Source organism: Amblyomma americanum, chromosome 1, assembly GCF_052857255.1.
Source record: "Amblyomma americanum isolate KBUSLIRL-KWMA chromosome 1, ASM5285725v1, whole genome shotgun sequence".
Classification (NCBI taxonomy): Eukaryota; Metazoa; Arthropoda; class Arachnida; order Ixodida; family Ixodidae; genus Amblyomma; species Amblyomma americanum.
Window position 1 is genome coordinate 364,508,486 of NC_135497.1, and position 72,089 is coordinate 364,580,574.

Below are 72,089 nucleotides of genomic sequence, written 5' to 3' on the forward strand. Positions count from 1 at the left end.
AGGTCTCTTTCACTCGCTTGCGTTGCCGGGTTCCCCTTCTAAATTTCTACCTTCACAGATCTGGCAGCTTCCCCACTGTGCCCTTTTTGTGCCGAACCTGCGACAATAGATCACTTCCTGCTGTTCTGCCGCCGCTTTTCTCATTTGAGGCAGCGTCTTTTGCAAATTCCATTTCATCAACTGTGCTTGCCTGTGTCTTCCGCGGTTGTTCTTTCCATTGGCGCTTCTTTGCTTGGGCGAAGCGACAGGAGTGTGCGCTCTGCTGTGCAAAATTTTCTTCAAGAAACGCAGCGCCTCCCATTCTAATTTTTTTCCCGCTCTCAATCAGTACGAAATTGCAACATTACAGGCATTGTGTACTATTATGCACATTAAGCAATTGTCCCGTCTTCGATCTCCAAGTTAACTGGACCCCTTTCCTTCCCTCTTCGAATCTATCAGACTACATACTATTGCCACTACTTTTCCCGTCAAAACTTTCCTGTATCCAGTAATTAACCGCCTGCGTCTTGGCCACTCCCCCGTAGTGGGTATGTGCCAGCAACGTCTGAGGCCTTCCTTCCTTCCTTCCTTCCTTCCTTCCTTCCTTCCTTCCTTCCTTCCTTCCTTCCTTCCTTCCTTCCTTCCTTCCTTCCTTCCTTCCTTCGTTCCTTCGTTCCTTCCTTCCTTCCTTCCTTCCTTCCTTCCTTCCTTCCAGACGTTCGTCGGATCCTGCGTTCCTGTGTTCAGTGATCACCGCATTCACGGGTGACAATATCATGTTCATTCTACTTGATCGCCATTCATTGGGGGCTTTGCCATCCACTACCATTTTGTTCACTACCTCTATTAATGTTTGCTTGGATTTTGGTCCAAGCTTTTTTATTAATATAATCGGAATACGATCTGGTCCTGTCGACGCGCCACTAGCAACTTTCTTCTCTTGTAAAGCGAGCGCATGGTTGCGCGCTCTGGAGGGCCACTGCGTCCGACACGGCCGCGCATCGAAGCGAAGTGGCAGATGACGCGAAGCGTTCGTCGCGTTTTTAGCGCTCGTTTGAGAGCTGCCAACCAACAAAGGTGTTCCAACTTCAAGATGCATTTTGACAAGCTCGTTATTGGCAACAAGGTGTACAATTATGACGGTGTTTCCGAGTCCGTGCAAGAATTAAAAGCATAGCAGTCGCCGCGAACAAACCGGCGCCCGTTCCTGGCGTTGTATACACAAGTCCAAGCTCCCATCAGTGCATCCGCGTATCTACTGAACAATGCCCGTAGTGCTCGCTGACGTTCGCAGTTTCATGCCAAAGAAGGAAACTTTGGAAGCTCTTTTAAGAAACAGAGTGATATTGCGGTATTCACCGAAGCATGGATGACTCCGGACAGCAGTAATGACGAACTGCTTGAAGGCATGTCATCTTTCACCATTCATAGGCTCGATAGGGCTGGTCGTATGGGCGGTGGGTTTCTCGTGCTGATAAAATCGGGTTCACCCTCCTTCACTTGTTGATATTAGCTACCACAGTGAAATCCTATGTGTAAATATTTCGCCTCCTGGAAGCACAAATATACTGATTGCCTCTTACCGCCCACCGAATTTTGATGCCTCTTTTACCAACGATCTGCACTAGGTCTCTCTTGAATTTAATTTTCGCTTTCCTCACGCCAATTATATACTTTGTGGCGATTTTAGCTTTCCTGATTTTGAATGGATCAGCTTATCTGCATCCTCCTGCCTGTCCAAATAGTTTTTTACCCCGCTTTTACTTTTACCTATTCCTAAAAAGTCAGCACGCTAACTCGCAATAATAACACATTGGATCTAGTCTTGTTCACCACTCCAGATTTGGTACAGTCAGTGCAATGTGTCAGTGGTGTGAGCGATCACAAAATGCTGTTATTCGACTTATCCTTCCCCACCCCTGTCCGACAATCATCGTTCCGACAATACATGCGCGACTACAAATGGGCAGACATTTTTGGTATCAACAAACAGTTAGAAATATTTTCTCATTCTTTTCGCGAATCTGCCACTAAAATCTGTGAACAAAAACTGCTTGTTATACAAGCACAAACATTTATCTGATTCACAAGTACGTCCCTCTCGCTTCTATTGATAGCAATACAGGAAAAACCTGGTGTTCGAACGCTTTGAGGAAGCTATCCCGAAAGAAAAGAACGCTTTTTCCTTGCAGCCAGGACATCACATTCTAAGCCCAAATGGGAAAAACACTTGCCTGAGGCAGTACACAAAGCTTTTGAGACGCTCAAATGAAAAGTTTCATCAGCAGGGCCTACTCTGCGTCCTCCGTACCAACCCCCTAAAGTTTTGGAATATACTTACTCCTCACAAAGTAAAAGCCACAACATTTCCTTATTTAATCATGACAGCTTCCCTGTACCAACTGATCAGCGTTGTGATGCTATGAATTCATAGTTATCTTCTATTTTCGCATGTGCACCTGCACTCAGCAGAACTACCCTACGTCCTTTAAACTTCGTCCAGATGCCCTCCATTCATATCAGTTCCGAAGGAGTCGTGAAACGTATTGACAGCCTTAACTCTCAAGTAGCCCCGGCCCCGACAATATCCCTGCAAAGGTACTTCAGTCTACTAAAATTATTTCCAGCAATATCTTAAAGATCATATTCATCCAGTCCTTAGGTAGCAATTCGATTCCGGACTACTGGAAACTAGGCAGTGTAGCTTCTGTGTTCAAATCCGGAATACATCCAATCATCGCCCTATTTCATTTACTGCCTGTAACATCATGGAACACGTCGTTTACTCCAATGATGCAAACCACCTTGAAAATAACTTTTCTTTTTTTGCAAGTCAGCATTGTTTCCGCACTGGCCTTTCATGCGAGTCCCAACTTTGTTAATTCACTTCTGACCTTAACTTTAAGCTTGACTCGTCTTTCCAAACCGAAGTAATTTTTCTGTAGTTTTCGAAAGCATTGGATGATGTCCCCCACCAAAAGACTAATGTTTAAATTGCCTGCATATTTTTTAAATGCCTGTGTATTGGTCCACTAATCTTATCCTGGATTAACTGTTTCCCCACAAACCGCTTCCAGTGCACAGTCTTTGGAGAGTATCATTAAGCCACTGAAGAAGTACCTTCGGGCCATTGCTTTTTCTAATCTTCGTAAATGACCTCTCCTCGGGCATAGCATCATCCATTGGTCTGTTCGCCATTAACTGCATGTTGTACCGTCACATTTCTTTTCACGATGACCAGCTAACCCTTCATAACAACTTACGTAAAATTGAAAATTGGTGCTCAGATTGGATGATGGAACTGAACGTAACTATAAATTAAAATTTATGCACGTCTCAGGTAAAGGTTCCAACGTTTCCTATGCATATTCACTAAACTCAGCTATCATATCACAAATTGGGTCTAGGCGTCCTGATCGTCAATAAACTAACATGGAATGAGCATGTCGCAAAACTAGCTGCTTACACTTCAACGCCGGGCTTCATTAGAACGTCACTTTCACTATCACCGCCATCCATTGGTAAACTTGCGTACGAAACATTCATTCGCCTGAAGCTCGAATACGCATTGGTAATTTGGTATCCTAATCAGGCGCACCTCATTAACGAAATTGAATTCATCCAGAATCGCGCTGTCTGTTTTATATCTTCAAACTGTGACATTCGCTACAGCATCAACAGTATTAATTTAAGTCATCTCTCGGTATCAACCCACTAGCCCTTCGATGCAAATTTCCTGCCTCTGTCTGTTTCATAAACTTTACCACAACTTCCCCAATCTCCCTGATTCTTTACTAGTGTCACCAGTGCACACGTACATCATCTCGTCTGTTCAACTTTATCAGCATCCGGCGCTTACATGGATCTACTAACGGATTTAACAAATATTTTTTACCAGGAGAAATTCGGACATGGAAAGAGTTTCATGAACATGTTGTAATCGAACGTGTTCCTGTTAGATTTAAACAATGCCTGACGTGTCATCTGAAGTCATAAATTGTTGCTTCCTCTTCGTTTTCATTGCTGCGCCTGTATCATTCGAAGTGTGATTTTGTACTTGAGCCTTTTTAGTTTTGTGCTTCTATTTTGGTCATCAATTTTTGTGTTCTTTTGATTCGTAACTTCCCCCCTCTTTAACTAATACCACACCCGAGTGAAGGGTATAATAAATAATGATGATGATGATCTGTTTACATTTGTGTTACCGGCACAGTAGGCGCTTTAAGGGAACTAGTGCAAGCCTTTCATATTTATGAAGCTTACACCGCCTGTATTAGTGAGCTATTTATCGGGCTGCAGGAGCATGAGATTGTGCCCTAGGTGAGCATTTTATGAGCATGGCCACATGTGACATCATCATTGTAGCCTGTATATACTGTTAAATATCGACATAACGAATTATTCTTGTTTTCTTAACTTCGCATTCATAGAACGCCATGTATATTCAGCTTCAGTATAACGAAGTAGATTGTACTACACTTTCAATGTGACGAAATTTCATCGCTGGCTGAAAACGAACCTGCCGAAAAATTATCGCAGGCGCTCGTGGTTGAGCGGAGCCTGTGCTGAAGCGCGCATCATGAGAGAGAGTACGCAATATGAGACCTGCCCAGATTTCCCATACAGAGTGCATAGGCAGACGCACTGCTGGCCACGGCATCTGTTGTAGCAGGAGCAAGGCTGGCCGAGCATCTCCGCAACCTCGGCAGTCTGACAGGTCAGCCTGTGGCCGTCACTGTCTCACCCAAAATTGAATAAAGAATAAAGACTGGCTAATTGGCGCTTTTGATTCTCTGGCTGAAACATGGTAACTAGCGCTAGAAAATGCAAGGGACAAGAAAAAAATAAAATTGAGACACGCTGGACATCAACTCTATCATCACGTTGATTTCTATCATGTGCCCCATCAGTATCTTTTTGTTGCCTTTGTCATTTTTAACGTTAGCTACGATGTTTCAGCGCAAAACTGGCACCGAATGCAACAACACGCTGCCGGTGCTCAATGGTAACGCACTGCGTTTGTCGCGTTTACAGATGCCCAAAGCTTGGGAAAAAGGACTGGAACGTTTAGTGCTTGGCACACCCTTCAGCTGTAATGCCAGCTGTGTGCTTCACACCTGCCAACCTCGCTGCTGACTCAGACGATGCGCGTATGTGCAAGAAGACACACACTCGTGCTTACGGAGGAAAACACAAGCAGCAGGATGAGCCTGATTTTATTTCCACGGCACCGCAGTTACGATGTCACGCTCACCGCTGATGTTCTTCCAGGTGCTGCTGCTATCATTCTTGGGCCAGCTGTCTCCTGTAACGCCGGCACCGCTATGGCTGGATATACCACAATTCCCTTGGTGTCCTGATGCCGCAAAGAATTGTGCGACCGGATCCTCAGCCGAGTACACCGCATCACCGTATCCACCACTGCCAGTTCTGGACGTTGCGGTGTAGGCAGTCCGGCAACACGGAACAGCGTCAGCTGACCCAGCCGCACAAAAGCGCCCACCTTTCACCGACGCACCGGGCCACGGCACCGCAGTTACGATGTCACGCTCACCGCTGATGTTCTTCCAGGTGCTGCTGCTATCATTCTTGGGCCAGCTGTCTCCTGTAACGCCGGCACCGCTATGGCTGGATATACCACAATTCCCTTGGTGTCCTGATGCCGCAAAGAATTGTGCGACCGGATCCTCAGCCGAGTACACCGCATCACCGTATCCACCACTGCCAGTTCTGGACGCTGCGGTGTACGCAGTCCGGCAACACGGAACAGCGTCAGCTGACCCAGCCGCACAAAAGCGCCCACCTTTCACCGACGCACCGGGCCACGGCACCGCAGTTACGATGTCACGCTCACCGCTGATGTTCTTCCAGGTTTGTCCGTACGAAACTTCCTGTTACCGAAATGATGATGTTTGCCTTTTCGCGGTGTCGTGGCCACCCAATTCTTTCAAAAGTGTTTGTGCTGCTTTGATGTACCTTTGGCGCGTCCTACTGCTCGGTGGCGATGTTGAGTCCAACCCAGGGCCCATGACTAAGGCACAAGAGGAAAAGCTAGACAATGTTGCTCTTGCGGTCCAGCGGCTGGAAACTAGCCATACAACAGTTCTGAAATCATTGAATATGATCCTTAACATTCATATCAGCCTAAAGAATGACTTGGATGCACTAACAAAGCGTGTCGTTGAACTGGAATCTAAAATAGAATTGGCGCCAGCTGCTCAGTCCCAGTTCAGCCCGAATTTAGAATTCTCTAAAATGCAAGACAAAATTGACGATTTAGAAAACCGGTCTAGACGGTCGAATGTTCTTTTTTATGGCATCCAATATACAGACGATGAAACCTGGGATACTTCGGAGCAGCTCGTGAATGAATTTTGCTCCACCAAACTTGATGTCTTATCAACCTCGATTGTGAGAGCGCATCGTCTGGGCCGTTTTTCGCCAAGTAAGAAGAGACCAATCATTGCAAAATTCTACAATGATAAAGATGTTGAATCTTTACTAAGCAACGGTTCAAAGCTCAAGGGTACAGATTTCAGCATCTCTCGCGATTATTCTGAGGCCGTCCGACAAAAGCGCCGTCATCTCTGGCAGTACGCCAAATCCGTGAAAAAGGAAGGCGACCGCATTCGTCTCGCATTTAATAAGCTTCACATTAATAACGATGCCTATGTATGGGACACTAAGGCTGATCGCGTGGTATGTGTTTCTCAGCACCCCTCGCAAGAAGACTGACGTTCTTCTGTCACTTACTCAAATCAGATCCCAGCTTTCCTTTTTTCTCAAAGTTCGTCATGTAATACTCCCAAAACCATTTCTTTCCTTTACACTAACATCAGAAGTGTTTTATCGAAAGATGTCGCAATATCTTCGCTAATCGACTCGTGCTCCGCATCATTAGTTGCGCTAACCGAAACATGGCTCAGTGATGTTATTCCTGATGACTCAATTTTTGTAAGCCAGACACATTTTAACATCTTTCGCTGCGACAGACCGTACCGGAGAGGAGGTGGTGTACTCTTGGTGATAAGGGATGATTTGGCAACTGTGCCTCTCATGATTAGTTCTTTTCTTGAGTGTACATGGGTTTCTTTTAAGTGTTGTTCTAAAGTTATAATTATTGGTGTTTTTTACCGTCCTCCTAACATGAATAATGGCTTTTCTTTTGAATTTAATCGAATTCTGTGTGAAATATGTACGCGTTTTCCTAACTGTACTTTACTCTTATTTGGAGACTTTAACTTTCCTAGTATCAACTGGTTCACACAATCCGTCACAGCGAGTGAAACTGAAGCTAACATGTTTCTTCAATCATGTCTTGACTTTTCACTATCGCAACTCATTACCAATCCCACGCGTCGCACATCGAGTACTGCCAACATTATAGACTTAATATTAACAAATAATCCCGATATTTGTTCAGACATTATTCATTTAGATGGCATTTCGGATCATGACGTAATAACAGGACGCATAACTGGTTCTTTTAACGAAAAGAAAACGACTGTTAAACAAATCAGATGTTACAACAGAGCTAACTATGAAAAAATAAATTCCGAATTCGAAATTTTTTCCACCCAGTTCATTAATCAATATTTATTGCGCACTGTTCAGCAAAACTGGGATTTATTCAAGAGTACTTTTAATAAACTTATCGATGATTTCGTTCCTCTAATGACCATTAGATGTAGCAGCAGTGCACCATGGTTTACCCAGAAGTTGCGACGTGCCAATAACAAGAAAAAGCGATTTTACCGACAGGCAGTGAAAAATGGTGTTCTAAGCGCGTGGGAAAAGTACAAGAAATGCGACAAGGACTACCAGTCACTACTGAAATCCACTCGACGTCACTTTTTCAATCACGGCCTGTCATCTCTGCTAACCAACAACCCTCGTAAATTCTGGCGCATCATAAATCCTGGCTTTCAACCCGACATTTTGCTTTCCGACAGCGACGGCGTCATAATTAAAGAGTATGAATGTGCTCAGGTTTTCAACGACGCCTTCTCATCAGTATTCACCAAAGAAGACATTAGCGCATTCCCTGACTTAGATATAATCCAAGATATTTGCATGCCTGAAATAGTTAATAATGAAACTGGTATTTTAGCTTTATTAAACAATCTTAAAATAACTAATAGTTCGGATCACCTCGGTTTCAACAATAAGTTGCTGAAGAACACATCCCAAAGCATTAGCGCTGTGTTGTCCTGTTTGTTTTCGCAATCATTATCGCACGGATTAATTCCTAATGACTGGCGGATAGCCAAAGTAATACCTATATTTAAATCAGGTGAGCGTTCTTCTCCATTAAACTATCGACCCATCTCGTTAACCAGCACTGTTTGCAAACTACTCGAACATATCATTCACAGCCAAGTCATCAGCTATCTCGAAGATCATAACATTATTTTCGATTATCAGCACGGTTTTCGCAAGGGATTTTCTTGTGATACTCAGTTAGCTGGCTTTATTAATGACTTACAATTATCACTTGACGCGGGCTTTCAGGTCGACGCAGTGTTCCTGGATTACTCAAAAGCTTTCGATCGGGTTCCTCATCAAAGACTTCTACTGAAACTAGCATAGCTTAATATACACCCTAACGTGCTCGCTTGGATTAAGGACTTTCTGTCATCTAGAACTCAGTTTACCTCCGTTAATAATTCTAACTCTTCCTCTGCTAATGTGACATCTGGGGTACCACAAGGAAGCGTGCTAGGGCCTTTGCTTTTTCTAATCTATATTAATGATTTACCTGCCTGTGTAACATCTAGACTTCGCCTTTTCGCTGATGACTGCGTAATTTACCGTAACATTACTACAGACAGTGACCGCCAATCTCTACAATCTGACCTGAACGCAGTAAGCTCTTGGTGCTCATCATGGTTAATGGCAATAAACGTTTCTAAAACTAAACTAATATCTTTCACTCGCCGTACAGCTCGCATTCCAACCACTTATATTCTAAATGACAATACTGTGGAACTAACATCAACATACAAGTACCTTGGGGTGCACCTTCAGTTTGACCTAACATGGCATCACCATATCGACCTCACCCTAGCATCTGCTAACCGCTCACTTGGTTTTCTTAAACGTAACCTCAGATACGCCCCTATACACGTTAAAAAGCTTGCTTATATAACTCTAATACGCCCTAAAATCGAATATGCTGCGGCCATTTGGGACCCTATTCAAGCCTACGTTATCACTAACATTGAATCCTTGCAAAACCGTGCTGTTCGTTTCATATTTTCAGACTACTCACCCTTCACAAGCCTTTCAGCATTAAAAAAACGTGCCGAACTGGAAGATTTGTCATATCGCCGTAAACTTGCTCGCTTAACCCTTTTCCATAAGCTTTATCACCACCCATCCCTTCGCCGTGATTTGTTTCTGTCACCTGATGCTCTCTTTCCACGCCGTGATCATTCTTTCAAAGTTAAACGCGTAAACTTTCATTCATCGTCTTATGCCAATTCATTTATTCCCTGTACTATCACTGAATGGAATAGTTTGCCATCAGTCATCGCCACAGAAACTGACAATAAAAAATTCCAAGAGCTTCTTCGCTGTGACGGAAATGTGTAAATGTTTGCTGTTTTTGTTAGTGTTCAATTTTTCTTTGTGTGATGCCTTATGTTTTAATTAGCGTTTTTTTTTGTTACACTTACTTGTTGAAATGTATCGCGATTACTTATGATTGTACCCCCCCCCCCCCCTATGTAATACCCTCTTCTGGAGGGCCTTTAGGGGTAACTTGAATAAATAAATAAATAAATAAATAAATAAATAAATAAATAAATAAATAAATAAAAATAAATTGTTGGTGATTCAAGTACACTCTGCTCGCTCTTATCGACATGGAGAAAAAAAGGAGAGTACGGAGCGGTGGGTGTAGACGACTTGGCCTGCCGCAACGCTCCCGTCACCGGCAGCGACTGAAGACGTCACTGTGTCGGTGGTGTGGCCGGAGCACTTACAAGATGGTGATAAGAGTAAAATTCGTTGGAGGCACTTAGATATCGCTTAACTGCGAAAAGGCGAAAGCTGTTTGCGACTCAATGCACTGATTTGAATTTGCCGCGCTTGCATTCATTTCACGACAGAGGAGATGAGCAGCTGACGCTCTCTCACGTGACCTAGGTGGCGGTGTAATGGGCGGACGGTCACCGATGTATGCGCCACTAAAGGCGCATAACCAAAACTCTTGGAACCAAAAGCTTAGAACCAAACTCAAGACGGGTGCGTCGCCCCATTTGGCATGCTACGATGGTTGGCGAGATAGACGTGCTGAGACGGCTTGGGAACTCGCAACATAAGCAAGACACGCATAACGCTGTTGTTCCTGGTGAAGAAAGGGCAGAAATAAAGGACCATTTTAATCGCAAATAGTTGTTTTCCCGTGAGCTATCCTCGGCGCGTTTTTGGCAGATTCTTAGCATGCTAAGAGACTAATTTCGATCTATCGAAATTTTAGTACTACGATGTAAACTGCCAGTTTTACCCACTTTGTTAAATCGAGGTTTAAATATATTTCTTTCTCTTCTGGGTTAACGTTCTGCTAAAAGTTAGGGCAAATTCTACCTTAATTTGTGTTACCCTCTTTCTTCTGTGCTATGTTCTCTAAGCAGAAGGAACTTGCTTAGATTTGCATTATTCTTCAATGCACAACCACTCTTCTCAGAGGCAAAGCGAAGTGTTCGGATGGACCTTCTTTGTCCAAAGTAAGCAAGCTGTCTTTACCACCTCTCATTTTATCAGGAGGCTAATTTTATTGAGAGGAGAATAGTGGCAGCACAAGTTCACGTCACGCAGGTTATCCTCACAGATGCCGAGGGCTGACGACCGCAGCAGGGAGTATCCGCTGCTAGCCAGCTGCTTCCATGGTCCCAGCTTCCTGGTTAATTTTAGGAGAGAGGGCACAGTTTGTTAATACTGGAAAAATTTAGGTAGATTTCATGAGAAGTTCTAACCTTGTGCGCATTCTTCGCTTTAAATGTTTGCCAACCTAAGGAATGCTTAGAGTTGGATGGTACTTTGTAAATAGCAGTAAATAAAGACAAATTGTGCGGCAGTATTAAACTTGGAAGTTTTGAATTAACTCTTTTGCAAATGGTGAGGTGTTTTACAAAAAAGCCGGTCAGGCGCTTTGCAATCATTATTGAAATGATTATGTGCTGGCTTCGCATTTCTTCAGCAATGAGCTCACTAAATTGAGAAGTGTCGGCTGCTGCAGTGTGCCTTCTTCTGGTGAAGAAAAGAGTGGAGGTGAGAATCGCTGCCACTAGAATATTTTAACCTTTCCGCAATAAGCCCCAGCATGAAGCACTATGCATGGTGTCTGTGCAACAGTAGTTTCATTTCAGCGGCGCCTCGGCGGTGGTTTGTACTGAATCTGGCTCCTGAAGCCTTGAGCAATCGCCGTTAGGGACTTCCTCTCATGTGCTTCTTTGGAACTTTAAGAAGCCACTATAGTATTGGCAGTGGGCTCTGTAGTCATTGTCAAGAGTAAAATTCCAGTAAAAGCCCGAAAATAATGGTTGTTGTAAAGGGGCTCATCATCTAATGCCACTAGCTCCTACATGTGGTCGTCCTTGTGATGCAGTACGCCACACCCGCAAGGGCTGATCGATGGTTATTTACCGGAGCCGCAAGCACCACCACTACCAGTTCTCGGTGGCCACTGTCTGGCGGTGCGGTGTCTATGCCACACCAGCCATGTCTGGTAAGTGCTGGTTTTTTTGTTTTCAAAGGATGAGAAAGAGACGCAACCATGAGGCAAGTTTGCTCTGTCTGAATGGGTTTCTTTCTAGTTGTTTCTTGGACCAGTCTAGAAGAGTCAGGTCTAGTCTAGGACCTGACTTTCTTGTCTGTCAGAAGGAAGTCTGACACAGGATCAAGCCCGCTTTTGTGGAACATCTCTGGGTGGCTGGCACAATCTGAGGAAACAGCACAATATTGGCGATCACTTACATGTGGTTGCTACTCGATAGCAGGCTAGGAAAGCATGAAAACTTAATGCACCGTCTCCATTTAGACATCACGCAGTTCAGAGACAAGGCAAAGGTGACCATGTCAAGTTTAATTTTCGTACAGCATAGATGACATTAAGGCAAGGGGCATGCAGATGCATTAAACAACAACCTGTTTACTTTGGCAAACGTGTGCCCTTAGAATAAACTAGACATGGCTGCAGCAGTAGCAAGATACATGCTTAGTGGTCTTTGGCCAAAGAATGGCCAAGCTTGTTGGCCCTGCCATGTTTAAAATGACACTCATGGGAACATCTTGTGCTTGCTTTGAGTTCGGACACTGAATCATCAAATGACCAAACCTCATGCAGTCAGAACATTGAACGGCCGCAAACAGGATCTTGCCATCAGCTTTTTTTCCCTGCTTTAATTTCAGTTGCATCTGTGTAAGCTTTATCTTTTCCAGCTGAATTAGAAATTTCAAATAATTCGATTTAAAGCAGCTTTTCTGCCTCCTTCTGCTGTATCCTTACTCGTCGCATCTTCCCTCCTGATCATCGTACGGCAGTCACCTCTGTTTTTCATGCTATTGTTTCTAGCATGTAACTGTTACCCTGACATGATGAATTTAAGAAAGCAGACAAGTCTCGTACCTCACTGGTTGCTCTCCTCCGCCATGGCGATCTCGCCGTCCTGTGTGTCAAGGACAGGCTCTTCGATGTGGGTGAATTAAGCCCTGGCTCCCAGCAGCTCTCTCATTTGAACCTCCCCGATGATGCCGCCATGTTCTTCCAGCAGTTCTTGAACATTCTCGATGCAACAGGCTGGTTCCTTCAGCAGCTTGCTAACTTCTGCCTCTTTTGACTTGCTGGTTGCCATGGTTCTCGCCTTTAACCTCCTCAACTTGGGCACCTAGTTCCTTCCGTAGCTCACTGACTTAGCACCTCCACGACTCACAGGTCACCTGCCTTCTTCAGCTGCTCGCTTACTTGAGCCTCCTGCGTCCGGTTGATCTCGGCCAGCATTCTCCGAAGCTTTCCTCCGTCAGTGTGTGACGCTGACTCACATTTTCCCTTTCAAGATGCCCCGCTGTGCAGCTTGTCTACCGACTTGATCTTTCCGCTCTCCGTCGGATATCTCGAGCAGAAAGACGTAGAAAATCCTGTCTTGACCGTGCCAGTTGGTTTTTCCTCTCGATCGTGTAGAGGGAAAGAGAGTTTATGATTATAGTTAAAGGAGGCTTGTCATCTTGCAGATTCGATATTGCTCAATCACGTTGCTCAAAGACACTTCTGGAAAGGTTAACTTTTTATTAATAAACAAAGAAAGAAACAAGCAAGGAGGAAAGTTGTTTCATTTGACTGATTTGTTGTGTTACCTGAAGAAACCAGCCCTTTATTCCCGCCGAGACACCTGGTTTTGAACCCTATGTCTCCACCCTCCGTGGGGACAATAACCAGTTAGGTAAATTCACAAACGTCCACCCAATAAATTATTGGCGAACGGAAAACACAACCAGTGAACGATTGGGGAAAGGAAAACACAGCCAATCAATGATTGAGAGAAGAAGATAAGTCATCTCGACAAGCACTGTACAAGTATGTACACTCTACACCATGAAGATTTCAGAGGACTCATTTTCCTCCCTCAAGCTTTGCGAACGCTCTAGCTTTCCCATAGGTGCACGTTGCTTCAACCTCTAGTAAACTCCGTTTCGAAGAAACGCAATCTTCAAGGCCCATCTGTTAGGCACTTTCCCTCACATATTCTGTCATCATTTACAGTGGACGCATTGAGAGCATCTCATGTACAAAGTACTGCTCGCATGTTCCTTCCCTGTGCCCGAGAGCTGAGGTTGACTCCTGCTAACGAGCAGTCATTCTTCATGTCTGCAGCTAGCGGAGCAATGTCTTGTTGAGCGCTTTGTAGGCTATCAACGAGCTCCGTCATAGACACCCTATGTTTTGAGCAAAGCCGTCACAGACATGGGACAAAAGCCACGACAAACGACACGAATTAAGGTGGCTCGTCGCCGCCCGTGTGTACCCGCCTCGCCGCAAGAACGTGCGCAATGAAATGCAACCTGACGTACACACCATTCTGCGAAGAGCACGCAGGAGAGGGTGAAATACTCTCACACACGTGCACTGCACGACACTCCACTGTTGGCACCCTCCCTGGACTGTTAACCCGGCGCGTGGAACAATGTCCGGCTGCTTAGCCACCGGTGAAGTCCGTGTTTGTGTTTGCATAACACAAGCTCCAATATTGTACGCAATGCCAGCGTCCTCTAGACATCAATGTTGTATTGACGGTTGCGGCAGTAGTCGACGAAAGTAGAAAAAAAAAACGGCACAGGTATGTACGCACACCATGTTCTGCGAAGGTCTCAGTGCGTCTGCGATGTCTATTTCTCCACCTCATTGCCGGCTCCGAGATGCATTAGCAGTTTACTTAGTTGGTGAACAGAAAATACTTGCACCAACAACAATCTTATGCGTCAACGCACTTTGTAAATGAACTGCAGACAGAAAGAAGCCTACTACCTATGCTTAGTCAAAATGTGGAGAGAAGCACGGCACCTGGTTTGCAAACTATACTCTCCAAATGATTTTAAGAGATTAAGCTTTTGAATGGTTTTGGCAAATGTGTTTTAATTCGGGAACACAAGGTGTAGGACTTCACAAATTTGGCCACAACTTTGTTTCGCCACCCCACAGGTTCAGCAATACTGGGAGCGTGTAGGCATCACAACCTGAAAAAAAAAACATGCCGTTAGTACAAAAATACGAATCTTATTTGCACGGCACGAATTAAAGCGGCGAGACAGACTTTTACCCAACTGCGAAGTGACCAAAGATGCAGCCAGAGCACTGTAAGAAGAAAGAACACACCTCATGCACGGGACTGTAAACTTTGGCATGCATTGTAGAGAATCACACTACTGAAATCACTTCCAATGCACTGTAAAAAAAGCCAACTTATTTAGTGATGCATAACTGCCAGAGATAGTACAAACGCTAGGACTTAAGGAGTGCCCCTCTCCGACTGAGGTTGGAATTCTCAATGCAGATGCAGCGATTCGGCCTTCCTGCCAGTAAGTGGTAATAGCATTTCATTAGCATACCAACCTATCAGGTCGTGTAATTACACGTTTTCTGGCATTAATAAACCAGTGAGTACTGGCGGGGGTGGAGTAGGTAGGAATGCGTGGTGCTTTGAGTGAACTGGCTTGCGCCACTCGTAGTGTGAACAGACCTACACGAGCAGCAGAGAACCGAATTTCCATGTCATCGTTCGTACTGTAGCAAACAAGCGTTGCAATGATCACATGTTGATTCGTTTCGGTCACGTAGCTCGCTATTGTCTCCCTAACGTTCAGTTTGTGAACGGAGTGTTCTGTCAATCTCTGCATCTAAGCTGTCAAACTCGCAATGTCCAAGCAGACAGCAAAGCGTTCATGAGAAACTATGCTCCAAGAAAAACTAGATATTCGATTGCTCTCTCCGATCTTCAGTGCCGGCATATTTTGCTTTCATTTTTTCATCATGCATAACAAATTCAAATCTTTGTTTACATCATTCAGATGTTAGGGGCGCAGACATAAAGCTCACATTGTAGCTTGATAGTGCACCTGCCCCCCAGTACAAGGTTTCAAGTATTGGTACTTAGCCTTAGCATATACATTGGCAACAACATAAAAAAATGAATTTCGCTTGAGGAGATAATCAGCTAGACACTGTTTACAGAAGAAGAAAAGGAAAAATGCACAGCAATATTCAGACATAAAAATTGATGAGATTAAGGGAATGAGTTTAGTAGTGATGGAAAAACATAGCAGAGCATATGAGCCATTATTCGGGAATTCGTATGGCATGAGTGTGTTCTCAAAGTTCTAGCTGAACCATATTCTTAAGGAAATGTTGGTAGATAATGCTTTTTTTACCGCTTTACTAGACTGGTACTGTATTGTTGAGCTATTGGAGTTATTCTAAAGGAATAAAATAAGGTCTAGTTGTGACTTCTCGAGTCATGTTAGTAATACTTCTTGCTCTTTTTTGTATTATATGCAGCCTGCTTAGTTTAGGGTGTAGATTATTTCCCCAGATAGTAGAACAATGTTTTAGGACAGAAGCAAGCATTGAATTATAAAAAAAAATATTTTTACATTTTGCAGACGAAGAGGGTGTACTTTGCTTAAGATACCAGATATTTTTGATAACTTTTCAGCAGTCATATCAACATGTGATAACCATGATAAATGCTTTTCAAAAAAGACTCCAAATCTTTTCACAACAGGGACAACTTATAAGTTTTATGTAAAAGCTCAGTATCGCACACTAATTTATTTCTTTTGTTTTGTTTATGTCGGCAGTTAATTAGTTTAGCATGGGCCAGGTATTTAAAAGGTTGACGCCCGTTTGCTTCTTCGGTCAAGCGTTTGTACTGGTAGAGGAGAATATAGGCTGGAGTCATCAGCATGTATTAAAGTTGGTAGCAGGCCAATGAGAACGATGCCATTCATGTAGATGATAAAACGTAATGGTCCCAGTACACTTCCCTGAGGAACTCCAGCTGGAGCGGATTTTATGTCGGAGAGTTTATTGCTCATTATGATTTGATGTTTACGACATGATAGGAACGACTTCAATATGTCCAGAAAAACGCCACGGAAGCCATAGAAATTAAGTTTAGCAAGCATTGTTTGATGAATAATGGAATCAAAAGCCTTTGGGTAATCTATAAATGTACTACCTCAAAGTGCGATTGAGGCGTCCACTGCCCGCCGACAGTAGCAGCCGCTTTCTATGGAGGCGAAACACAAAAGGCACCCGTGTGTTCTGCGATGTCAGTGCACGTTAAAGATCCCCAGATGGTCGAAATTATTCCGGAGCCCTCCACTACGGCATTTCTTTATTCTCTCAGCCCCTCCTTTAACCTTTCCCTTGAGGTGCGGTTCAGGTGTCCGCCGAGATGTGACAGATACTGCGCCATTTCCTTTCCCCAAAAACCATTTTCATTTTTTTCCTTTGCGTTTCGCCTCCATCCAAACGCGGCCGGGTGCTGTGCGTTGCCAGTGCACGTTAAAGATCCCTGGGTGGTGGAAATTATTCCGGAGCCCTCCACTACGGCACCTTTTGCTTCCTTTCTACTCTCAGTCCCTCCATTATCCCGTTCCTTACGTAGCGGTTAAGGTGTCCGCGGAGTTGTGACAGTTACTGCGCCATTTTCTTTCCTAAAAACAATTTTCAATATTGTTTTCATTGCGTTTCGACTCCATCGAAACGCGGCCGCCGCGGCCGGGGGCTATGCGTTTTCAGTGCACGTTAATGATCTCCAGGTGGTCGAAGTTTTTCCGGAGCCCATCGAAAGACATCAAAACTGCCCTGGGCCTCCCCCCGTACACACCACCCAGAAAATTCTTAACATGGGGATTTCAAACACACTAGACGAGCTCATTGAGACTACCACAGTAGCACAAAAACAAGGACTCCTACGTAGCCATTCGGGGCTAAAAATACTAGAAAAGTTAGGCTTCGAACCTCGAGCGCAGCTCGGACACAGGCATGAGGAACAAACAGACGTTTCCCAAGAGACATAAGGAACAAAAATTTGGCTGTGCTTTAGCTCTGGTTAACCCTAGCTGAATTGCGAAAGTTTCGTTTCATCTGCACGTCGTCTACGCAGCGTCTCATTCCGATGCTAGAACTCAAACCGGTCTCCCGCAATTGAAGAGTCACTCCGGGACGTGGCACGACTTCTTCTAGCCGCATCTTCGTTACGACGCTTCTCGAGTCGCGCGGCGCGTTCTTCTGGCATCTCTTGAGCGCGTTCTCTCTTCCTCGCTTCATTCTGTCGTTGGTGGGTCTCTTTCGCGCTCTCCATAACGGCTACAATACACTGAAAGCGCATATATATATATATATACACACACACACACACACACATATATATATATATATATATATATATATTTATATTGATACGGGAATAAAAGAAGAGGCGGAGAGCGAGCGCGAGCGGCGAGCGCGCGGCTCTAGCACGAGGGAGATAAAACGAGAAAGCTTGGCCGCCGCCGGTCGTGCTTCGCCGGCTCTCCTCCGTACTGCTGCTATATTTCTCTGGGCGGGCCCGTGGCCACCCCGTGGCATCCCACACCGTAACATTTTGGTGGCAGCGGTGGGATCATGCCGCTCACCCGCTCCCAGAATCAAGCACCCGACGTGCCAGACGACAGGAGTCCACCACCAGCCGATAGCGCCGACGACGCGGCGGCCGGCGCCGCTAGACCTAGGCGCTCGGAGAGGCTCGGCTCTTCGCAGCAGCCGGACCCCGGTGTTGAGCGCCTCCTGGATACAGTCACCCAACGGATGGACGCATGGGAGGCCCGTCTGACTGCCCAGGCTGGGGAGATGGAAGCTCTCCGGCGCGAACTCCGTCGCCTGGTGCCAGCCGAGCCGAGCACAGGTCAGGTGCCTTTGGGCGTCCCCGCCGCCGCTGTTTACGGCTCTGCCGTCGCTGGGCCTGCGGTCGTGGCCGCCAATGGCGTGCTCGGCGCGGGTGCGTCCTCGCCGCAGTGTTCGTTGGACGTTGTGGAACTGCCCACATTTGACGGCACCATCTCGTGGGATGCTTACCGCATCCAGCTGGACGGTATTGCGGCGGCGAGAGGCTGGGACGAGCAAATGAAGGCATGGATGCTCGTTGCAAAACTGAGGGGCCGCGCCACCGAGCTGCTGCAGAACGTGCCGCCCGACCAGCTGGGCTCTTACACTGTTCTGGCGGGCCTCCTCGCCGACCACTATGGTGCCTCAGGTCAACCCCGTGTGCAGTACCACCGCCTGCGAGCCCGCCGTCAAGAGCCCGGGGAGACGTACCAGGACCTCGCCGCCGCCATTGAGCGCCTGGCTCTGCAGTCGCTGCCGGGAGCGCCTCAGAACGCCGTGGCCCTGGTCGGCACCGAGGCGTTTGTCGACGCCATCCGACTCCCCGAGGTGCAGCGCTTGGTCCGCTCTGGCCGTCCTGATTCCGTCCGCGCCGCCATGGCGCTCGCCATCGAGGCGGAATTGACTTTGCTGGCCACGCGGGGGTCGCCACCGTCTGCCGAGCGCAGCGTCCGGGTGCAGGCTCCTCGGTCCGCAGCCCCAACTGCGGCCTCTATCCGACGCCTGCGTAACGATGTCCGCATGACCTGCTTCCGCTGCGGCCTGCGGGGACACTACGCGAGGGACTGTGCCGGCCCTCCAACGTCGGGAAACGATTTGGCGGAACTCCGGGGGCACCGTTCCGCCGAATAAAGTCCGTCCCCACACTCCTTCGTTCTCCGCGTCCCCTCCTTTCGTCGGCTCCGATTACCACTGATGCTCCTTACGTGCTCGTCGACGTCGCCCTGCTTGACCGGCACGTAAAGGGCTTGGTTGACACTGGAGCGGCTGTCAATGTACTGCACAAATCGTTTGTTGCTAACGCGCCCCACCTGCTTCTGCCAGCCGCCAAAACCCGGCTCTTAGCTTTTAACGGCACCCCTGTGGAGCAAGTCGGACGTGTCGTCGTCAACCTGACAGCACTCGGAAATACCATCTCCACCGAGTTTGTTGTCGCAGACAGCCCTATTTGGCCAGTGGTCCTCGGGTGCGGGTGGTGCCAGCAAGCCGGAGTCGTCCTTAATTTTACTAGAACAAAACCACGGGCGAGCCGAACTCTCTGTGGGCCGGGCTGGCTTAGCCGGGTTTCCAGCCTCGGTGTCGCCCTGTGGCAGTCCCTGGTGTCGGCGACCAAGCGTGCCTCAGCATCTCTGCGTGACCTCGCGACGAAGTGGCCGTGTCGAGTCAAGCCGTTCGACGTCACTACCGTGACTGTGGCGTCCGCCGTGACCCTGCCACCGGGTGCGGCAACGTGGGTGTATGCCAAGCTTGACAGTCCAGTCACAGCAGACGTGCTGTTCGAACCCATCCGGTGTTCAGCTCTAGCCCGTCAGATGACCTCCCCTCGAAGCCTTCTGCCTGTGCTCAAAGGAGAGGCCCACGTATTTATACTCAACATCAGCAGCGTACCTCTCGCGCTGACTCCCGGCACGCAATTGGGTACAGCCTCAGTTTTGGACCCCGGGTCGCCAGTGGCGTCTCTGCAACCTGAAGCCCCGCCTCGCCACCCTCCAGCGCCGGCGATCCTATCATGGGAAGAATTTAACTTTGGACCCAGCCTGACCTGCGCGGAGCTCGCCTCTCTGAAGACCTTGCTGCTCGAGCATCGCAGTTGCCTTGCTCTCAGCGCCGGTGAACTCGGGTGCACTTCCTGGGCTCAACACCGGATCAACACCGAAGACCGCGGGCCCGTTCATCACCAACCTCGCCGTGTAGCGCCAGCCGAACGGAGAGTCATCCAGCAGCACGTGTGCGACATGCTTGACCAGGGAATCATTGCCCCTTCTTGTAGCCCTTGGTCCTCCCCTGTCGTCCTTGTGCGCAAGAAGGATGGAACACTCCGCTTCTGCGTTGACTATCGGAAGCTAAATGCTATTACTAATTGCGACGTGTACCCGCTGCCTCGCCTCGACGATGCGCTTGACCGCCTGAAGGGGGCCCGTTATTTTTCCACGCTAGATCTGCTCTCGGGCTACTGGCAGGTGCCTGTTCACCCCGATGATGCGGAAAAGACGGCTTTCGTGACTCCCGACGGCCTTTACCAGTTCAACCGTATGCTCTTCGGTCTCTCGAACGCTCCAGCCACCTTCCAGCGTCTCATGGACCGAGTCTTAGGCCATTTGAAGTGGACTATGGCGTTGGTCTACCTGGATGACGTAATTGTCTACGCGGCTACATTTGAAGAACACCAGAGACGCCTCAAACTCGTCCTCGAAGCCCTTACCTCTGCTGGGCTTCGCTTAAAACCAAAAAAATGTTTCTTCGGTTTCGCGGAGGTGACGTATTTGGGTCACGTTGTGAGCCGGCATGGCATCCGTCCCGACCCTGAAAAGCTAAAAGCGCTTACAGCTTACGAAGCTCCCACCACCGCCAAGGAGCTCAAAAGTTTCCTTGGATTTGCTTCGTATTTCCGTCGTTTCATTCCGGACTTTGCTAAGCGCAGCGCTCCATTGACCGCCCTGCTGAAGAAGAATGCACCGTGGAGTTGGACGCAGGCCCAACAGCTCGCGTTTCTTGACGTCAAGCACGCCCCCTCGAGCCTCCTACATTGGCCCATTACGACGAATCGGCCCCATCGTCCTCCACACGGATGCCAGCCAAGATGGGCTCGGCGCTGTCCTCCTGCAAGAAGACGAGTCTGGTGACCACAAAGTCCTAGCTTATGCCAGCCGCCAGCTTTCCGACGTTGAGCGCCGCCGCCACTCTTCAGAACTCGAGTGCCTCGCCGTTGTCTGGGCCGTCGAGAAGTTCCGTCCCTACCTGTACGGCCGTCACTTCACCATAGTCACGGACAATAGCGCTCTCACTTGGCTGCAGTCCGCCAAACATTTGAATGCCAAGATTGCACGCTGGTCCCTGCAACTTCAAGAGTACAATTTCACAATAGTGCATCGGCGCGGCTCTGCCCATCAAGATGCCGATTTCCTTTCTCGCCACCCTTGTTCCGTGACGGCTTTGACGGACCTGAGGACTGCACAAACGCAAGATCCCGCCATTGCTGCCATAATCCACTCCCTTGGCACTGCCGCCGGCGCAGGCCTCCGCCAACTACGCCGGGTCTATCGAATGAAGGACGACCTCTTGCGTCATGTGAAGCGGCTCCGTGGTCGACCACCCGTCTGGTTGCCAGTTGTGCCGGCAACACTGCGGTCGCAAATCTTGCGCGGCTTACACGACGCTCCCACGGCTGGTCACCTTGGTCGCGGCAAGATCTACGCACGAGTTTCGGAACGGTTTTGGTGGCCTAATATGTCCAGAGATGTCAAGGAACACGTGGCGTCCTGCCAGACATGCCAGTACAGAAAACCGTCCACAGGTGTAACCAAGCCACCCCCGCAGGCTTTTTCGCCACCAAGTTCACCTTTCGAGCTGGTTGGACTGGATCATTTGGGCCCGTTTCCGAAGACGCGTGCCGGCAACCGGTATGTTCTGGTTGCGATCGACTACTTCTCCAAGTGGGTCGAAGCACTGCCCGTTGCAGACACGTCGTCCGCTCATGCCGTCGCGTTTGTGGAACAGCATCTCGTTCTTCGGCACGGTGTTCCCCGGCGCCTCATCACGGACCGTGGGAGCTGCTTTATGTCCCATGAATTCGAGCGAGCCCTCCGCTCCTTCGGCATTGCGCATTCCACTACATCCGTCAATCATCCGCAGTGCAATGGCCTCGTGGAGCGTGTTAACCGTACCCTCACGGATATACTCGCATCCTACGTCGCTCCGTCCCACACAAACTGGGATCGTTTTGTTTCTGCTGCAGCTTTTGCAGTCAACACTGCAGCGCAAGAAACAACGCATGTGACGCCGTTCTCAGTCGTCTATGGCAGAACGCCCTCCATCCCTCTCGACGCGCAGTTGGGCCTTCCCCATCCTACTGCGTCACCAACTGAATCTGCTCAACGACTTCATTCCGCCCGCCTCGACGCCCAGCGCAACCTCCTCACGGCTCACGCGCGTGTGCAAGCGGCCAACGCGGCAGCACCACCACATCCCCCCTTCCGGCCCGGTGACTTGGTCCTCGTTCGCCGCACCATCCGTGCGACTGGCCGTGCCGCAAAGCTCTTGCCCCGATACCGCGGCCCTTACCGTGTCGTTGCCCGACTCGGCCCCGTGACATACCGCCTCGAAGACCTGCCAGAGCATCGACCATGCGGTGTGCACCACATTTTCCCAGAGCATGTTTCAAACATGTAGCGATATGTCTACGGCGCCTGCGGTGACTCCGACTTAGCTACCGGGTCCTCATCAGTGCCGTCGTCGCCTGCTGGCTCCATGACTTCCCCACGCAATGCAGTCCCATAAACGGATCGCCGCTCAATATGCATAAAACTCCCTGAAGTTAGCCTAACCGGTGTGGGACCTTCTTCGGCGACTGCAGACACCTTCGCCCAGCTCACACACTTCGAATTCAACGAAGAGTGTGACCGTTTGCTATCTGCGAGCCCACATTGCATCGCCCCAGGAAACCCTGCATCAAAGCACGGCCTGACTTCTCCGCCCCCCCCCCCCCGCCCCCCCCCCCCCCGGTGGAAAGGTGATACGAGAATAAAAGAGGCGGAGAGCGAGCGCGAGCGGCGAGCGCGCGGCTCAAGCACGAGGGAGATAGAACGAGAAAGCTTGGCCGCCGCCGGTCGTGCTTCGCCGGCTCTCCTCCGTACTGCTGCTATATTTCTCTGGGCGGGCCCGTGGCCACCCCGTGGCATCCCACACCGTAACAATATATATATATAAAATATAAAATAACCAAAAATTGAAGAAACATAACAGGATTTAATTCATGACGTTTCGGCTGGCGGACCAGCCTTTTTCGAGTGTAGTACAGCGTTTGAAACACGCAGTTTTTATAGAGAATGCGCGAGGTACAAAGTTTACAAGTTTACAGCAAAGCACGAGTTCAGAACACTTGGGGGGAGGGAAGAGACATTTTTTAACATAGGAAGAGAGAGAATTGGTGCAGGTGTTCCGGAGAGGCCGATTTTTTTTAATAACAAAAGAACAATAAGATTAAGATAATAAAAATATAAAAAAGGGAGATTCTTTCCCACCACCTCAGGGCTGTTTTGAAAAGGCCCTCGAGGTGTCGCTCCTCTCAGGATTTTGGTGACGAGCGTGAAGGGCTCCACCCCTGTACAAGGAGGAAGCGACCTTCCAGAGAAACAGGTAGGGGGGGGGGGGAAGGAGGGGGAGTAAAGAGGAATGCAAACAAGGCCTCTATTAAAGAAAAAAAGACGAAAAAAAGAGAAAAAAGGAAAGTAGTGAAAAAAAGAAAAGAAGAGCCATTGTACAAGGCTTGGTAATATGCATTCAGAGAAGGGTGGTGGCAACACGAGAGAATAGAGAATAGGACATTAAAGAAATGAAAAAAGGAAAAAAAAAGAAAAAAGAGAAAAAAGGGGGATTCTTTTCCACCACCTCAAGGCTTGGTGACAAGCGTGAAGGGCTTGACCCCTGTACATGCAGAAGGCAACATACCAGAGGAACGGGTAGGGGGGAAGGGAGGGGGTAAAGAGGACTGCCAACGAGGCCTCTAAAAAAAGAAGAGAAAAAAAAACAAAAACACAACGACAAAAAGAATAAGACAAAGAAAGAAAGTTAGGGGAAAAAAGGAAAGAAGAGCCATTGTACAAGACTTGGAAATATCCATTCAGACAAGGGTTGTGGCAACACGAGGGAAATCAAATAATACAAGTTCCTAATCAATCCTTAGAAGGGCACTCCGTACACACGCATACAGATACAGACAAAAGACAAGGCTAACAATAAATCCAACACCAGAAACGAACTGCAATGAGTCGGAAGTACAATCTACCGCAAGACAAATGACCATTCAGAGTAAACAATTCATCAATGTATGAAGCGAAGACCGACATGACAGCAAAAAAATGAGGGGGGATAACAGCAAATGGGTGACAATATAATACAATGCGCGACAATACAAGATTAGAATAATAATAAAAAGGGAAAAGAAAATAGCAGTAAATGTGGGACAATGGAAGTGAATAAAGTGGAACGTCAATGGGAACCAAAATTGGACCAAATTACGCTAATATATTCACGGCTGTGCTTGAGACGAAATTCCTCAACAACTTTCTTTTTAAACCAATATTTTACAGAAGATTCATCGATGACATATTTATGGTCTGGACACATGGTGAAGAAAAACTCACTAAGTTTATTTCGGACTTCAACAGCACTCATCCTAACATCTCGTTTTCCTTGTCGCATTCAGTCTCGACAATGAATTTTCTTGACGTCCAGGTGACCATCACGAATAACAAACTTGAGACAACAGTCTACAGAAAACCCACCGACCGTCACCAGTACCTACACTACTAGAGCAGTCACACTCGCCACTGTAAAACATCCATCGCTTACAGTCCGTCCCTACGTTTTCGTAGGATTTGCTCTAAAGAAGGCGACTTTGAATCAAACTGCGAGCAACTCCGTGTGGACCTAGCACGACAGAGGCACCCATTGTCAGTCATCGACGATTCAGTCAAGAAAGCTTGAAAGCATGACCGGCGCGAACTCATAAATGGCAAAAAGCAGCCACGCCCGGACTATCAAGTCAATCTGGTCCTTACCCATTCGGCTTCAATGCCCAATGTTAGCACAATTCTTAAAAAAACACAACATTCTTCAACAGAGTGAAAAGATGAAAAAAGTTATCCCTGATCCGCCACGTGTTGTGTATAGGCGCGCAAGGAACATCCGGGATATGATAACATCGTCTACAATCGGCAACCGTAGCTTCAGAGGATCCGCGCCATGCAATAAACCTAGGTGCAAACTCTGTCCGATGATGACAACAACAACCAATGCTAAAAGCACAGCGTCATCCTTCTCATTTAAGATAAAAGGTAACTTTACATGCGACAGCGCTAATGTTGTCTGCCTCCTGGAATGTGGCACCTGTAAAGCTCAGTACGTAGGGCAGACAGTTACACCATTCAGAATTCGCATCAACAACCACAGATCACATGTGCGGACACAGCCAAATCTCCCACTTTCAAAACATATCAACAACTTTGGGCACCCATTCGATAACTTTACAGCTATTGTACTCCAATCGGGGTTCAAAACAAATTATGGCCGCGAGAGCTGTGAATCGTACCTGATTCACAAATTAACGCAGTATCGAGCGGCATTAACGAAACAGTAGGCCGGCTATCATGCTTACACACTCAATAGATGTAACAAATAGTTATCCCAGACTCCTAGAATAAATAATTCTCTCAGGCTATCAAAAACAATTATCCCAGACACATAGAACGGGCGGCAGCATGCATAACAAGCATAGCTTCCGATGTGTTTTCCTTTTTTCACTTTCATTGTAACCAGTTTTTTCACTTGCATTGTCCCACATTTACTGCTATTTTCTTTCCCCTTCTTATTATTATTCTAATCTTGTATTGTCGCGAATTGTATTATATTGTCACCCATTTGCTGTTATCCCCCCTCATTTTTTTGCTGTCATGTCGTTCTTCGCTTCATACATTGATGAATTGTTTACTCTGAATGGTCATTTGTCTTGCGGTAGATTGTACTTCCGACGCATTGCAGTTCGTTTCTGGTGTTGGATTTATTGTTAGCCTTGTCTTTTGCCTGTATCTGTATGCGTGTGTACGGAGTGCCCTTCTAAGGATTGATTAGGAACTTGTATTATTTGATTTCTCTCGTGTTGCCACAACCCTTGTCTGAATGGATATTTCCAAGTCTTGTACAATGGCTCTTCTTTCTTTTTTCCCCTAATTTTCTTTCTTTTTCTTATTCTTTTTGTCTTTCTGCATTTGTTTGTTTTTTTCTCTTCTTTTTTTAGAGGCCTCGTTGGCATTCCTCTTTACCCCCCTCCCTTCCCCCCTACCGGTTCCTCTGGAATGTTGCCTTATGCATGTACAGGGGTCAAGCCCTTCACGCTTGTCACCAAGCCCTGAGGTGGAGGAAAAGAATCCCCCCTTTTTTTCTCTTTTTTTTCTTTTTTTCTTTTTTTTCTTTTTTTAATGTTCTATTTTCTATTCTCTCGTGTTGCCGCCACCCTTCTCTGAATGCATATTACCAAGCCTTGTACAATGGCTCTTCTTTTCTTTTTTTCACTACTTTCATTTTTTCTCTTTTTTCGTCTTTTTTCTTTATTAGAGGCCTTGTTTGCATTCCTCTTTACTCCCTCTCCTTCCCCCCCCCCCCCCTACCAGTGTCTCTGGAAGGTAGCTTCTACCTTGAACAGGGGTGGAGCCCTTCACGCTTGTCACCAAAATTCTAAGAGGAGCGACACCTCCAGGGCCTTTTCAAGGCAGCCCTGAGGTGGTGGGAAAGAATCTCTCTTTTTTATATTTTTATTATCATAATCTTATTGTTCTTTTGTTATTAAAAAAATCGGCCTCTCCGGAACACCTGCACCGATTCACTCTCTTCCTATGTTAAAAAAATGTCTCTTCCCTCCCCCCAAGTGTTCTGAACTCGTGCTTTGCTGAAAGCTTGTCAACTTTGTACCTCGCGCAAACTCTATAAAAACTGCGTGTTTCAAACGCTGTACTACACTCGAAAAAGGCTAGTCCTCCAGCCGAAACGTCGTGAATGAAATCCTGTTATGTTTCTTCAATTTTTGGTGATTATATATATATATATATATATATATATATAGCTGTGAAAACATGAGGTACTTGACTGCTTAAAATAATATACATCGAGGTATACGCTTCATTTAAGGAAGCATTTTTATTTGACTCGACGTTTCGACCGGAGGACCGATCTTTTTCAAGAGTGACCATACAGTGCATGGGCGCGTGTTCTTATAGCATGGGACTTGACACACAGAAGGCTTAAAAAGAAAATAAATAAAGAAAAGTAAAGGAAAAGGGGGAGGGGGCGGCCGGGAGAACAGAACACAACTGACACCTATGGCATATTAGGGAAGCAAAGGTGGCGCGTCGCGTACCCGTGAACTCACTGCACACACACACACACGCACACACGAAGCGAAAGAGGGAGGCCGGGCTGGGTGCGCACGCGGCTACTGCGACAAGAAAAAAGAAAAAAAGAAAGAGAGAGAGAAGCAAAAGCAGAGAAAAAGGGGAAAGCAAAGAAGCAATGTGGTGAGGCTTAACAAAAGAAGGGATGCGTCCGCCAATTGTGGGTTTCGGTATGCCTCTGTCCGCGTATGTACGGCCCTGAGCGGATCCGAAAGATGGCCCGGACGAGGCGGAACAGGTTGAGACCGCCCAAAGTGGCTCCACATGTTGACACGCGAGCCGCTAAAACCAGATGAGCTTCCCATAGGAGGACCAGATGGAAAGGCTTGTTGACAGGAATGCAAAAAAACAAGAGATATAGCACAGAGAAAATTTTAAAAATAAAAAAAAATATAAAAATATATAATGACCAGAAAAGAAGAAAGAGATGTGGACATATGGCCCTCGCGGGACCAAAGAATGAGTTGAACGGCAGATGGAAACAAGCCGAAACTGACATGCAACAGGGGTATGACCTCAGACGAATCAGTCAGTGGTGGTACTTTGTCTATTAGGGTTGAAATTTTGTTTGGTTTCTGCCATCGAAAGAGACGATAGGGTGCCATGGTTTTCGTTGATGCCCTTTTGCACTCTGTTAATTTTGAAAATAAAGTATGATTCGCGTTGTTCGCGCTCCCGGGTGTTTTTAAAGCTACTCTGCAATATCGTTACTTTAAGTTTGTCAAACTCGTGGCCTTTTTCGCGGAGGTGTCTCGATAGTGGGAGGCCAGAGAGAGATTGAGTATGTGAGCGGTGGTTATTAAATCTTAATCGGAAGGAATTGTCTGTTTGGCCAATGTACTGCATCTGACATTCGCCACACTCGAGCATGTAAACAACATTACTGGAATCGCAGTTTAAGTCCTCTCGGATAACATGTTTGAAATCTGAATGGGTACTTTTAGTCAGTACTGTGGTTTGCATGTGTTTGCAAACTTGGCATCTGCTCTTTCCGCAAGGTGTGCAACCCACCGGCCTCGGTTTATTAACCGTTGAGTGCACAAGATGATTTTGTAAATTTTTTGGCCTTCTGTATGTTACCCGGGGGAACAATGCAAAATGTTTTCAGAGCCGCTCACTTTGTTCTATGATATTGAAGTGTTTTTGAAGGATTTTGTTAATATTTGGTAGGTTGTCTGTGAGTGTCAGTACTAGATTAGAGCGATGCGGTGTTGGCGGGGATTCCGCAGGGATGTGATTACGGTTAGTAACTTCCGCCCTTTTAATGGCATCGTCGATGATTGAAGGCGGGTAGGGCTGTTTCTTTAGAATTTCGCCCATGTGTTTAGCATTTTTTTGAATATCTGCTCGAGAGCAAATGCGTTTGAATCGGATGGCCTGTGAGTACGGAATTGAAGTTTTGCAATGGCGTGGTTGGCAACAGTTGAAATGAAGATACTGTTGTCTGTCTGTGGGTTTTTTATAAACGCTAGTGATTAATGCACCCCTGTCAACACGAACAAGCACATCAAGGAAGTTAATGCTATTAGTTGAGTACGTGTGTGTGAAAGAGATATTTGGATGTATGTTGCTGAATGAGGTGATAAACTGAATTAGTTTTTCCTCTGTCTCTGCCCAAATTATGAATATGTCACCAAGAAAACGTTTGTAAAAAGCCGGTTTGGTTAGATATGAGAAAAGGAAGTCTGATTCAATTTTGTTCATAAATATGTTGACGTAATTTGGTGCCATTTTTGTGCCAATAGCCGTACCACTCGTTTGAAGATAATATGAGTTATTGAATTCGAAAGTGTTAAGTTTAAGGACCAAATTTGCAAGCGCTTCGATGGCACTTGGACTGGGAGAGTCTAGGATTCTGTGTTCTTCATAGGCTCCGACCATGGCCTGTATTCCGTCGTCATGGGGGATATTAGTGTAAAGTGACACCACGTCCTTGGTAACTAGGAAAGCGCCATGAGGGAAGGTGACATCGGATAATTCTCTCAGGAAGTGGCTGGTATCTCGTATGTAAGATGGATGTTTCGGAGGTATATGTTTGATGAGGGAATCGATGTAATCAGAGATCGGTTCTGTCAGTGTGCCGACACCAGAAACAATATGTCGCCCCGGATGGTTCTCTTCGTGTATTTTCGGAAGGATATGAAAGCGCCCCGTGGAGGCATTTTTTGGCGTCAGCGCCTCACTTATTCGCCATGGTAATTCACCTTCATCGGTTAGTTTCGAGTTTTTGCTATGATTCTCGGCCATGACCGAACACCTGGAGAGCCACACCTTCCGGAAAATATAATCAACCTATCAAGCTCACAACGCACTCCCGATGAAAAGTCCCTTTTATCACGCGGCCTAAAATTCGGCCCGAATAATGGGCAGTATAATGAATGACAATTACTCAAGGATCTGGACGACTTTTCCCGAACACTTAGACTACGGGAATACTTTTTCGACAAACCAAGCCAAAATAATGCCTTTTGCCCGAAATCTCATTAACAGTGGACGCCCAAAAATGGCGGAGATAAATATCTAGACCTATATATTAAAGCGGTACAGAAGGACATATTGCAGGCCATCGGGACACGAAAATCTGGCCCACCCAACCTCACAAAAACAACGTAACGCTTTAGACTCACTTGGGAAACGAACCGACATCGTCATTAAGCCCGCCGACAAGGGTGGAGGCATAATTATTTTGGACAAAGATGATTATATTCACGAGGCCAACCGCCAACTCAACGGCTCAAAATTCTATAAGAAACTATCATCAGACCCCACCTCTGAACACAATAGGATCATAGCAAAAACTCTGTATAAACTAACCGATGAAGGTGAATTACCATGGCGATTAAGGCGCTGACGCGAAAAAATGCCTCCACTGGGCGCTTTTATATGCTCCGAAAATACACAAAGAGAACCATCCGGGGCGACCTATTGTTTATGGTGTCGGCACACTGACAGAACCGATCTCCGATTACATCGATTCCCTCATCAAACATATACCTCCGAAACATCCATCTTACATACGAGATACTAGCCACTTCCTGAGAGATATATCCGATGTCACCTTCCGTCATGGCGCTTTCCTAGTTACCATGGACGTGGTGTCACTTTACACTAATATCCCCCATGACGACGGAATACAGGCCATGGTCGGAGCCTATAAAGAACACAGAATCCTAAACTCTCCCAGTCCAAGTGCCATCGAAGCGCTTGCAAATTTGGTCCTTAAACTTAACACTTTCGAATTCAATAACTCATATTATCTTCAAACGGGTGGTACGGCTATGGGCACAAAAATGGCACCAAATTACGCCAACATATTTATGAACAAAATTGAATCAGACTTCCTGTCCTCATATCCTACCAAACCGGCTTTTTACAAACGTTTTCTTGATGAAATATTCATAATTTGGGCAGAGACAGAGGAAAAACTAATTCAGTTTATCACCTCATTCAGCAACATGCATCCAAATATCTCTTTCACACATACGTACACAACTAATAGCATTAACTTTCTTGATGTGCTTGTTCGTGCTGACAGTGGTGCATTAATCACTAGGGTTTATAAAAAACCCACAGACAGACAAAAGTATCTTCATTTCAACTGTTGCCACCCACGACATTGCAAAACTTCAATTCCGTACTCACAGGCTATCCGATTCAAACGCATTTGCTCTCGAGCAGAAGATTTTCAAAAAAATGCTAGACACATGGGCGAAATTCTAAAGAAACAGCGCTACCCGCCTTCAATCATCGACGATGCCATTAAAAGGGCGGAAGTTACTAACCGTAATCACATCCCTGCGGAATCCCCGCCAACACCGCATCGCTCTAATCTAGTACTGACATTCACAGACTACCTATCGAATATTACAAAAATCCTTCAAAAACACTTCAATATCATAGAACAAAGTGAGCGGCTCTCAAAAATTTTTCCATTGGTCCGCCGGGTAACATACAGAAGGCCAAAAATTTACAAAATCACCTTGTACACTCAACGGTTAATAAACCGAGGCCGGTGGGTTGCACAACTTGCGGAAAGAGCAGATGCCAAGTTTGCAAACACATGCAAACAACAGCACTAACTAAAAGTACCCATTCAGATTTCAAACATGTGTGATGACCCCCATAATGCGCAGGTCCACACGGGACGGAGAGGCAAAGAGACACCGTATGGCTCAGTTTAAACAAACAGGTATATTCAATAATTACACATGATTAAGATTATACATCAGAGGCTGGGGCGTCCGAGCTTACGTGCCGACGACTTCATGGGGGCGATGGAGTGGCTCCAGAGTTGGGCTCGAGCGGTTGCTGGCAGAAGCTGCACGCCGACGGGCTTCGGCGCTGAAGGCCCTCTTGGCGAACGATGTCGTCCTGAGCGTTCCTTCTTCCGTACTGCTTCTCGATTTTTATATCCTCTTCTCCACACCCCCTAGGGTGAGGACGCCCACGCCGGAGGGGAAGGAGGGGGGGCTAGGGCTTTCACTTGGGCGCACAAACATACCACCGCACTTATTGTCTCGCCCCCCTCACGTGTTGAGTCCGAGGGAAAGAATGTTGTCTTCGCGGTAGCGCATAGCGTCGGCTGTGGTACGGCGCGCTCTGGATCGCTGACAGTTCCCTTGTCCTGGAATGTGCCCGGGAGGGCCGCACCTGGAACGGCCACGCAAATTGGGGAGGATAAAGCCTGTTTCCCCGCGGCGGCGGCGGCGGGTCCGGCTGGGTCCGGTTGGGCCCAAACCCCTTCGTTCCGGTCGTCACTCAAAGTGCATGGCTGGGCAATTGATGACGCCGCTGTCATCTGGGTCCCCGTCCACGCCGCGCCGTGGAACGCGGAACCTCGCAGCACACACAAGGAATGTACCTCGTAGCACACACAAGAAATGCACCTCGTAGCACACACAAGGAATGCACCTCGTAGCACACAAGGAATGTCACACTCGCTCACCCTCCAGAAGAATGTTCTCCGAACATTTGAGTCCCTGCAGCTCCCCTTGTCTTTCTGAATCGCCTCGCACAGTGCGTCCGACAAAACACTTTTCGCTGCACTCAACACCACTGCACAACACCATATGCCTCCGCTGTCATAACTGGCGTCTCCAGGGGCAGCACTGATCTTTTACAGATAAACATGAAACTCAGCACCCAAGCCTCTCCTTTCTAGTCCAAACTGGACGAAATAAATTTACCACAGTTACAAAGGAGCTCCCACTTCTAGCACGATCACGGCACACACAAAAATATAGATAACGAAAGGAAGTAGGGCAGGTTCTGCATGCGCTCCGCATGCTCTCCTGTGAAGGTGTTACTTAATGACAGAAAGGTTTAACTACCAACTCCGATAACTTAACACATAAGCACATAGCAATGTTATGAGCTGTGGCATTACACAATTCTAACCAGTTCAAAACTCCGCTCTGTTTACGCCATTAGTCCGACTTAGCTTTCCGATTTCGCAGCGGATATCGGCCTTCATGAGTCATACTAAGTAAGTCTGTGACCCTTTGTCTGCTTTGGGACTCGCGAGGGCTCGTGGCAGGAGCCTCTCCTGGCGTTATCTGCGCGCCAACCTCGCGCGCTTCTTCTTCTAGCAATGCATGAAGTAAATCCGGTGACATTCCGGCCGTCACCTCTGGCGCCTGCCGAACAAATGCAGGAGAGGGCGTTTCTTGCGAACTATCTGCGCGCTCCGCTTCACTTCTGTCCCCATCAAAATCCGCGCTTTCCCTTTCCTCATTTCGTGAATACTGAACCGGTGCCGACTTGAGGCGATTTGCGTGTATCCTTATCAAGCGCCGGTTCACGTCTCGGACTCTGAAGTTTACCGGAGAAAGCTTCTCGACAACCTCGCACGATCCTCTCCACTTCGTCTGGAACTTACGAGCTAGCCCAATCTGCCTTTGGCAGTTTTCAATGTACACGCTGTCCCCCACATTAAACTGCGCGTCTCTAGCACTGCGATCGTGCACCTCCTTTTTGCGCTTCGCCGCTTTCTTTAAGGCCTCCTTTGCGATGTCCCTCGCCACTTGCAAGCGCGATTCTAGCTCCACCTTATAGTCGTCCAGTGAAGCGTATGGGACACGACGGGGGCCCTCTGGCACTTCACTAGGCTGGTCCGGGTCTCGGCCGTAGAGAAGAAAGAATGGCGATTCGCCCGTGCTCTCGTGTGCTGCGGAATTGTAGGCAAACATTGCATACGGGAGCCACAAGTCCCAGTCCCGCTGGTCGCGCGAAACAAAATGCGACAGGAACCCGGCCACGCTTTGGTTCAGTCGCTCCACCGCGCCGTTGCAAGCCGGATGGTACGGTGTTGTCTGCTTCTTAGCGATCTTAAGCAGCTCGCAAACTCTCCTCATTAGCTGCGACACGAAGTTCGTTCCCCGATCTGTCAAGAGTTGCCTCGGGGGTCCATGTCGGAGCACGATCTGTTCGACAAATGCTCTTGCAACCGTGTCTGCCTTCTGATCGGGGAGTGCTACCGCTTCCGCGTATTTTGAAAGGTGGTCGACAAATACTAAAATGTACTTGTTTCCGGTAGTGGCCGTGGGCAAGGGGCCCATTATGTCCATACCTGTCCGCTCGAAGGGAGCCGAAACCTCAGGGAACGGCTGAATTGGAGCTGGTCTTCGTCCCTTGGGTGTTTTTCTTTTGAGACAGGAATGACACTTCGCACAGTAGTCTCTAACATCCTGTCGCATGCCACTCCAAAAGTACAAACGCTCCACACGCCTGCGTGTCTTCCCTACGCCAAAATGACCGGCGCATGGCGCATCGTGAAACGCGCGAAGAACCCTTTCTGTCCACGACCGAGGTATGACGACTCTCTCCCAAGCGGTTTTCTCTGGTCTCCCTTTCCTGGTTGGCCTCGTGCGCCAACACAGGGTGCCGTCTTTGCCAATGAAATAACCTAGCTGTTCGGGGTGAGACGGTGCGCCCTCTAAGCTTTCGATTATTCGCTTCAGGTCAGGATCTTTGCACTGCTCTGTGCGTAGTTCGGCGGGGTCGACTACGGGGACAAACTCATCTATAGCTGCCACGGCAGCTGTGCGGCTGAGTGCATCAGCATTCAGATGTGTCTTTCCTGATTTGTGCTCAACTTCAAAGCAGTATTCCTGCAGGTGTAGATTCCATCTAGCGAGTCGCGAGCTAGGGTCCCTGACACTCATCACCCATTTCAGAGGATGGCAGTCTGTGACTAGCTTGAATTTGCGGCCGTAAAGGTAGCATCTGAAGTGCTTTACTGCCCAGACAACGGCGAGGCACTCCCTTTCCGTAGCTCCGTACTTTTGCTCTGTGGGGCTCAGCTGTCGGCTAGCAAAAGCAACGGGATGTTCTTTGCCCTCGATAACCTGAGATAGCACGGCACCAACTGCGAACTTTGACGCATCTGTGGCCATAACGAAGGGCAAACTAAAATCTGGGTGGCGCAACAGCGGTGCACTCATTAGCTTCCCTTTCAGGGCCCCAAAAGCATTCTCCGCGTTTTCGTCCCAGCGAAAGGCGACATTTTTGGCTGTTAAGGCGGTGAGCGGCTTAGCGAGCTTGGCGAACTCCTCTATGTGCCTTCGGTAGTAACCGATCAGGCCGAGAAACTGCCGGACCTGGCGGACGCTAGTCGGGGATGGAAAATCCGAGACACACCTTAGTTTCTCAGGGTCCGGTCGCACGCCGTCAGCTGAAACAACGTGCCCGAGGTATTTCACCTCGTTTTTGAGGAATTGGCACTTAGAGGGCTTCAGCTTGAGACCCGCTGCTCTTAGTCGCACCAAACCCTGCTCAATATCGCGCAAATGGTTATCAAAACTGTCACTGTATATGATAATGTCATCCATATACACGAAGCACAGCCTCCCCAGAAGACCTGCCAGGATAACATCAGCGGTTCTCTGCCAGACAGCAGGGCTGTTGGCCAGACCCATCGGCATTCTTTTCCATTCATAGTGCCCTGAGGGCGTGTTGAATGCCGTTTTCTCGGCATCTGCCGGATCCATTGCTATCTGCCAGAATCCCGCCGCCATGTCCACTATCGTGAAGTACCTGGCAGAGCCCAGCTGAGAAAGCGTCTCCTGTATATTGGGGATGGGGTATGGATCGATGCGAGTTACGGCATTTAGTTTGCGGTAGTCCACTACCAATCGATACGAGCCATCTGGCTTTTCCACCAATAGTGCTGGTGCTCCCCAGGGTGACTTTGAGTGTTCGACAATGCCGCGATCAATCAGGTCCTGCACCTGCCGCTCCATCTCCCCACGTTGGGAGTAAGGAATCCTGTACGCACGCTGGTAAACGGGCGATGAAGTGCCGGTTTCTATCCTGTGCTTTATAACGCCACAGCAGCCCAAATCCAGGTTGGACGCGGCGAATACCTCCGAGTAGTCGTTCAGCAAACCAGCCAGAGCCTCCCTCTCCCTGGAATTTACGTGAGAAAGATCGAATGACACCTTTGGAGCAGCCGGAGGACTAGCATGCTCTACAGTTGCGAGTACCGTATCGGTGGGCTCACGTTTCTCTATCGCAGAGGTGAAGAAAGCCAATGTTTTGTTCTTGGGAAGGCTCAGTGGCTGCTGGCTACAGTTAACCACCCGTAGGGGCACTCTGTGGGCGTCATTAACTGTCACGAGGCACGCGGCTGCCTTCAGGCCATTGCTGAGAGAGTCGACCGGCTCAAGCACTCCCACGGCGCCGCTCTCTACATCTGAAGGCACAAAAGCGTACAAAATGTGCTCCGACCAAGGAAGGACGACCGCCTCATCGACCAGCCTGACGGCAACCCGCGAATATACCTTCTCCAATGATCCCACTGTTTGACGGGTGTCAATATCGGTAATGCGAATCTCAGCCCCTCTCCTGTTCAAAAACGGAACTTTTGATCCGCCCGCATTAACCTCTTCCTCAGAGAATGAGACTACTACCTTCCCTTTTCTCAAAAAATCCTGCCCTAATATACCTGACACTCCGTTTGGCAGAGACACCGTGTCCGGGCATACGTAGCAGGGGTGCTCCAATGCAATTCCGCCGAGAGAGAAGTGTAACCGGTAGAGTCCACTTATGCCAAGAAGATCCCCCGTTATGCCTACAAATTTGGTTGCCATACCACCAGACGCTTCCAACACCTCGCGGTCCCCCTTCCTTCGAAGCGTGTTAAAACTGCTCTCCTTAACCAATGTCACCTTTGACCCCGTATCTATCAACAATTCCATGCAACAACCATTTAACTTGCAACGCACAACAGGGCATGCCTCGTCGGCCACACAAACTACCACCACCTCATCATCCACTGCTCCCTCCCCACGCTCCTCAGGCTGGGGAGGACTAACTAGTTTTTTGTCTCGGTATCTGGAGCCCCGCTGTAGGCTTGCTTAGGGCGTGTCTCGCCTGCTTCTCTTTGTGGCTCCCCACGGCGCACGTTTTGGCAGAACCTGGCGATGTGTCCGCGACCCTGGCAAGCGAAGCATACGATTTCTTCAAAATCTCGCATACCGCGCCTGTAGCTTTGTGGCGGTCTCCGGTTTCCAGCGAATGGGCACTGTTGAGCGCGCGCTTCAACCTGGCGTTCCACCTGCTGAGATAGCAGCTTTTCTAAGCGATCTAACCGCTCTGTCAAGAGAGCAACCTCAGGGTTGAGCACCGCTCTCTCTATGACGCGTACTCTCGCTGCGGCTGTCGTTAACGCCTCATTTCGTTCCTCATCCAATGCGGCCGCCAAGGCTTGGTCGAAATTGCTCGGCTTGCGCGAGAGCACGAACCGGCGCACGGGGTCTTGCAGACCAGCCACGAACAAAGCGGTCATTTCCTCTTTAAGAAGATCCTCCGCGTATTTCTTCCTTAGCTGGTCTCCTTCCTCCTCCCTGCTTAACGTATCGCACGCTAAGCGCTGAAGCCGCGACGCAAACGTTCGCACGTCCTCCCCTACCATCTGTCCGGCGTCACGGAACCTCTGTACCCGCACGTGACGTGGTTCAGTGTCGAAATGCTCAAACGCGAGCTTCTTAAATTCCGCAAATGATTTTGTGGATTTTACTTTTTCGTCTCGCCATGTAAAATCATGAGCAGCTCCTGCCATCTTACACCTCGCCATTCCCAGCATTTGAGCATCGGACCATCCCCCCATTTTCCTAATCTCTTCTAGCATGGAAAAGAAATCGCAGATTGGAACCCCTGTCTTATCTCCCGTAAACGTCGGAATGACGCTTCCTAATGCCAGCATGCTTGCTCCGAGCGACGGCTGTGGAGTGGGAGCTCCCTCAGATAAAGACATTTTTTTTTCAAGCCCTCCGGTGCCTCAAGCCTCTCAAATGGGGGTAAAAGTCCCACAATCAGTCCCGTGATTCCCTTTTGATTACAATTTTGAAGTCATGAATGTCGCAACATTCAGAGGACATTTGCTTTTGAGACCCCACTTCTGACACCAGTGTGATGACCCCCATAATGCGCAGGTCCACACGGGACGGAGAGGCAAAGAGACACCGTATGGCTCAGTTTAAACAAACAGGTATATTCAATAATTACACATGATTAAGATTATACATCAGAGGCTGGGGCGTCCGAGCTTACGTGTCGACGACTTCATGGGGGCGATGGAGTGGCTCCGGAGTTGGGCTCGAGCGGTTGCTGGCAGAAGCTGCACGCCGACGGGCTACGGCGCTGAAGGCCCTCTTGGCGAACGATGTCGTCCTGAGCGTTCCTTCTTCCGTACTGCTTCTCGATTTTTATATCCTCTTCTCCACACCCCCTAGGGTGAGGACGCCCACGCCGGAGGGGAAGGAGGGGGGCTAGGGCTTTCACTTGGGCGCACAAACATACCACCGCACTTATTGTCTCGCCCCCTCACGTGTTGAGTCCGAGGGAAAGAATGTTGTCTTCGCGGTAGCGCATAGCGTCGGCTGTGGTACGGCGCGCTCTGGATCGCTGACAGTTCCCTTGTCCTGGAATGTGCCCGGGAGGGCCGCACCTGGAACGGCCACGCAAATTGGGGAGGATAAAGCCTGTTTCCCCGCGGCGGCGGCGGCGGGTCCGGCTGGGTCCGGTTGGGCCCAAACCCCTTCGTTCCGGTCGTCACTCAAAGTGCATGGCTGGGCAATTGATGACGCCGCTGTCATCTGGGTCCCCGTCCACGCCGCGCCGTGGAACGCGGAACCTCGCAGCACACACAAGGAATGTACCTCGTAGCACACACAAGGAATGCACCTCGTAGCACACACAAGGAATGCACCTCGTAGCACTCAAGGAATGTCACACATGTTATCCGTGAGGACTTAAACTGCGATTCCAGTAATGTTGTTTACATGCTCGAGTGTGGCGAATGTCAGATGCAGTACATTGGCCAAACAGACAATTCCTTCCGATTAGGATTTAATAACCACCGCTCACATACTCAATCTCTCCCTGGCTTCCCACTATCGAGACACCTCCGCGAACAAGGCCACGAGTTTGACAAACTTAAAGTAACGATATTGCAGAGTAGCTTTAAAAACACCCGGGAGCGCGAACAACGCGAATCATACTTTATTTTCAAATTTAGCACAGTGCAAAAGGGCATCAACGAAAACCATGGCACCCTATCGTCTCTTTCGATGGCAGAAACCAAACAAAATTTCAACCCTAATAGACAAAGCACCACCACTGACTGAGTCGTCTGAGGTCATACCCCTCTTGCATGTCAGTTTCGGCTTGTTTCCATCTGCCGTTCAACTCATTCCTTGGTCCCGCGAGGGCCATATGTCCCCTTCTCTTTCTTCTTTTTTGGTCAATATATATTTTTGTATATTTTTTTATTTTTTAAAACTTCTCTCTGCAATATCTCTTGTTTTTTTGCATTCCTGTCAACAAGCCTTTCTATCTGGTCCTCTTATGGGAAGCTCATCTGGTTTTAGCGGCTCGCGTGTCACCATGTGGATCCACTTTTGGGCGGTCTCAACCTGTTCCGCCTCGTCCGGGCCATCTTTCGGAGCCGCTCGGGGCCGCACATACGCGGAGAGAGGCATACCGAAACCCACAATTGGCGGACGCATCCCTTCTTTTGTTAAGCCCCACCACATTTCTTCTTTGCTTTTCCCTTTTTCTCTGCTTTTGCTTCTCTCTCTGTCTTTTTCTTTTTTTCTTTTTTCTTGTCGCAGTAACCGCGTGCGCACCCAGCCCGGCCTCCCTCTTTCGCTTCGTGTGTGTGTGTGTTCAGTGAGTTCACGGGTACGCGACGTGCCACCTTTGCTTCCCTAATATGCCATAGGTGTCAGTTGTGTTCCGTTCTCCCGGCCGCCCCCTCTCCCTTTTTCTTTACTTTTCTTTTTTTATTTTCTTTTTAAGACTTCTGTGTGTCAAGTCCCATGCTACAAGAACACGCGCCCATGCACTGTATGGTCACTCTTGAAAAAGATCGGTCCTTCGATCGAAATGTCGAGTCAAATAAAAAAGTTTCCTTAGATGAAGCGTATACTTCGATATATATATATATATATATATATATATATATATATATATATATATATATATATATATATATATATATATATATATATATATATATATATATATATATATATATATACGATCAAAATCGAGGGCAAGAAAAAATTCCCCATAGAGTTACGTGTATTTGTTTCCAGGTTTATACTTTCCCGCATCACACGATTTCCCGGTAAATACGTTTAAAATTTTGACAAATTGTGGTCGTATAATACGTTTATGGACCAACCGCACATGTGCAAACATACAAGTGGGCCGAACGTGAGGGCACGCGACTTGTTTTTTGCGGCACTAGCCCGCCGTAATGGCTTCTTTGCAGTGTCTTGTTGCAAGGAGGCGAAGCACCACAACCATGTCTAGGAACAAAAAAATTAAAAACTGCGCGCTAGAATTCACGAAAGCCCTTTATGCGGGAACGCGATATGAAGAGGAAAAACGCTGAGGTTTCTATGCGGTGCATAAGGGAAAGAAGGCGAACCTTTTACGAACTACAGCGATGCGCTTATATACCAAAGGGCCGGGTGTGAGAAACGCAACTTAAAGAGCAGAAACGCTGCGACAATCAGCCGCCGCGGTGGCTTTTTCACTGTACTTGGGAGCAATGGGGGCGAAGCATCTAAAAATGACAAGGAAGAGATTTTAGTTACTATCGTCACTACCTTCGACGGACCGGATGCGGTACGAATTTTCTTCCGCGCTAAAGAAAGCGCGAACGCGGACTGAATTCAGTGAGCACTGGAATAGGATCTGTTCAGCTCTTGTGCCAAGGAATGCCAATCGCGTTTTTATAAAGTGAAATTGTCAATCAATTTTTCTTTTTTGCCTAATTCAACAGTTCCATTTCTCAAAACCACGCGGTTTGGATCATACGTTTTCCCGGTAAATACGTTTTTTCCCGCAATTAAAAAAAAACGTATCACCGAGGTTTTACTATATATATATATATATATATATATATATATATATATATATATATATATATATATATAGCAACCTGCCCACCGTATCAGGCGGCCGCTTATTTAATCATGAGAGGCTGCTCGGGAAGGCCAACCATTCGCTACAAAACTAAAGTCCCACCGACGGCAGCCCTGCCAGAGAAGGGAAGTGACGCATCGCTTGGCAGCTGCACCCCTGCGCCAGGAGTGGTAGGAAGGCTCCAAAGGATCTTTGAATGTAGAGGATGACCGATTCCGCATATATTGGCATTAACCCATTATGGCTATCCGAATGGCAGCCATCCGTGAACACCGGCTCTGAACACCGGAACCGTGGGGAAAACTGAACTGGTAGCGCACGTAATTCGCGTTTGGCCTAAATGCGCAAATCGATCATGATTTTCCCCACGCGCCATTTTGCACCGGTATTGTCCTAACCGCTGCCGCAGGTGGAAGAGATACGAAACCTCCCGAGAAGGTAACGGCGTAGCTCTCGTCCCGATTTACTCGCACTCCAAAGTTGTCGTAACTCTGCTCACACATATCGGCTTCCATGCTGCCGCCTGGCTCGGGGCTGGCGCAGTCTTCAATCGTACGTGCGCTTGCAGCAGAGAGGTTTGTGCGGGTTCGATGTAGGTTTTGCAAACAAGTCACACAATGCTCACTCACCTACCCGTCGACTTGGCACTCGCACGGCTCTTGGCGGAGCCCAGCGTCGCATGCGCCGACGGTTCTCGAGTGGCACTCTGGCTTGTTGTGGGCCTCTCCGCCGCGAACTGCATGAAAATGCCCAACTTCTCGTCACGTGTCCTCCTGAGACCCGCAATGCCGCGCCTCCGATTTTTTTCTCAAACGCTTAGCAAATGCAATTTGCGTGAATGGATGTCTTCCTTTGTCTTCCTTTATATTGAGCCTGTATTTGCTCCTCTTTCCCTCTATTTGCTACTCTTATCCTCTATTGCCCCTATCTGCCTGAACATTTGTGAAATTCGTCGAATTCCCACCACGCTTCGTTCCAAATGTTCAAATTTGGCGCCGCGCATTGGCTGCGCCCACACTTTTGGTCACGTGATGCCATAATTCCGGCGGTTCAAATTTGGCATCACCTTTCTTGTAGCCCCGGCCACATTGAGCACATTTTTTGCTTCTAATAAATTAACTATTCATCTGCTCGTCACCAAATTTTTGTTCCGCATCCTCACATCATCCTGCATCGAATACAACCACTCTTTAAACGTTCTCTTTTTTCTAGTTCCCCACAAGTGGCTGCGAACACGTTTTCATGACTCGCAACCGCCGACGCAGCATAGTAATGCTTTCGCTTTAGAAGTAACAACACCCTTCGCCCTAATGGCTTGAGTAACATGAAAAATTCCGCTTCCCAACTCCCTTTCTTTCCAGGCGCTCGCGCCGATTAGCGGCGCGCTCCTTCAACCCTTCCAGATATTTCTCTATTCCAAACCTGCCTGCGTACAGCGTGTATAGACTGTTCTAATAATCATCATCATCACCATCATCAGCCTCACTAGGCTCACTGCAGGGCAACGGCCTCTCCCATGTCTCTCCAATGGGGCCTGTCCTTTGCCAGCTTTTAAAGCAGACAGCTTGGCTAGTTGGTGATCTTTAGATTCAATGCACATGGTAACTGCGCCAGAGACACGGACAAAGATAGGACACCACGAACGCTAACATCAACTGGCTTTATTCCAGACAGGCACATGAATATATAGGCAAACGTGTACATCAGATCACACCCTAAAGCGCATGTGCAACGGCACCTTCTTGTTCAGGAAATCTATTTCTTCAGATGACTGTGATACCGATTGGTTGCTTACGCAAGGCTGTCGTTCTATGTTAATGAGGAATGCTTCCAGTATTTCGCGTTGTTTTTGATCTGAGCACATTGCAAACGATGTAACGATAAATGTTCTCCGATATTTAATCAGACCAGGGTCATTTTTGTAAGCTCAGATCAAAAACAACGCGAAATACTGGAAGCATTCCTCATTCACATAGAACGACAGCCTTGCGTAAGCAACCATTCGGTATCACTGTCATCCAAAGAAATAGATTTTCTGAACAAGAAGGTGCCGTTGCACATGCGCTTTAGGGTGTGATCTGATGTACACGTTTGCCTAATATTCATGTGCCTGTCTGGAATAAAGCCAGTTGATGTTAGCGTTCGTGGTGTCCTACCTTTGCCCGTGTCTCTAGCGCAGTTACCATGTGCATTGAATCTTTGCCAGCTGCGGCCACCTTATCCCCGCAAACTCCCTAATCTCATCCGCTCACCTAACTTTGTGCTGCCCCCTGCTGCGCTTTTCCTTCTCTTGGAATATCCGGTTACCTTGCCTTTGCATCAGATTACCAGCCCATGCCCATACCTTTTGATTTCGGCTCGGATGTCGTTAGCTTATTGCGACAACCAGTCAGAAGGCGCACAGACGGAATCAGCGGAGATTTGCTGGCAGTAGTGCCAGTTAGCCATGCGCTGTCGTGAGCCAGCCGGAGAGAAGCTCCAGGCACCAGCGCGAGGAGGGAGCCGAACCGGAGTGCCCCTCGAGGTCGTCATCGTTTACAGATGGTGCAGCATCTGCTGCGTGAGACTGGTGCTGCTGGTACAAAATCACGCTTATTCGCGGACCCATTCTTGCTATCTTTTTGTCCCTTAAGATTGAACCTATAATTTTCCTTTGCGTATCTCGCTGTGGTGTTGTCAGTCTAAGGTGAATCTTTTTCGTTAGCCGCTACATTTATGCCCTGTACGTGAGTACTGGCAAGATGCAGCTGTTATATATGTTCTATTAAAAACTATTTTCTAATGAAATGAGCGTGCCACACACTCCTAGCGCTGGGACTACTGATTGCGTAAAAAAGAGCCAGGTACACATCACGATTTCGGATGCCGCTAGTAAGAAATATAGTTTCGTCAACCAGAAATTATAGTCCGCATTTCGATAGATGACATCTCAGTTACGACAAAGCATGTATGAATGGATAAACAACGAAATTAGCGGCCGCTTTAAACCGCAGTGATATACGGACAGCACAGAGATGTTTCTTCAGGCTCTCCCGCATGAACTACATGGTTCTGGCTGACTGAGGGGTGAATATTTTCTTACCTGAAATTAAAAGCATAGCAAGTGAGTAGGCAAATTATATGCAGAGCTACGCTGATATTACTCTCGTAGCCACATCACCCAAGTTGTGAATCCTCACCGTGCGGCGGACACGCCGATAGTAGTCCTCGTGAAGTTTCCGGAAGCACGGGAAATCCGCTAAAGCCGGAAACTCACGAGGGTGGCGGCATGGAGCCAGGCTGTAGGGAGCCTTCTTAGAGACCAAGGCCTCCAAGCGCTCCCTCTGCCTCTTTGTCAGTTCTGTTGTCCCTGTAGAGGCGCCGCCTGCAAGGTTAAAGCGCACCACTTAAGGTCTAGTCTGTGTAGCCATGCTCTAGCTATCACGATGATCTACGAGGCACACCCGGCAGAGGAACAATACAAACAGGATCTGATATGATTCTAACTGCCCAGGGGCCGCATTCTATAAGCTGTGTATTTTAAAATGGCCATTTCGCGTTCCTCGGTTCCTTTGTCATTGATTACACAGATATACCCGCAGCTTTCAAGCGTCTGTGAAAAGCAACCCGGCCATTGGGTAGAAGGCTACCCGACCTCACCGTTGGCTTTATATCACAGGCAATACCAGGCAACGTTGAGGTCCGGTTGCCTTTTACCCAATGGCAGGGTCACTTTCCACTGACGTTTGAAAGCCGCGGGTATATCTGAGTAACCAATGAAAAAAGACTAGACGGACGTGAAATTGCGATTATGAAACGAACAGCTTATACTATTACACGGCCCATGTACCCAAATGAGCATGAAAAGGCACGCCCACTCAATGTAGACATGCCATAGCAGTTCTAAGTGGTGTGGCGCAGGCCTATAGAGTAAGTTGGAGGCGTTGCTTTGCATTGAATCCGATAGCGCTGCAAGGCCCTCACTTCGGCGCTTGTGCGAACGACAGGGACGACAGCAGACGTTGCAGTCAGGCCCTTCTACGCCTGCGCCACTTTCTACTGATGCGCCTGTGCACCGGCTGCACTGACGTTTTACGGAGCACGGCCACGGCTCGCGTGTTCGCCCTAACAGTGCACGGCATGTTGGCGTGCGAAGGTTTCGGCAAACAAGATTACAAGCAAAACAAGGAACGAAAGAACGATTGCATGATATTTATAAAGCTCGTTGAAGTCCACGAAGCGCATGACGGACACACAGCTACGTAACCGGACGTGTTTATTGAAATGCAGCGCGAAAGAGAATTCTCAGCCAATCATATCTGCTCTCTGTAAAGCATTGTTCAGAATCGAAGCTAATAATCAGCCCGAAGTGCGGGGATTCAGTTTTATTTAACCGAGGTAAATGTCTATAATTTTACAGTTCCGCGCATCGTGTCACATAAGGGAGCGTATCCTCTTTGTGTCAACATTTCTGGAAAGTTCTTGGCGCTCTTTGGCCATAACCGTGCGAATACGTAAATGGGCCAAGTAGCACTTAGAAATAAGTAATGGCTCATATTCATAATAAATTCTAGCAGATTCAAATTGGAGGTCCGAGTGCCCGCATGCAAGTAGGGCGGACGGAACGAGCAATAGTCATGCCAGAAATCTTAGTTTTTTGTTATGCTTCATCATAGATGCGCTCCGTGCTTCTATTTCTGAATGGTATTCGAGGTAAGCGGTCTTTGTGAGATCGCAGCAGTTTGTGAAAAAATTTGGCTGTTTAGCTCTGGATAAACCTAGCTGGATTGCGAAAGCTGGTTAGCTTTCGCCGTAGAATTTAATTGTTCCGAAGCAGTAGAGCAAATAGATTCAGATATAGAATTTTCGACGGTAACTTACATGGCGAGATTGATCAACCAGCGCATAGCGCACCGCTATATGTCCCAGTGAAGCGCCACGGAGCGAGCGCAAGGCGAGGAGGTCGTCTTGTCAACAGAGAGACCACCTGCTAGGCTCGACGCCGGCTCGGCGGCGACGGCACACGCGACAAGCAGCTCCTTTCTAGCTTCGGCGGGGAGCAAGCTGACGTCACGCGTCATCATAGCAACGGAGAGAGCAGACGTCACACCACCTTCCAAGCGCAGCGCCGGCTCTGGCGTATGTCATACGCGACGGGCGGTTTGACCTGGCGTAATATTGCTTTCGCAATAAAGGATCATTGTATTCCTGACGTCATTCGCTATGTACAGGCAACGGTTCCATTATTACAGTCCCAGTTAGCTCGCTCGCTTCGTAGTGGTATTCGTTTGGGCCTTTCGATTCGCTTTCTCGTCCCGGGGTGCCGTCCATCTTGTGGAACCGTATAGCTTACGTTAAACCGGGAGCCGATGGGAGATGATGGCATGTCTGGGCAATGCGCTATGGGCCTCCTTGCGGAGTTAAAACTCAATTTGTTCTCCCGTTTTCCTTGCAATGTCGCTAGTTACGCGGATGCTATTCTTCCCTACAAAGATACAGCGGGTCCGAAGGCTCGAAGTAGAGCTCTAGAAGCATGAAGAACTTCGGTGAGGACGTTGAAGAGGAATGACTTGCCGCGGTCTCTGATAAGGACAAAAGGAATCCATTGGACTGAAGCGTAGCATTCAGGAAGAAATGGGCAATTTCAAAAGCATAGCCGGAAAGAATGCGGGACGTTTCAGCGTTTCCGGTGTAGTGGTCGATGGCGGCGAAGAGCCAACAGCTGCACGAGAGAGCTAATAGTAGTAATCGTAGAGGTGAATTCCAACAATGTCGAAGATGAGAAAGGACTTGGAAGGGGCTGTAGGAAGCCCGCAAGAGGAGAGGTGGGCCGTCTGCGGCGTTGACACGGAATGCAAGATGCAATATAATTTGCAACAGAGGTTGAGATGCGACGCCAAACGAAACGATGCTTGGTGCGGTCATAAGTTTTCTAGAAGCCTAAGTGACCGGCCATAGGGTCGTCGTGAAACGCCTGCAAAACTTCATGGCGAAGAGACAGGGGTATGAGAGGTACCCAGGAGTGAACGATGGGGATATAAATGCGCCAAAGAGGGATGTCGTCTACGAGTCTGAAACAGTGAAGTTGGCTACGTAGACGGGCATTGGGAGTCCGCGTAGCACCACTGAGACGATGCATGAGAGTGCGACAGTGAGGGTCGGCCTGCTGTGCTGAGGCGAGATCGCCGAAACTGGGAACGGGCATCAAATCATTGACGGTGGCTGTCAAGGTCGATATAGTCATTGAATGAGTAGACTGGAGGGATGAAGAAACGGGAATCACTCAGGGAGCTGTCGGTGAGGCGACGGGGCAGCGAGAGAGCGCATCGGCGTCCTTGTGTTGTTTTCCCGATTTGTAGGTGACAGTAAAGTCAAACTCCTGCTGGCATAAAATCCAGCGTACGAGGCGCTGGACAAGTTATTCTGTGGCGGCGACCAGCACACGGCATGATGGTCAGTGACGACCGAAAACTGGTTGGCGAACAAATAAGGGCGAAATTTTTGAGAGGTCAACACAACAACGAGACACTCTTGCCCCGTGATCGTGAAGTTCTCTTCTGCGGCAGTCAAGATACGGCTTTCGTAGACAATCAGTTGCTCGAGCGACGAGTGCAGGCACAGCAAAAGACTGGCCAATTTTGTACCTAATACCGTCCATGTCTGAAATTTTGGGGTGTTTTTGAAATGGGCCAGTATCGGATCATATGTGAGAGCCTGTTTAAGGTTGTAGAGTCGGCCTCGTTATCTTCAGACCAAACGTAAGACACGCTGGCGTTAAGATGTTAATACAAATGGGCCGCGATGAGGGCGAAACTGCGGCTGATGGCACGGAAGTATAATGCTAGTCCTAGAAAACTCGCAAGTCTTTGGCGCATGTTGGGCATTCAAAATGTAAAACGGCAGCCACTTCTTCAGGGACTGGCCCCTTCTGCCTAACGACGTGGCCGAGGACTTTGATTGAAGTGAAAACAAAGCAACATTGTTTCGTATTTAACTGAAGGCCGGCCTCGGAAAGTTCGCTAAAAGCTTTATCGAGGCGAGCAATGTGCTCGGAAAAAGTCGAGGAGAAAATGACTGTATCATCAATATAGCAGAGACAAACTTTCAGTTTTATACCGAGGAAAGTAGTGTTAATCATGCGTTCGTTCGAACGTGGCCTGAGCATTGCACAGGACGAATGGCATAACGTTGAACTCATAAGCCATCCCGTGTGCCGAAAGTTGTCTTTTCTTATTTGCCCTCATGCGTCTGTATTTGCCAGTATCGGGATCGTAGGTCGAGACCAGAGAATAAATGAGCACGTTGCAGACAGTCGAGGGCGTCGTCCGTCGATCGCAGTGGATAAATATCCTTTCCAGTGATGTCATTCAGGGTGCGATAGTCGAAACAATAGCGTACTAGTACACCCATCCTTCTTTTGAACCAACAGAATAGATGAAGACCAAGAACTGGAAGAAGGGCATATGAGGTGGAGTTACAGCATGTCGGCTACATTTCCTAGAACAATTTTGCGCTGACTGTAAGAAACACGATACGATCGACGGCGAACAATGCTCGAACTGTCGCTGTGGATGCGATGCGTATCTGCGGAGGTTTGGTCCGAACCTGTTGACTGAGTATCGATGCAAGCGGCATGGTTGTTCATGACAGCGAGCAATCCTTCATTTTCAGCCGGCGTGAGATTAGCTTTTATATCAGCTAAAATAGGTGCAGGAGGGGAAGCGCAGTTCGCAATAGCGAAGCTTGCTGATGAAGAAGAAATAACGGTAGTAGGTTGAGCGGTAGCCTCGAAATTGATTACCGTGCCTTCGTGCAGAAGAATGGGCTGCGACGCAGTGCTGAAAGCAGTGAGAAGGGAAGACCCATTGGTGAAGCGTAGCAGGGACGCAGCGAGAAAAATACCCCTTGAGAGAAGGCGGGATCTTGGTGTGAAGAATACGTTCCCACCGTTGACGAGAGCAGAAGCAACTGAGAGGACGTGTTCCTAGCATGGATAGACTACATGGTTAGTGGTGGTGGCAAAGTGATGAGAAGGCAGGGCAGGAGCTTAGAAAATGGTTGATTCAGAAACTTGCAGAGTAGGAGGCTAACATGTGATTACAGCCTGCTTAGAGTGCAGGAAATCACAGACGAGGTTGAGGAGGTGAGCACAGGAGGGAAGCACAGCGAACTCGACGTGGTGCAGAATGCGGTCCGGAAAAATGCATTGATTCCTCAATAGCAGTACGGAGAGAAGGGCAGCAGTAAAAAGCACGCACCATTCGAAGATGAAAACACAGAGCAGAACTAGTGACGGAAATAGCGCCGCCTGTATCAAAGTTTCTACCATAGTGCCTTCAATATCAACGGCAACATGTTCGATAGCGGCGGAGGAGGAATTGAGGGGTCGAAGAGCAGTGCAGTTTAGCCTTCAGAAACTACACAATTTAGTTGTCTGTGTGGTCAGCGGTCTCAGGGGGCGGACGAAGAGTCGATGAGGAGAGGCCGATGAGTGACGGGGAGCAGCGACGCGACGACCGGACGTTCGGCGAGTGGTCAGGAGAGGTCGACAGAGAGGAGGAGCGAGGAGTTGCATTGGCGGGAAACGGCGGACATACTCCGAGTACGTGTCGTCGTGGCAGAAGTCGCCATACGGGAAGCTACGCGGATAATTGGTGGCGGACGTCGGACGGTAAGCAGACGGAGAGTACGTGGCATCGTGTCGGAGCTCACCATATCATTCACGCTCGTCGCGCTGACGCCGACGACAAACACGGGCAACATGGCAACGAATTCCACAGTAGTAACACAACGAACAATAAGGGGGCGGGCGCCAAACAGGACACATGGCGGGCCTCGGGGATAAAGAGGCAATTGGCTCTGCTGCACTAGCTACGGATGAGGAGAGTAAGAAGCAGCAGCAGTCGCAGCAACCTGGGTATATGTAGGCACACAACGTGGTACAGATGGTTCCGGAACCGTGGGGTAAGTGACGGAAGCGAGCTGGTCGTTGCCGAGATCGCGCAAAGGCGAGGACGGAGGTGACGGAAGCGAGCTGGTCGTTGCTGAGATCACGCAAAGGCGAGGACGGAGGTGATGGAATCGAGCTGGTCGTTGCTGAGATCGCGCAAAGGCGAGGACGGATGTGACGGAAGCGAGCTTGTCGTTGCTGATCGCGCAAAGCCGAGGACAGAGGTGACGGAAGTGAACTGGTCGTTGCTGAGATCGCGCAAAGGCGAGGATGGAGGTGGGTGCAAATGAGATGGGAAGGTGGAGTCATGCTGATTCGCTAGGATAATGAAGGGAATGAGGGAGAGTAAGTCCACTTCGGTAGCATGGCGGGGGTCTTATGTCTTGCAAGCGGAGCGTTTAGAGGCCGTCTAGACGATGAAAAGCAGTGCGAATAACTTGCACTGCGGTAGGATTCTCGGTCATGGCGTTGTTGACACGTCGACGCAGGCCCAGTACAATTTCAACGTACGACGTGTAAGACTTTCCCGGTAGCTGGACACGCGTATCCAACAATATTTTGTAGATGTCCGCGCTTGCGCCAACGGCTCCAAAAATTTGTCGAATCTGTGAGAAGTGGGTCCAGTCCATGATGGCATCTCTCTTGTTCACAAACCAAGCCTTGTCCATTGTAGTCAGGTAGAAGGATACGTTGAGAAGCTTCAAAGCAGCATATTAATGATTATAGGCATTCACATGCTGGTACTGGTCGACCCAGCCCTCGTCGTCGCTACGAAGACCTGGAAAGGTAGGAGGCTCGCCCGAAAGGGCGATAATTGCCCGCATGAGGTGTCTAGGGGATTGTGGTGCAATGAAGAATAAAGAAGTGCCGCAATGGAGGGCTCAGGAATAATTTCGACCACCTGGTGATGTTTAAGGTGCACCGTTTCGCCGCCAGCGAAACGCGGCCGCCGCGGTCGACTAATATCTTGGCTCATTTGGAACAAAATCGATGTCCGATCATAATTGAGTGCGCATGACACGAGGGCGACCTTCAATTTTGGCCCGAGCTGCTGCCAAAAATTTGGCCCAAGCAGCTTATGAACTTTGACCTTATCCAATTTGGACCAAAAGCGACGTCCAACCATAACTGAGCCTGCTCCACATGATGGCGACCTCCAAAATTGGTCCGGGCAATTGCTCAAATGCTATCGCTCGACCTCTGAGTATAATATAGGTTGAACCCTGCCTGCCATTTTTGGATTGACGATTAACTGCCCATCCACCAGCGCACAGCGGCAGTTGAAGAGATTCAGCAGAGCAGAGATGTACTAACTTAGACGCATACCGGTCTACTGGACGGCAGGTGCGCATGAGAAGTGGCCCCGCCATACCGCACCAACGCCACTGCGCGTGTGCAAGAGGCGTCCGGTAAACCGGTATTCGTCTACATTAGTGCGTCTCCGATGTGCTAAATCTATCTAATGTCAGGCCAAGAGACGCCCTCGAGGGTGTGCTTCGTGAGAATTCTGCGGACAGTGTCACATGCACATCCACGCAGCACTCGTACCTGTTTCTCGCGGGTTATGATGCATGCGTTCCTCGGCGAGTGCATGAAAGAGCCTAGCAGGGCTCTGGAACTGCAACTGAACGAAGCGCGGGTTCGGATTCAATGCTGAGCCGAAAACCGGTGCACAGTTCCCTGAGCTAGCTATTATGCCATGCTGACGGCTTGCGGTGACAGCTCCCCTCTATTTTTGTTCGGTAAACTGCAAGAACTGCAAGACTGAACGCAACAAGATTTGGAAAAATGAACATGTTACTCAAGCCGCCGCTCTGAATACACATATCTCGTTATCTCCAATGGGCAAGAAATGCGCTCCTTGGCCTGGCGCCAAGAACGAACGAGTGGCAGGGTTCTTGTCACTGACCTGGAACGTATTCCCCGGCCTCAGTGGTTGGCGTCGGATCGGGGTGTATTCCACGCCTGATACAGGCCTCAGCAGTCCTTAGTTGGTCGCGTCTCGACGAGGCGTGGCTAGCCACTGCAGCCCGGACATTAGGAGAACCCGCAGGCTGACCCCGGGAGTCTCGCCGTTCATAGCAGCCGGTGCAAAACCTGGAATTCAGGGCAAGTGCCACGACAAGAAAAGCTAAACAGTTGTCTGATGAAGGTCGTCTGGGCATTCCAGGATTTCCCGCAGCTAGAACGCGGGCTCGTGCGGCGGTGATAGTGACAATGATGATAATTTGAGATGTGCTTCACCCTCTACTAGAATTACGACGATCCCATTTCGAAGCCGGAAGCGAAAAAAAACGTCGTAAAAAATGTTTAAAAGTAGTGCCATATGTTTATGTTTGTTTTTATTGCTAATAGTTCCGAATAATATATGTCGTTTTTACGTCTGAGTTCAATTTTTTTTAGTTTTATTCTCAAGCTTATATCAGGTGTTTTTAGAACAACCAAAATTTAAAAAAAAGATAATTTACTTTAGGTTTATTTTAGCCCTGGGGCTGAATGGGGGCTACGGCGGGCACTAGGTGCCCGATTCTCGATATTCACAATCGTCTCGTAGCGCCACGTAGCCTCTGTTATTGGCTAACAAAAGTGTCGAACACTGCTCACGTGTTTCAAACTTGAGGCGCGAAACCATTTTTAGACGCACTTTACGCGTTGATATCAAGTTAGCGGGGCGCTGAAAATAGATTCTTAGCTTAGCTGAGTAACCCGACCGTGGCGGCTGCGTTTTTATGGAGGCAAAACGCTAAGGCGCCCGTGTGTCGTGCGATGTCAGTGAACGTTAAAGATCCCCAGGTGGTCGAAATTATTCCGGAGCCCTGCACTACGGCATCTCTTTCTTCTTTCGCTCCCTCCTTTATCCCTACCCTTCGGCTGCGGTTCAGATGGCCAACCATATATGAGACACATACCGCGCCATTTCCTTTCCACAAAAAACGATCTATTATTAACTTAGGTGAGTAGGGTTCGGAGTTCCCAGGTTCGGAGCCGACCGCGGCGCCTTCGTTTTTATGGAGGCAAAATGCTAAGGCAGCCGTGTGCTGTGCGATGTCAGTGATCGTTCAAGGTCCCCAGGTGGTTGAAATTATTCCGGAACCCTCCACTACGGGACCTCTTTCTTCGTTTCTTCTTTCACTCCCTCCTCCATTCCTTCCCTTACTGTGCGGTTCAGCTAACCAACGACATATGTGAGACAGCGCTATTTGCTTTCCCTAAAAACCAATTATTAATATTATTAGCTAAGCTATTCTTGATGCCCAGCCGTTAAATGTAAGTGGTTGTGAAGAGCAAGGTAATTTTGCAGGTGGTAGGTTTGAGAATACTTGCGCTCGATTTACCAGTTTGGAGTTAACAGCTGGATACTGGGAATGTTGGCTTCCTGAATTCTGATTGGCTGGAACGATGTCGCGTATAACACAGATACGCAAACATTATGCAGTGATGTCAAATTAGTGTCTGGACGTGAAGAATGCGCCGCCATGGCTAAAAGAGGCTGCGTTTCACTGCTGTAATTCCGCACGGCCGCGAGGTATCGGAATTGTTCATAAGAGCAAATGGAACGTGATTTACACTAAATTTGTTCGCCTCAGTTAAGAGGTATTTATTTAAAAAAAATTATGTTTACAAAAGTCTAGTTTTTATTGCAGAAGGCAATACAAGAGCGTAATAAGGGTACGCTGAAGAGAATCAATAGTGAGGACATGGATGCGCAGCCACATCGGGGCGCTAACTGCTCTCCATATGTTTCAATGCTCACTTTCATTAGGCAAGTTGTACTGTCCACATGACGATACCGAAGAAAAGTTTTGTCTGATTGCAGATTACATGAACCATCACTTAAATATGTAAAAAAAAATGTTATTACAGACGATTTTAACCTCCCTCGCATCACTTGCAAACTCTCCACTATGGTAACAGAGACATACCTAGATCAAAAGCACTGCTTGATATCTCTTTTAACTTTGGCGTCATTCAAGTAATCCGCGACCCAACTCGCGTTACGAAAACAAGTACTCGCACTCTTGATCTTATTAGTGACATAGTTCAGTTTACAAATTATTCATGCGAGCCTGTAGATGGTCTTTGAGATCACAAGGCTACATTACGCGTCCTAACGTTAAGGACACCGACTTTTGTTCAAAGATGAAAAACATAAATTCTTGACTGGTCCAAAGCGGATGATACCATACTTTGCCATTTGGAACTGTCATACGCAAACTTTTTAGTGAGAGCTACGCTGGGCTAATAATAATAATTGGTTTTGGGGGAAAGGAAATGGCGCAGTATCTGTTTCATATATCGTTGACACCTGAACCGCGCCGTAAGGGAAGGGATAAAGCAGGGAGTGATAGAAGAAAGGAAGAAGAGGTGCCGTAGTGGAGGGCTCCGGAATTATTTTCGACCACCTGGGGATCTTTAACGTGCACTGATATCGCACAGCACACGAGCGCCTCAGCGTTTTTCCTCCATGAAAACGCAGCCACCACGGTCGGGTTCGAATCCAGGAACTCCGGATTAGTAGTCGAGCGCCCTAACCACTGAGCCACCGCGGCAGGGCAAGCTCGAAAATCTCGTGATGCATGTGCAACTCCTCTTATTACTCGAAAAGTTAATAAACGTTTACACAGGCGACCTTTCTATGCAAAATGGTTGCCTGGCTTTGAAACTCGTGCTTTTAAAAATTATAAGCGCTAATAACTTCAGGGGTTGCTTTACATACTACAGGCATTCACAGAGGTTGCAAATGTTGGCGGGTAGGTTATGGCGGCGATGTGTTGTGGAAGGGCATTCCAGTCCGTTGCTTCTCGTAAAAAAAATAATCAAACGGTGAAACGAGTGGCATATGGTCACGTGGACGTGAAACGAAGCGGATACTCAAAGCGAGGTGATCAGCGTGGTGGGAGTGTGTAGATGTTTGGTTTCCATCTTAGTTGTGAATAAACGAACTTTTGAAACAGGACAATGATGGCAATGCGACACGAGTTGAAAGATTAGAAAAACCATTTTAACGGCATGACGAGCATTTTAACGCAGTGACAATTTCGCGCTTTTATTTTATACGATAATTTTCTTGCACAGAAACTCACAATTTGTTTTGTTTTGAATTTTGCAGCTGGCTTTTTGTATATTTTAATCAAACAGGTTACCCGCAAGCCATTCTGTTGCAATAACACGTAGGTGCAAATACGCTATTGGCTTACGTCTCGCTGATAAGTTGCGATGTCTGCCACGCTTCTTCAGATGTTCACAAGAACTCCCATGAAGGTCGCTCAAGTGCGGTGTGCTTATGTGCTGGCCATTTTTTTCCCCGCGGGTCATTTTGCATAGTCTAGTCCTAAGCCCGTTTTCTCGCAGGGTGCACAACTGCCAAACACCCTGACGGCAACCTGCCCAGGCGTGTCTGCATGCATATATATATATATATATATATATATATATATATATATATATATATATATATATATATATATATATAGTAAAGGACTGAAGCTGAGGTGTGGCCGTCCGCTCGAATGCCTAGCCTTTACTGCCACTTCCTTGTCCTCTTCTGCAAGCGCCTTCTTCTTCTTCTTCTTCTCCTCAAGTAATATGGCACATACCCACGTGGGGGGATTGGCCAAGGTATAGGGTAGAATGCCAATGAAGCATTTGCGCGGGGAAGGAAACGTCAGAAGACTGAATCAAGATAAAAAAAATTGGGAAAAATAAAATGAATTCAAGAGGTATGAGTCATCCGGAATAGAATCAATCTAGCCTTTTTTGGACATGCGAAAGAATTTTGTGTATAGCTAACAGGATAATCGATTAGTTGAACTTATGTAATCGTGAAGGTAGCCGCATACACTGCTTAACGGGAATCCCTTGGCACTCGCACCGAACGATAGAAGAACTGTAAGAGACAGAGGCAGTCCTAGTCTCGAAAGAGGAACCTCCAGATATTGCTTTCTCTGAACCGCGAACCGCCGGCAAGAGAGGAGAAAATGATCGATTGATTCAACTTGCCCACATGATACACAAAGGTTTGTCGCAGCGAACCCGCACCTGCATAAGTACAAGTTTAAGTGAGGGATTCTACATCGCAGGAGCGTCATGGACACTTCACAAAGCCTTGACTTACACCACCGGATATTCCATGGGTACTTTAGGTGTTGAAAGTCCACGGTATTCAGCAACGGATCACTCAAAGTGGCTGAAATATGTTGGAACCGCTGGAAACGTGAAGCTGCTAACAGAATGAGGTGAGGGACGGGATATATTACAGGTGCGCTGAGAGCTGACCTTGCCAATAAATCAGCCACCTCGTTAAAATAGACGCCTGAATGCCCAGGTACCCAGACCAAACGGATCTCGCGCACTGTTCTCGGAACAAAAAACCTAAGTGAACGAGTCAAGAAAGATTTTTCCGAATTTTGGAGAGAGACAATAACTGAAAGGCAGTCTGTGAGAATAAGAACCCGTGCGACATGTCTGGGAATTTTGAGAAGAGCCAAACCAATGGCCAAAAACTCTGCGAATAATATAGGAGTATAATCAGGCATACGAACGGAGTAGCTCCAATCTAGATCCTGCGAATATATGCCAATCGCCGCCTTCTCACAGCTGCCGGAGGCATCAGTGGAGAGAACAGTATGATGTGGAAAATTCTGTAGGTGTTCAGAAAGAAGACCATTTAGAGTATGTGCGGGCATATGCTTCGCATGGGACGGGAAAATAAAGTCGTAATAGAAGACGGGATCAGCCTGCGTGTCCGCAACTCGTTGCAAGGAGATCAGATCAACCTGAAGCGGAGCTAACAGATTCTGCGTGAACCTAACTTGCTGAAGCTGATAACGTGGCCAGTGATTAGTCAAAAAAAGGTGTGGTTGGGATACAAAAATTGGAATACTAACGCCTGGGGCCGGGTCAAAAGACTTGAGGAAAGTACGCACTGTTAGAAGTTGGAAGCGGGAATAGAGGTTGGGGATACGCGCTTCCAGATAAAGGACAGCGTTGGAAGCTGATTTTGGGAGCCCGAGGCATAGCCGTAGGGCACGTCTTTCCAGTAAGGCTAATGGCTGCAGCTTGTAGTTCGCGCTACCAGAGAACAAGGGGCAACCAAATTCCAGAATAGGTCTCATATAAGCATTATAGAGCAAGAGTAGCGTGTCACGACGCATGCCAAACTTTTTATTGCCAACTCGGGTCAAACGGCCCAGTGCACGTTCCCCTTTAATAACATTATTCTTAATATGGTGTCGCCAGTCCAGATTTTGGTCATAAGTAACACCTAGGTATTTAACCGACTCCACCTGCGGAATTGGAGTGGAGCGGTAGGCTAGCGAGATGTACATAGGAGCGTCGGGTGGAAATACCAGCACGCCGCATTTGCTGACATTAAGTGATAAATTGATTTGGTCCAACCAGACTTCAAGAGCATTCAGATATGCCTGCAAATACCCGTAGAGCACATGAATATCATTTGCTGATGCGAAAAAAGCTATATCATCTGCGTATACATAAACTGTAACGTTAGGATGAATGGGGATGTCCCGAACTAATATGTTGAAAAGCAGCGGAGAAAGAACAGAGCCTTGCGGCACACCTCTTGATTGACCATAGGTATTAGAACAAAAAGATCCGTCTGTACAGAAGAAAAATCTATCTTTTAGAAATTCACAAATCCAGGCGTAGAGGTAATGCGGTGGTTGTAGTTGAGCAAGCTTGTTAATGAGGACTGTGTGCTCCACGCTGTCATAGGCCTTCGCAACGTCAAGCGTCTCCAAGACCGAAACTTCTCTCTGGCGCATTGAGAGTCGTATTCGGCTCTCGAGATCCACATGCGCGGACCATATGGAACAACCGCGACGAAAGCCAATCTGTGCGGGGCTGAGGCCGTTAATATGATGAACATGCTTTGTGTGGCGACTGTGTACTACTCTTTCTATTAGCTTTACTAAATTTGAGGTTAAAGCAATCGGCCGAATATTGTCGAATTGAAATCCATTGTCTGCATTTTTTAAAAGTAAAATTATTTTCGCAATTTTCCAACTGTGAGGAATCCAAGAGGTTTCCAATGACGCATTTACAATATCTAGAAGGTGAGTTGGAAAGTCGTGCGCTAAAATCTTTAACATGCCCACAGTAATCCCGTCAGATCCCGGAGCAGCAGAGTGCATCGAGGAAACAATTTGCAGGAGCTCCGACACGTCGACCTCAGGATAGTCCGAGCTGGGGGTGAGAGTGTGCAAAGGTTCTGCTTTCTGTACCTGGAAACGTAAGGCCAGCCCCTGCGCGATGCCTTCAAGGTTTTGCTTAGCCTCCTGCGGAGACATTACTATTGACCTTATGCGATTGGAGGCCGGAGAGCTGTTATTCTGCGCCATGAATCTATAGAGAGCCTTCTTATTCTGGGGTTTCGAGAGATACGTGTTTAAATTTTGATTATAATCCTCCTTTGCCTTTTTAACAGTTCTTTTGAAACATGCAGAGAAGAACTTATAATTTATCCAATTAGCTGGGCTCTGATTATAGGAAAGGCTTTTCCAGGCTGCTTTTCTACGACGATAAGCTTTCTCACACTCCTCCGTCCACCAAGCAGACGGCTGTCTGGCAGGAGCAGTAGTGCACACCGAGAATACAGAACTCTCAGCAGCATCTTGCAGAAAGGTAATTGTCCGCTGAGCTCTTTGTGCTCGACCTGAGCTAACTATGGAGGGGAGTGAGGCAGATATCAATTTTTTGTACATAATGTGGTTTAGAAATTTCATGGTTGCACCACCTTTTCTGATAGGCGAGGATATAATAGAAAAGGTTATTGGAAAGTGGTCACTAGATGTACCTGATTCTTCAGTTGACCATGCAGATACGCCAACCCCACGAGATGCTAATGTTAAATCTATGATTGAACGGGATCCTCCACGCATAAAGGTTACTGCTCCGGAATTACAGCAGCGCACTGCATTCATTGACATCCAGGACCACAGAAGCTGGCCGCAGGAGTCAGAGCGACTATCCCAGGCACTGTGGTGCGAATTAAAATCTCCTGCGATGAGTGTGCTGTTTGCGCCGCTCAGTAAGGTGTCCAAACAGTCTGTCCTGTGAACACCGATTGGGAAGTAGACGTTAGTATTAGTGACTTTGGCGCACTGTGGAAGGGAGATTTCAACCGCCAACAACTCACAGTCAGGGCGCATAACTGTCTGCGAGATTGATGCCCGGTGACAAATTTTCGTAGAGATCATAGTTATTAACCCACCACCCCTGCCATTAACGCGATCTACCCTGAAAACACGAAATTTTTTAAATGTGAATGATTTAAGTGGAGAGAGCCACGTTTCTTGTAAAATCACAATATCTAGATTATGTTTATGAAGAAGTAATTCAAGATCCGGTAAAGAAGAAAGTACGGAGCGACAATTCCACTGCATAACTTTTAGACCCGCCATGATTATCGACTGGTTAAAGAGGCATCAACAGCCTCCTTCAGCACATCAGTCTGGGAAGCGCCTCCGATCTTTACTTCATCTTTATTGTCCCATCATCGGTCTCGGCCACGACTGCGGAACTGAAACGAAGAGAAAACACCACAGTCCTTTACACATAATGCGCTTCATAACGGGGAGGATTCCACGAAGGTCTGCGAAAGCCCCAAGACAACAGGGGCCAATCATTAATCACATACAGGAATCGTATAGCAACTGCAGACGGCTGCGATCGTAATGAGAGTTGCGCTGAACACCAACATTTCCAGCGAACCATGCGAACACTTTCGCTTCAGCTCTGCAGGCCATGGTAGTACGAAGAGGCATTATTATATATTCCGTCCACAACATAATCAGTGTAGCAAGCGAACAACCCTTTGCTTCGACCGCGACACGTGCACTGCGAAATTGTTTCCTCTCCGCCTGTCCTAATCTGCCTGAAACGCTGCAGTACACACACGCCACGTAATGTCAACTGACCGCTCAGTGAAGACGTAGGGCCCATCGTATTTCGCGGTCAGTTTACGCCCTGCCGACTCTAGGGCGCGTCGCACCCAGACCTCGTCTCCAACTTCATAGCAAGGAGCTGGTCGATGTTGGCGGAGGAAGTTGCATTTTTACACCTGTTGCGCACGAGACGCTCTTTACCGTGCATCCCACCTGATGCGCTGACAAGCTACCTGTCGTGGCACAGGGGTCCCGATATTGATAGGTGTTTCCAAGTTGCACGTTGTTGTAAGTTGAGGCTCTTGACAGCACACAATTTTTGAAGGCGTTGTTCCTGCAGAACTGTGCTCAGAAGTGTTGACAGCGTAGGCTGCCGCTCGGAGGTGCTGGTCCCAGTCTTCCTCTGCTGTTTGTTATTCATGCAGGAGGGAGTGAGTCGCGAGTGCATGGTATGATTCGTCCGCTCAGGGAGACCATCCGCTTGAGAGTGGTACGCCGATGCAATGTGGTGCTCAACACCCGTCCGGCGCAGGTAGGCACGGATTTCGCGACTTCGGAAGGTGGTTGACTGGTCCGATATTAGTTTTCGAGGAAACCCGTAGCGCCATTCAAACCGGTCTAGTAAAAAAGTCAACAATGTAGTGACAGCGAGAGAGGGCCCAGAGGCAACCTCCGCAAATTTTGACAAATAATCTACAGCCACTAATATATACCGATTCCAACTGCTGATGTTGACAGAGGTGCAATGTTGTCAATCCCTACAGTGTGAAATGCAGTCTTAGGCAAAGGGATGGGCGTGAGAAACCCGGGTTGGCATCCTGGAGGACGCTTTTACAGCTTTCAGACTTCGCAGCTCGAAACGTACGCGCGGATGCTGCTGCCCATCTTGGGCCACCACAAGCGTTCCTGCTCATTTCGCAACGTAGATCGCTGGCCAATGTGCCCTCCTGTGGGGCGGTCGTGAAGGGCGTCTAGCACCGAAGCAGAAAGTACGAGGAGATGCTGTTCTTCCTTGCAGTTTTTGAGCCACTGTGGCGGTACAACGTGGCATCCGGAAGGACAAACTTGGTGTTTCTCCCGGTGTCCCAGGTGAGCCATGATACTCGCCAAATCTCGGTCCTCATTTTGGGCCTTTTTATATAGTGCTGGCTAAATATTAGAGCCAACTTTCGCTGGAGCGAGATCGAGAGCAGCCGTCACCACTGCGGCGTCGCGACAAGGTATCGCAATTCGGTCAAGAGCCCCGGCTCGATTCCGCACATCATATGTGTATTCTTGAAGAGTAATTATCCAGCGAGAGAACTTGTGCTTGAGGTGCGGCTTCGTGAATATCCAGGCGACTGCGGAATTATCCGTTACGATGGTGAATTCCTGTCCTAAAAAGTAGTAGCAAAACTTTACGTCGACACTCCAGACTGCCGCCAGTCATTCCAACTCGTTGGAGTGGTAATGGCGTTCGCAATCAAACAGTTTGCGGCTGGCGTACGCAACGACGTGCTGAGAATCCTGCGCCATTGTAATAGACTGAAGCTGAGACGCGGTCGTCCGCTCGAATGCCTAGACTTTAATGTCACTTCCTTGTCCTCTTCTCCCCACGCCTCCGATTTTTACTTAATCTTTGTTGTCCCGGCATCACAATATATATATATATATATATATATATATATATTATGAAAGCTAACAGCCACCGAAATCAAGGTGCATAGGGGAATCTTTTTAATTTTTTTAATTTGTAGTGCCAATCAATCGGCTTAAAGAAAATTACTTATAAAGCAGCAGAAAAAATAATCATGCCGCCGGTGGGATCCGAACCCACGACCTCCAAATACCGCATCCGGTGCTCTTTCCAACTGAACTACGGCGACGGCGGTCCAATCTGCTGCTTTCGTGGGTATTTATGTTTATTGGGTGTAAGCGAACCTTATGAGTGTTCACCTGCGCCACCCTCGTCCATAGCGGTGGACGTAGCACGTCCTGTAATACCGCGAGTGTGACGTACAACTTCATCTAACGGCGAGGGCGTAAACTGTGCGAGAGCCCTCTTATGCTACCTATAGCAACAAGACTGCCATAACCGAGACCCCCGTTATGCTATTAGCAGACAAGGTAAACGAAATGAGGGGCTCGTTTGACAAACATATTAAGGAAGCTAACAGTCACCGAAACCAAGGTGCATAGAGGAATGTTTTTTAATTGTTTAAACTTTCTTTAAATTTGTATTGCCAATCAATCGGTTTAAAGAGAATTACTTATAAAGCGAAATAAAAAACAACCATGCCGCCGGTGGGATCTGAATCCACGACCTCCGAATACCGCGTCCGGTGCTCTTACCAACTGAGCTACGGCGACGGCTGTCCAATCTGCTGTTTTCGTGGGTATTTATGTTTACTGGGTGTAAGCGAACCTTGAGAGTGTTCACCAGCGCCACCCTCGACCATAGCGGTGGACGTAGCACGTCCTGTAATCTAATGCCGCGAGTGTGACGTAGAACGTCATCTAACGGCGAGGGCGGAAACTGTGCGAGAGCCCTCTTAAGCTACCTATGGCAACAAGACTGCCAGAACCGACACCCCCGTTATGCTATTAGCAGACAAGGTAAACGAAATGAGGGGTTCGTTTGACAAACATATTAGGAAGCTAACAGACACCGAAACCAAGGTGCATAGGGGAGTGTTTTTAATTTTTTTTAATTTGTAGTGCCAATCAATCGGTTTAAAGAAAATTGCTTATAAAGCAGCAGAAAAAACAACCATGCCGCCGGTGGGATCCGAACCCACGACCTCCGAATACCACGTCCGGTGCTCTTACCAACTGAGCTACGGCGACGGCTGTCCAATCTGCTGCATTCGTGGGTATTTATGTTTACTGGGTGTAAGCGAACCTTGAGATTGTTCACCTGCGCCACCCTCGACCATAGCGGTGGACGTAGCACGTCCTCTAATACCGCGACTGTGACGTAGAACGTCATCTAACGGCGAGGGCGGAAACTGTGCGAGAGCCCTCTTTTGCTACCTATGGCAACAACACTGCCAGAACCGAGACCCTCGTTATGCTATTAGCAGACAAGGTAAACGAAATGAGGGGCTCGTTTGACAAACATATTAAGGAAGCTAACAGTCACCGAAACCAAGTTGCATAGGAGAATGTTTTTAATTTTTTTTAATTTGTAATGCCAATCAATCGGTTTAAAGAAAATTACTTATAATGCAACAGAAAAAACAACCATGCCGCCGGTGGGATCCGAACCCACGATCTATATATATACTTAGCAACCTGCCCACCGTATCAGGCGGCAGCTCAATAAATCATGAGAGGCTCCTCAGGAAGGCCAACCATTCGCTAACCAACTAAAGTCGAACGGACCGCCGCCCCCGCCAGAGAAGGGGAATGTCGCATCGCTTGACCGCAGCACCCCTGCGCCAGGAGCGGTAGGAAGACTCCAAGGCATGTATGAATGCCGATGATGACCAATTCCGCCCATATGGGCATTAACCCAATATCGCCATCCGAACAACTGCCATCCGTGAACACTGGTTCTGAACACCGAAACCGATGGGAAAACTGAACTGCTAGCGCACCTAATTAGCGTTTGGCCTAACTGCGCATATCGATCATGATTTTTTCCCACGCGCCATTTTGCACCGGTATAGTCCTAACTGCTGCCGCAGGTGGAAGAGATACGAACTCTCCCGAGAAGGTAACGACGCAGCTCTCATCCCGATTTATTCGCACTCCAAAGTTGTCGTAACTCTGCTCACACATATCGGCTTCCATGCTGCCACCTGGCTCGGGGCTCGCGCAGTCTCCAATCGTACGTGCGCTTGCAGCAGAGAGGTTTGTGCGGGTTCGATGTAAGTTTTGCGAACAAGTCACGCAATGCTCACTCACCTTCCCGTCGACTTGGAACTCGCACCGCTCTTGGCGGAGCCCAGCGTCGCATGCGTCGACGGCTCTCGAGTGGCACCCTGGCTTGTTGTGGGCCTATCCACCGCGAACTGCATGAAAATACCCAACTGCTCGTCACGTGTCCTCCTGAGACCCGCAATGCCGCGCATCCGATTTTTTCTCAAACGCTTAGCAAATGGAATTTGCTTGAATGGATGTCTTCCTTTATTTTGTGCCTGTATTTGCTCCTCTTTCCCTCTATTTGCTACTCTTATCCTCTATTGCCCCTATTTGCCTGAACATTTGTGCAATTCGTCGAATTCCCACCATGCTTCGTTCCAAATTTTCAAATATGGCGCCACGCATCGGCTCCGCCCACACTTTCGGTCACGTGATACCATAATTCCGGCGGTTCAAATTTGGCGTCACCTTTCTTGTAGCCCCGGCCACATTGAGCACATTTTTTGATTCTAATAATTTTACTATTCATCCGCTGGTCACCAAATTTTTGTTCCGCATCCTCACATCATCCTGCGCCGATTACAACCACTCTATAAACATTCTCTTTTTCTAGTTCCCCACGATTGGCTGCGGACACGTTTTCATGACACGAAACCGCCAACACAGCCTAGAAAAACTTTCGCTTTAAAAAAAGTAACACCACCCTTCTCCCTAATGGCTTGAGTAACATGTAAAATTCCGCTTCCCAACTCCCTTTCTTTCCACGCGCTCGCGCCCATTAGCGGCGCGCTTCTTCAACCCTTCCAGATATTTCTCTAGGTATTCCAAACCTGCCTGCGGACAGCGTATATAGACTGTTCTATTAATCATCATCATCATCATCAGCCTCACTAAGCTCACTGCAGGGCAAAGGCCTCTCCCATGTCTCTCCAATTGGGCCGGTCCTTTGCCAGCTGCGGCACCTTATCCCCGCAAACTACCTAATCTCATCCGCTCACCTAACTTTGTGCTGCCCCCTGTTGCGCTTTTCTTTCTCTTGGATTATCGGTTACCTTGCCTTCGCATCAGATGACCAGCCCATGCCCATACCTTTTGATTTCGGCTCGGATGTCGTTAACTTATTGCAACAACGAGTCAGAAGGCGGACTGACGGACTCAGCGGAGATTTCTTGGCAGTAGTTCCAGGTAGCTATGCGCTGTCGTGAGCCAGCCGGAGAGAAGCTCGAGGCACCAGCGCGAGGAGGGAGCCGAACCGGGGTGTCCCTCGGGGTCGTCGTCATTTACAGATGGTGCTGCATGTGCTGCGTGAGCCTGGTGCTGCTGCTACAAAATCACGCTTATTCGCGGACTCATTCTTTCTATCTTTTTGTCCCTTAACATTGAACCTAAATTTTTCCTTTGTGTATCTCGCTGCGGTGTTGTCAGTCTAAGGTGAATCGTTTTCGTTAGCCGCTACGTTTCTGCCCTGTACTTGAGTACTGGCAAGATGCAGCTGTTTTATATGTTCTATTAAAAACTATTCTCTAATGAAATGAGCGTACCACACACTGCTAGCGCTAGGACTACTGATTACGTAAAAAAAGCCAGGTACACATCACGATTTCGGATGCCGCTAGTAAGAAATATAATTATAGTCCGCATTTCGATAGATACCAACTCAGATTACGACAAAGCATGTATGAGTGGATAACGAACGAAATAAGCTGCCGCTTTGAACCGCAGTGATATACGGACAGCACAGAGATGTAGTTTCTTCAGGCTTTCCCGCATGAAATACATGGTTCTGGCTGACTGAGAGGTGAATATTTTGTTACATGAAATAAAAAGCATAGCAAGTGAGTAGGCAAAATATATGCAGAGCTACGCTGATATTACTCTCGTATCCACACCACCCAAGTTGTGAATCCTTACCGTGCGGCGGACACGCCGATTAGTCCTCGTGAAGTTTCCGGAAGCCCGCGAAATCCGCTAGAGCCGGAAACTCACGAGAAAGCGGCATAGAGCTAGGCAGTAGGGAGCCTTCTTAGAGACCAAGGCCTCCAAGCGCTCCCTCTGCCTCTTTTTCAGTTCTGTTCTCCCACTAGAGGCGCCGCCTGCAAGGTTAAAGCGCACCATTTAAGGTCTAGTCCGTGTAGCCATGCTCTAGCTATCACGATGATCTACGAGGCACAGACGGTAGATGAACACTACAAACAGGATCTGATATGCCTCTAATTTCCCTGGGGCCGCATTCTATAAGCTGTTCATTTTAGAATGGCCATTCGCGTCTGTCTGTTTTTTTGTCATTGATTACTCAGATATACACTCAGCTTTCAAGCGTCTGCGGAAAGCGACCCGGCCATTGGGTAGAAGGCTACCAGACCTCACCGTTGGCTTTATATCACAGCCAATACCAGCCAACGTTGAGGTCCGGTCGCCTTTTACCCAATGGCCTGGTCGCTTTCCACTGACGTTTGAAATCAGCGGGTATATCTGAAGAACCAATGACAAAAGACCAGACTGACGTGAATTTGCCATTTTGAAACGAACAGCTTATACTATTATACGGACCTTGTACCCAAATGCGCAGTAAAAGGCGCGCCAACTCAATGTGGACATGCCACAGCAGTTCTAAGTGGTGTGGCGCAGGCCTATAGAGTAAGTTGGAGGCGGTGCTTCGCATTGTCTCCGATAGCGCTGCAAGGCTCTCACTTCGGCGCTTATGAGATCGAGAGGGACGACAGCAGACATTGCAGTCAGGCCCTTCTACGCCTGTGCCACTTTGTTCTGATGCGCCTGTGCACCGGCTGCACTGACGTTTTACGTAGCACGGCCACGGCTCGCGTGTTCGCCCTAACATTGCACGACATGTTGGCGTGCGAAGGTTTTGGCAAACAAGATTACAAGCAAAACAAGGAACGAAAGAACGATTGCATGATATTTATAAAGCTCGTTGAAGTCCACGAAGTGCATGACGGACACACAGCGACGTACCCGGACGAGTTCATTCAAATGCAGCCGAAAAGTGAATTCTCAGCCAATTAATCGCTCTCTGAAAAGCACTGTTCTGAATCGAAGCTAATAATCCGCCCGAAGTGCGGGGATTGAGTTTTAATAAACCAAGGTAAATGTCTATAATTTTACAGTTCCAGGCATCGTGGCACATGAGGAAGCGTATCCTCTTAGTGTCAACATTTCTTGAAAATTCTTGGCGCTCTTTGGCCATAACCGTGCGACTACGTAAATGGGCCAAGTAGCATTTAGAAATAAGTAATGGCTCATATTCTTAATAAATTCTAGCAGACTTCATATCGAGGTTCGAATGCCCACATGCTTAAGTCAGGCGGACGGAGCGAGCAATACTTAGGCCCCGAAATCATAGGTGAAGTTATGACTTCTTCATAGATGCGCTCCGTGCTATTTCTGAATGGTATTCCAGGCAAGTGGTCTTTATGAGATCGCTGCAGTCTGTAAAAAAATTGGCTGTTGTTTAGCTCTGGTTAAACATAGCTGAACTGCGAATGCTTGGTTAGCTTTCGGCTTAGAATTTAATTGTTCCGAAGCAGTAGAGCAACTAGATTCAGATATAGAATTTCCGTCGGTAACTTCCAGGGCAAGATGCATTAACCAACGCGTAGCGCACTGCTATATATCGCAGTGAAGCCGCCACGGACCGAGCGCAAGGCGAGCAGGTCGTTATATCAACGGAGAGACCACCAGTTTAGGCGCGGCGCCTGCTCGGGGGCCACGGCACACGCGACGAGCGGCTCCCTTCCAGCTGCGGCGCGGAGCAAGCTTATAATTTAAATGTTCCGAAGCAGTACAGCATCTAGATTGAGATATAGACTCTTCGTCGGTAACTTCCATGGCGAGACTGACCAACCAACGCGTAGCGCACCGCTATATATCCCAGTGAAGCGCCACGGAGTGAGCGCAAGGCGAGGAGGTCGTCATATCAGCAGAGAGACCACCTGCTAGGCGCGCCGCCGGCTCGGGGGCGATGGCACATGCGACAAGAGGCTCTTTTCTTAGCTTCTGCGGGGAGCAAGCTCACGACACGCGTCATCATAGCAACGGGGAGAGCTGACGTCAAACCACCTGCCAAGCGCAGCGCCGGCTCTGGCGTATGTCATACGCGACGGGCGGTTTGACCTGGCGTAATATTGCTTTCGCAATAAAAGATCAGTGTATTTCTGACGTTACGCGCTATGTTCAGGCAACGCCTCCTTTATTTCAGTGCCGGTCAGGTTGCTCGCTTCTTAGTGGTATTCGCTTGGGTCTATCAATTCGCTTTCTCGTCCCGGGGTGGTTGTCCATCATTTGGAACCGCATAGCTTACGTTGCAGCGAGAGCCGATGGGAGATGATGGCATGGCTGGGCAATGGAATATGGCCCTCCTTGCAGAGGTAAAACCCAATTTGTTCTCCTGTTTCCTGTGGAATGTCGCTAGTTACGCGGTTGCTATCCTTCCATACAGAGATACAGCGGGTCCGAAGGCTCGAAGTAGAGCTCTCGAAGCATGAAGAAATTCGGTGAGGACGTCGAAGAGGAATGACTTGCCGCGGTCTCTGATAAGGACACAAGGGATCCATTGGACTGAAGCATAGCATTCAGGAAGAAATGGGCAATTTCAAAAGAATAGCCGGAAAGAATGCGGGACGTTTCAGCGTTTCTGGTGTAGTGGTCGATGGCGGCGAAGAGCCAACAGCTGCACGAGGGAGCTAATAGTAGTAACCTTAGAGGTCAATTCCAACAATGTCGATGAGAAAGGACTTGGAAGAAGCTGTGGACTGCCCGCAAGAGGAGAGGTGGACCGTCTGCGGCGTTGACCTGGGATGCAAGATGCAATATAATTTGCAACAGAGGTTGAGAGGCCAGACCAAACGAAACGATGCTTGATGCGGTCGTACGTTTTCTAGAAGCCTAAGTGACCGGCCATAGGGTCGTCGTGAAACGCCTGCAAAACTTCATGGCGAAGAGAAAGGGGTATGAGAGGTACCAGGAGTGAACGAGGGGGATATAAATGCGCCAAAGAGGGATGTCGTCGACCAGCTTGAAACAGTGAAGTTGGCGACGTAGACGGGCATTGGGAGTCCGCGTAGCACCACTGAGACGATGCATAAGAGTGCGACAGGAAGGGTCGGCCATCTCTGCTGAGGCGAGATCGCCGAAATTGGGAACTGGCATCAAATCATTGACGGTGGCTGTGAAGGTCGATATAGCCGTTGAATGAGTAGACTGGAGGGATAAAGAAACGGGAGTCACTCAGGGAGGTGCCGGTGAGGCGAGGGGGCAGCGAGAGAGCGCATCGGCGTCCTTGTGTTGTTTTTGCGATTTGTAGGTGACAGTAAAGTCAAACTCCTGCAGGCATAAAATCCAGCGTCCGAGGCGCTGGACAAGTCATTCTGTGACGGCAACCAGCACACGGCATGATGGTCAGTGAGGACCGAAAACTTGTGGCGGAACAAATATGGGCGAAATTTTTAGTGGCCCACACAACAACGACGTACTCTTGCCCAGCGATAGTGAAGTTCTCTTCTGCGGCAGTCAAGATTCGACTTTTGTAGACAATCAGTTGCCAGAGTGACGAGTGTAGGCACTGCAAAAATAAATGGCGCCAATTCCGTGCCTAATGGCGTCCATGTCTAAAATTTTGGGGTGTTGTCGAAATGGGCCAGTATCGGATCATATGTGAGAGCCTGTTTAAGGTTGTAGAGTCGGCCTCGCAATCCTTCAGACCAAACGAAAGACATGCTGGCGTCAAGAAGTTAATGCAAAGGGGCCGCGATGCGGGCGAAACTGTCGATTATGGGACGGAAGTATAATGTTAGTCCCAGAAAACTCGCAAGTCTTTGGCGCGCGTTGGGCAGGGAAAGTGTAGAACGGCAGCCACTTCGTCAGGGTCAGGCCCCTTCTGCCTAACGACGTGGCCGAGGACTTTTATTGAAGTGAAAACAAAGCAACATTGTTTCGTATTTAAGTGAAGGTCGGCCTCGGAAAGTGCGCTAAAAGTTTATCGAGGCGAGCAAGGTGCTCGGAAAAAGTCGAGGAGAAAATGACCATATCGCCCATATAGCAGAGAGAAATTTTTTGTTTCATTCCGCGGAAAATAGTGTCAATCATGCGTTCGAACGTGGCCTGAGCATTGCACAGGCCGAATGGCATAACGTTGAACTGAAATAAGCCATCGCGTGTGGCGAAAGCTCTTTGTCGCCCTCATGCATCAGTATTTGCCAGTATCGGGATCGCAGGTCGAGACCAGAGAAAAAATGAGCACGTTGCAGCCAGACGAGTGCGTCGTCAGTCCATGGCAGTGGATAAATATCCTTTCCAGTGATCTCATTCAGGGTGCGATACTCGACAGAAAAGCGTACTGGCACACCCAACCTTCTTTCGAACCAACATAAAAGTTGAAGACCAAAAATTGAAAGAAGGGTGTATGATGTGGAGTTTCAGCATGTCGGCTACATTTCCTACCATAATTTTAGGCTGACTGTAAGCCACACGATACGATCGACGGCGAACAATGCTCGAACTGTCGCTGTGGATGACATGCGTATCTGCGGAAGTTTGGCCCGAACCTGTTGACTGAGTATCGAAGCAAGCGGCATGGTTGCTCAAGACAGCAACCAATCTTTCATTTTCAGCCTGCGTAAGATTAGAGCTTATTGCAGCTAAAATAGTTGCAGGAGGGTAAGCACAGTTCGCGATAAAAAACCTTGTTGAGGAAGAAGAAATAACGGTAGTAGATTGAGCGGTACCCACAAAAGCGATTACCGTGCCTTCGTGTAGAATAATGGGCTTCGACGTAGTGCTGAAGGCAGTGAGAAGGGAAGACCAATTGGTGAAGCGTAGCAGGGACGCGACGAGAAAAATACCCCTTGAGAGAAGGCAGGAGCTTGGTGTGACGAAAACGTCCCCAGCATTGACGAGGGCAGAAGCAACTCAGAGGACGTCTTCGCAGTGGATAAAGTACATGGTTAGTGGTGGTGGCAAAGTGATCAGAAGGCAGGTCAGGAGCGTCGAAAAGGGTTGATTCAAAAACTTGCAGAGTAGGAGGATAAAACGTGATTACAGCTTGCGTAGAGCGGAGGAAATTCCAACCGAGATTGAGGTGGTGAATAAAGGAGGGAAGCACAGCGAACTCGATGAGGTGCAGAATGCCGTCCGGAAGAATAGATTGATTCCTCATTTTCAGTACGGTGAGAAGGACAGCAATAGGGAGTGCGCACCTTTCGAAGATGAAAACACAGAGCAGAACTATTGACGGAAATAGCGGCGCCTGTATCAATCAAAGTTTCTACCATAGTGTCTTCAATATAAACGGCTAACATGTTCGATAGCGGCGGAAGAGGAATTGAGGGGTCAAAGAGCAGTGCAGTTTAGCCTTCAGAAACTACACAATTTAGTTGTCTGTGTGGCCAGTGGTCTCAGGGGGCGGACGAAGAGTCGATGAGGAGAGGCGGATGAGTGACGAGGAGCAGCGACGCGACGACCGGACGTTCCACGAGTGGTCAGCAAAGGTTGACAGAGAGGAAGAGCGACGAGGTGCATTGGTGGGAAACGGCGGGCATACACCGAGTATGTGTCGTCGTGGCGGAAGTCGCCATACGAGAAGCGACGCGGATAATTGGTGGCAGACGTCGGACGTTAAGCAGACGGCGAGTACGTGGCATCGTGGCGGAGCTCACCATATCATTCACGCCTGTCCCGCTGGCGCCGACGATAAATACGGGCAACATAGCCACAAATTCCACAGTAGTAATACAATGGACAAGGAGGGGGCGGGCGCCAAACAGGACACATGGCGGGCCTCGGGGATAAAGAGGCAATTGTCTCTGCTGCACTGGCTACGGATGAGAAGGAGAGTAAGGAACAGCAGCAGTCGCAGCAACCTGAGTATATGTAGGCACGCAACGGGGTACAGATGGCTCAGGAGCCGTGGCGTGAGTGACGGTAGCGAGCCGGTCGGTAATGAGATCGCGCAAAGGCGAGGACGGAGGTGGGTTCAAATGAAATGGCATGGTGGAGCCGTGCAGTTTCTCTAGGATAATAAAGGGAATGAGGGAGAGTAAGTCCACTTCGGTAGCATGGCGGGGGTCCTATGTCTTGCAAGCGGAAGAATTGGAGGCCGTCTAGATGATGGCAAGCAGTGCGAATAACTTGTACTGCGGTAGGATTTTCGGCCATGGCGTTGTTGACACGTCGACGCAGGCCGAGTACAATTTCAACGTAAGACGTGTAAGATTTTCTCGGTAGCTGAACACGCGTGTCCAACTTTATTTTGTAGATGTCCGCGCTTGCCAACGGTTCCAAAAAATTGTCGAATCTTTGAGGATTGGGTCCAGTCCATGATTGCATCTCTGGTACAAAAACCAACCCTTGTCCACGGCAGTCAGGTAGAAGGAGACGTTGAGAAGCGT

The 72,089-nt window shown here is 48.2% G+C and overlaps 1 protein-coding gene and 1 non-coding gene across 2 annotated transcripts; both read right to left on the bottom strand.

The window, feature by feature from the left end:
- Positions 1 to 14,630: 14,630 nt before the first annotated feature.
- On the bottom strand, positions 14,631 to 52,103 carry LOC144100998 (uncharacterized). Its single transcript, XM_077633971.1, has 4 exons — positions 51,846 to 52,103; positions 44,187 to 44,371; positions 41,637 to 41,743; positions 14,631 to 14,715 (listed from the first exon to the last, which is right to left on the bottom strand). Exons 1-4 carry the CDS (start codon positions 52,099 to 52,101, stop codon positions 14,709 to 14,711), a joined length of 555 nt encoding a protein of 184 aa, XP_077490097.1. The 5' UTR covers positions 52,102 to 52,103; the 3' UTR covers positions 14,631 to 14,708.
- Positions 52,104 to 62,593: 10,490 nt separating this feature from the next.
- TRNAP-UGG (transfer RNA proline (anticodon UGG)) lies at positions 62,594 to 62,667 on the bottom strand. Its single transcript has one exon. It is a non-coding gene; the product is annotated as a tRNA-Pro (tRNA).
- Between the last annotated feature and the right edge of the window lie 9,422 nt (positions 62,668 to 72,089).

Excerpts from the sequence above, each read along its gene's own strand:
- LOC144100998 (XM_077633971.1), bottom strand. The coding sequence starts at position 52,101 with ATGCCCAGACGACCTTCATCAGACAACTGTTTAGCTTTTCTTGTCGTG. Across the intron at positions 44,372-51,845 it reads GGCCGGGGAATACGTTCCAG|GCGGCGCCTCTACAGGGACA; the intron begins GTCAGTGACAAG and ends TTAACCTTGCAG. Across the intron at positions 41,744-44,186 it reads ATCGGCGTGTCCGCCGCACG|TTCGCGGCGGAGAGGCCCAC; the intron begins GTGAGGATTCAC and ends ATTTTCATGCAG.